Consider the following 72,089-nt stretch of genomic DNA (forward strand, 5'->3'; position numbering starts at 1 on the left):
AAATGTTAGAGGAAAGGTCATAGTCAATGAATAAGAGAAAAATAAAAATTAAAAACAATTTCTGGGACACTAGGACCCTTATGTAAATGTAAGTGACAAAATGAAAGATAGTAATAAATTATGGTCAATAATTCACCACCAGGGATAATACTTATAGTGATGATAATAAAAATAATACTGTAATGACGATGAAAATCCTTAGCGCTGAGTTTTTTTAGTTCTTTCCGCTTTTTACAACACTTTTAAAAAGCAAAGCTTAGAATAAGTTATAAAATCATAACATTTGCCCTCAAAGTGACTTAAAAATTAAAAACAAAACAAAGCACGAGTGAATTAAAAATCTTTAAAATTCTTTCTTGTCCAAAGTATATATTAATTTGACTTATTAATACAAATTGATGCATGATTGTACTTTATAAAGAAGGTTGTAAATGAGTATTTTTGGGGCTTCCTTATAGATGACCTATGTGTAAGATGAGGCCTACTTGAAACTGAAAGCCATTATCAAAATCAACTGTATTTTGCCATCATTATAAAAAATTACCCTCAAAAATACTAAAATGACAAAGACATTAATCAGATCAATTTGGAAGAAAAAATTTCAAGTATCAATTATACTTGATGGATGAAGCATCTTTTTTTTTTCTTTTTTCTTTCCAAAAACGATGCACAGAGATGCACTGAGATAGCCAAGTGTAATTCAATTCAAAACCTTTTAAAAATTTGGAACTCATTCAATACAACAGAAAATCAGAAAATCTTTTAAAAATGAAACAAAACTCAAAACAAATAAAATAATGGGCTAGGTTTAACATTATCCCATGCCCATTACTTTGAATATAAATGAGGCAATTTTCTCATATGTCAAGAACATGAGAGCTGCAGTAAGAACTGTTTGTATAAGTTTCGACTCCAGACCCTTGTAGAGTGCCAAAAATCCCTTTGTCCTGTTGAAAAAATTAAAAATTTCATGTGATAATATTGATGTACTATATTTTGTGGTGATAATCTGACAAGAAATAATTGGTGTACGGATAAAGTACAAAGAAAGATAAAGTAAATTGTGACATTCTGCCTGGCTTAACAGGAGAAAGTCAGCGCTGCAGTGCAACAACATAAAAAAAAGCAGTCCTTTGAAGCCATAAGGCCCCTGGAGCTAGAGTTTATCCTGGTTTCTTTAGCGTGAAACGGACAATAGCAATTGCTTGCTAGCCTATGGATAAGACGCTAATCTATTGCAAAGAATTTTCTGCCAGAACTAACAGACCCAGCTACCAATTCACTGCTGGGTAGACGGGGTATTATATTAACATCAGCCAGGATTGTCTCCCTTCACATATCGGATTACTGCACGCTTTTCAGCTCTCCCAAGCACCGTGCAGAAAAGCGATGATGACTGTGTAGTAGAAATGTCCTTCTGAGCCTTAAGGTCCAAGGAGATGGAGATTTTCCCAGTTTCCGTAATGTTAAATGGAAAGCTTGTTACCCTTTAGACAGGGTGCTAGTTTTCCACTATACACAACGACTCAGCTATTAGGACCACAATAAATGATGAAGTGACCATTTATAATAATAATAAGAATAATAATAATAATAATAATAATAATAATAATAATAATAATAATACACATTTATATAGCGCTCATTCTCATGTAAAACACAAGCTCTGGGCACTTTACAATATAAATATCAATTTTAAGTGAAAAAAATAATAACAACAATAATAATTCATAGCCAAATCAAGGATTCATATAGTCAAGAAAAACAAATACAGTAAAAATGTGTCTTGAGATTCTTTTTAAAAGTAGGTAAAGACTTGCACTCCCTCAGACCACGTGGTAGTTCATTCATTTATGTGTGGGCCTTTAATGTTCTAGGTTGACATATTGTTGAATCTCAACTCGCCCAATTTCAAAATTTTCATCCTCACTTTGCCTTTCCAAGCATATAGATCTTCATATATTATGCCTGTTGCATTGTGAAAGATGACTCGAACAACAAATGAAAGTTGAAAAAAAAAGTCACTCTTAGTTTAATATATTTATTAAAGTGGATAAAAAATAAATTAAACAAATATTTGTGTCACTGAAGGTTTGTTCCCCTTGAATTTTGGATAAGATAAACCTCGGATAAGATAAACTTTTTTTCTGGTCGTGGGAGTTTGTCTGCAGGGTAAAAAAAAAAAATCCTAGCCTTTTCTTAAATCCTTGTATAATTCAGTAAAATGTTTGCCTTTATTCTGGCCCATTAACACTGAAAAATAAAAGCCACTTTGTTAAAAAATAAACTTCTTTCAACTTCTTGGCTGCTTATCAATACAATGGATTTAGAAAAACAAATTTAACTCAGAAAAAAAAAGAAGCACTGTTTGGTCTCCTGATCATTTTACTGCACTGCAAGCTCCTGTCAACTATATACGACTATCATTTGAATTACTGATTCTGGTGATGGAGGGTTGTATTGGCATTGGTCATGATAAGGTAATGCAAGAGTGAATGTGTCAAGCATTTGCCTTTGTAGTGCAATATTTTTCATCTTAAAAAAGTTCTTCAAAGATACCTGATCATGTACAACATATTTTCCATAAGAGATTGAGTACTTTCATTTTTTGCATAGCCAGCCTGCGGGATAAAAAATAAAAGTTGTGATATACCAAGTGAAAAGAAAAGAGAGGGACATTATTAATTATCAAAGAATGAGGATTGGAATTGTTCAAGTGAAATTAAAAAACAACAGATTGACAAAATTGTACAAGTTTAAATATGCACCATGTTAAAGCCAAAATAAGTGATGATTATTTGCCCTCTTCTCAATAATTTATCTTTTTAACACAAAAACATATGTATGGCCAAAATAGGTGGGAATTGGAAATCATGGCTTTAGAGGGATAAGTGGACCCACTTTTTTGAAGGAAGTCTAGGAGCATACTCCTCGGGTTTTTAAAAATTGAAAATATGTTGCAAAATAAGGCATTGTAAGTATACTTTGGGCTCATTATAGGCATATTTGGAAATATTGTTTCTCTAAAGGATGTATAATATCTCAGACTCAAGATACAAACCCCTGTTTTCACAGTGATCGTCATAATAAAGAAGCACATGATAATTGCTTGTTTGACTTTTGATTAGATAAACCTGTTTATGACATCTCTTTTTCTGTGAACTGGATCCGACTTTGTTCTCAGCCCTTAATTTGAGGATAAAGTCTGATGGTCTTAATTGATTGTTTAGCATATGAGGTTGTTGGTGCAAAGTGCTGGTAAGTAGCACAAAACTTTTCAACAGATGGAGTTGTGACATCAAGAAAATCACAGACAAAAAGGACAGCTGTGAACATTTGAGTTCATACCTCATATAGTAAGTACACCAACACCTCTGTAAACAATCTGTAGTCATCAAAACGAATGCCTTGATCGACAATAAATTATGACCACATCTGGTGAGTCTGAACCCTTTCCAGCACAGTGTTAATAGCACCAAAAGTCGACAATATGCACATCCCTACCCCCCCCCCCCCCTTCTCCCTAATACTGTTTCAATAAGCAGCTGATGTTTGTTTTGTTTTTAAGGGTTTTACGGCGCTTGCAACACATTTAGGTTATATCAGCGCCAGAAAAAAGGAAGAAAATGGGATAGTAAAAAGTTATAGCATTACAATTAAAGCACCCAAGAAAAAGTAAGACAAAGGGGAACTGAGAACAAATAGGGATCAGATGCTTATTCCAAGAGCATACCACCAATGTACTTAGTTTGAAATCACCTACAAGTCTCATCAAGACACAAGCACACATCCCAACAAAGAGGAACACACTCAAATGCCTACATTGTACATTCAAAATAAAAATAATAATACATAACAGAGAGATGATTTACAAGGAAAAAAATATCATCTCCCAAAACAATAACTATGCACTTGACTGTTTCCCTCCCAGCTAGGACTCCGGCCAGTGCCAGGACAAAACCAAATAATCTCATTCCGAGAAAAAGACAGAAAACATGTTGGAAAACAGATATAAGGGGATAGAAGACACAGTGTGTACCTCCCTGCCCACTATGGGAATAAGCAACTGAGCCTACTTTTGTGATCACAAGACTTTATGACAGACGTGCATTGTTTCATCACTGAGGTGTCAATTGTTTTGTGCAAGGGACGTAATGATGATAGTGAGGTGTTAACCATATGTTATTTACAGATCATTTTGATGGTTTCTGTTAACCATGTTTGGTGATAAAGAAACCTTTTTGGTGAGCGTGCTTTTAAAGGGGTATATTCATATGTAAAAAATGATGTGCTTATAGCTGGATCTGCTTAGAAAACAAAGACCACTGTATTAAAAAAACCCAACAAAACTATAAGTACATAAAAGTGAGATTATATACAAGGGAAAAAATACATCTCAAAACTAATAATATACATTTGACTGTTTCCCCCATAGCTAAGGACTCTGGCCAGAGCTAGGACAAAAGAAAAGTAATCTCATTCCAAGACAAAGATAGAAAGGTACTGGTAAAAGGAAATTCTATTGTGGTAGTAACAGTGTTACAGTTGTTGTTGTGGTGGGAATTATGATCATGGTTTTGTCTCTAGTGATGATGATGATAAAGTGGCTGGGGTAATAACATAGATGTGTTGGTGATAATTCACTCAACTCGTCTTAAGATTTCTGTTTGTTTTTTTGTTTTTACGAGTTTTTCGGCGCTTGCAACACATTTATCTAGGTTAGATCAGCGCTAGTAAAAAGGAAGAAAATGGGATATTAAAAACTCTAGAATTACAATTAAAGCACCTAAGAAAAGGTAAGACATAGGGAAACTGGGAACAAATAGGGATCAGATGTAGATTCCAAGAGCATACCACCAATGTAATTAGTTTGAGATCACCTATAAGTCTCATCTGGACACAAACAGAAAATCCAACAAAGAGGAATACACTCAAATGCTTACATTATACATTCAAAATAACAAGTATAACAATACATAACAGAAAGATGATGAAAAAAATATCATCTCCCAAAACAATAACTATGCATTTGACTGTTTCCGTCCCAGCTAGGACTCCGGCCAGGGCCAGGACAAAACCAAGTAATCTCATTCCAAGACAAAGACAGAAAGCATGTTGGAAAACAGATATAAGGGGATAGAAGACACAGTATGTGCCCTGCCCACTATGGGAGTTAAGATTTCTGGAATTCAAAAAGAAAAATAGTGGGTTTGAAGTGGGACCTGATTTCATTTTAGGTGGAAATTCCCAGCAATGGCCCGATTACAATCAGTATCTTCCTGAAAAAATATTGAAGTTGTACTTCAAATATTTTTTTAAAATGTATATTTATGAGGATCTTTGAAATGGCATAATGTTTAATTATGGGTTCAGATAAAAATATAAAATAATAAATTAAATCACATAGACAACGAAATCTAACATCTAGGCCACCTTTAATGATGGATCCTGTAAACACAGAGTTAGATTCCAGTTTCATTAACAGTGTTCTAGCATTCAAAAATGAATCATCACAATAAAAGTATTGCTCAAGTAAAAAGATTGATATGTTATAGACGAGATATTGTCTTTCACTACAATTATCACAGTAATATCAATAACATTGGCCTCATAATTTCTTATCTAAATTACTTGTTTAAAAAATAATTGAGAATCAAAATACGAAAAACAAACAATAAACGAAAACTAAATTAAGTTAATTACCCGCAGTCTGCTCTGAATAATTTGGAGTGGATATGTGATAACAGTTGCAACTGCTTTTGCAATAGCTCCAATAATAAAGTACATGGTTGCACTCAAGTCCTGAAAACAAAAGCAAATTCATGAATAAGCTACAAGAAATTTATATGAAAATCATTAATCTCAAGTTGTATATCTATTTAAAAATTGCTTGACTATCAAAACAAAAAGCATGTGAGCAAATGTCGAGGTCACTTAGCATGCCTAAAATGCATTTCAATTGTTTCTGTAATAATTTCAAAGTGTTTTTAATGTTACAACAAAGTCATTGAAAACAATTTTGAAAAACCCTCAAGTATATTTCATCAAAACAGCCTCAATTCAACTTACTAATTTAAAAGACAAGACTAAAGAAAGCAAATAAACAAAGAGCATTGTATGACAAATGATGTAAATTTAACCAATAAATGAAAAAGTACTGCCAAAATATTATAAATTTAAAGATGATAACCTGATCAGTACTTACAGCTGTGTTAAAAGTCTTCTTGAAATAGCGTTTGAGAGCCTCATAGACCATAAATTGAATAGCTGGATTTGTGGCGAGGAGTAAAGAAGGAACAGTCCCTCCCCATAACTTTTCTATTCCCTCATCATGGATAATCTTTAGAAGGCAATCTGGCATATGAATGAAATATCCTTGTAGAAATTAAATTTTAAGAAAAAAAATCAGATAAATCAAAACGAATATCACTTTATCGATGACTTTATTGAGTCCAAATAAAAAGTGGTTGGGATGACACAATGGTATTGTGGCCTAGCGAGTGGAAGATTACCTGTTTTCGTCAGGCCAACCACTCTGAGTGGCCTTGAATAAGTCATTTTGTCCTAGCTCACAAGGCATTATTCTTACAACCAACTGTGGTTCTTATCACTTACAAGAGAAAAAATTCCTCAAGAATGGAAAGAAGTTCACAAATACATCCAATAAGGGTATCAACTCAGGCTAAGAAGTAAGAATATAGAATTATCAAATGTTTTAAATGGTCTCCCTCCAGGCAGTTGAGGGGGAAAAAAATCAAATCAGTGATAACATTGTCGTCTTTTAATCTTTGACAACTTGTCAATTTACTTTGGTCTGTCTTTTGAAAACAGTCAAAAATTAAACATATCAAAGCTCCCACTTACCCATCATTCCATCATATCTAATCCTGGCCTTCCCCTCCTTTTTGTACTGTGTTGTGTGAAAATTGGCACCCTGGAGCTTTAGCCTTGTATTCGCAACCCAAAGGGGAGTGGTAATAAGGACATTAACAATACCTTGAAGGAAAAAAAACAGGTAACATTGCTAAACATTGAAAAAATGGGAAATGGATGAATAAATAATAAATGTAAAATATAAGTTACACTTTTTCTATAATTTTATGTTATTCCAACTTCAAAGCACTTGACATGCAGATGGTCGGCTTATCAAAAATTTACAATGACAATCACATCCTCTCTCAAATTCACTAAAATCAACGTCAACTTAACCAATATTGGGTGTACTTAAACATATAAACATCAGGAAAAATAAACATATAAAAATTCCCTTTCTCAGACAACTTCTTGAAAAGTTGAGTTATAAGCAATTTCCTTAAAATAGTAACCCTACTCACTTCGCTGGTGCAAAGTTTTAAATCACGGGTACAGATTTATATTTAAAAAAATAAAACTAGGTTTAAGATTTACTTAACTCATTCAACCCTAACACCGACTTAATCCGGAGTTTACCTGGGTTACTTTTACCCCATGCCTATTTATTACATTTTTCTGAGACAAATTATAGGCATAGAATCAAAGCTAATGTTCTTAATTTTTACATGTTAATGATAGTTGAATAAAACTATCTATGTACATGTTCATTTTTAATACATTTTTTCCAAATTTGAAAAATAGCTAGAATTGAATGAACTTATGGTTGTAAAGATAATGATCAAAATAACTTTGACTTCCAATTCAATAGAATAGTAAGGATATTTCAAAGTTTTGGTTTACCTTTTTGACACCAATTTAAATGAATAAAAAGTAAATTTTAAAAAAGCAAACTACTTACACACACACACACACACAAACATGCGTATGACATACAGGAGACTAAATACTGTAAACCTTGGATTAAACCAGATCACAGACTGAAAATCAATTCTGATTTTAGTCGAGCTCTACTCTAATGCAAATTGCCATTACTAAAGCTAATAAGTTTAACATTAAATGTTATTCATTTTTGTCATGGAAATCAAGCTTGTTGAATATAAAATCCACTGTGCTTTTCTGACATAATGCATAAATGATTTTCGTTGATGATATTTGTTGCCAAATTATTAAGACAAACAAAAACAAAAAATCCATCAGACTTCCACTCTCTCAGCCCCCCCCCCCCCCCCCCTAAATAAAATGTTTATGTCTTTCAGAATTCATGAGCGTATGCAATATTAAAGGCCATATATCACAGACTTGCCCTACCTACTATTAAAATATTTGTCTTTCAGAGTTAACCCTTCATGTAACCTTATATAGTCACGGAGGTTATTATATCACAGAGGTTATCTCCCTGAATCACAAGAAGAGGTCAGTCCACACCCTGCAAAACCCCCCCCCCCCCACCACTACCCCTCTAAAAAAATTACTTATTTACAAATCACTTATTCTTGTAATGCTTCCAAAAAATTCCATTGCAATAATAAGATATAAAACAGAAAATAACCATGGATTTCAACAATAAAAATTCCCTTTATTCATCCCATAGGGGAAATTTGCCTAAAGGGTCTATTCCAAGGGAAGCCTGGAATAACCCAGGCGTCAGCCGCAGTGCAGCGCCTAAAAGTGAGTTAGGGGGAGGTGACTTGTTCCAAGGCCACACAGCGCAGCGGCGGGTGAAAAAACTCGGTACCATTCGGGTACGAAGTAAAGACCGTGCTGCTGAGCCATGCTGCCCCCCACCCCCCCAATTGAGCTTTAAAAACCCTACAATGTTCGGGTGGAATATTTAAAAAAAAATACAACATTGAAGATTTTGCACTAAATTAAGGCCCTATATCAAAGCTATTACTCGTCCTACAAGGCATATAATTCCACAATGCCATCAGCAGTGCCAACACACTGGCAGACCATCATCTGAAAGTTTGAAAATAATGGCAAGGCGGCAATTTGTTATCCATAAATAACACACTATGTCTAGACTTAGCACTATGTTGGCAAAAATACAAAATACCATGCATAGAAATATATTGTATTTATTTGTATATGAATTTGAAGTAAAAAGAGGTGCAATGGGAAAAAAATAAACAAACCATGAGAGTAATAGTTCGGCTATGAGGTCTAGTGGTATGACACTCGCATTCGGATCGGAAGGTCCTGGGTTTGAGCCTCCCTCGGCGCAAAGTTGAGTTCTTGGAAAAGACTCTGTACTCACATTCTCTCACCATACTCAGGTGTAAACCGTTAACAGCGTTGTCTTTGTCCAAAAAAATGTAATGTCGCTTAACAGGCGTCGTGTCCCGTCCTACATGTTAAATGTTGCTGTTGACCAGTGACCCCTTGTAAAGCACTTTGAGTACATTTAGTGGATAATGTGCTATATAAAAGCTCAATTTAAAGCTCAATTTAATAAATTAAAAATAGAAATATGAGTCATTCCCATGTATAAAAAGGTTTGACACATGCAAACTAGATTGTTTTATGATGAACACATTAAAAAATAAAAAATAATTATTACAAAAAACAATGTATATAAATAAAACAAAATACAACATGGATTGGTTAAAGTTCTATGTAATTAACATGCACTAGTAGAGAACCCCCCCCCCCCCCCCCCCCCCCCTAAACTTAAAAACCTTTTTAATTTAAATTTCCATCTCAAAATTATTAATGAACTAAAAAAAAAACAATTGTAAATAACTGCAATTCTGAACGTACATAGGTCCCTTTTATGCGATGCAATGAATCAATTAACTAAATTATTTTCATGACTTAAAAATAGAAGTCTTGAGTACTTTTATGTTTTAAAAATATCCATTGCCTTTACTGCAAAAAAAAAAAAAAAATGGATACATCATGATTTGAGATTTATACTGAAGGTTACATAAAATATATGTTTTATAATCCTAGGTATTTAAAAACAAACAAATATAACGAATGTCATCCAACTATTTTGTGAAAACGTTTCTTGGTCCCTTGGACATAATTTAGTTATCCATTTTCCACTGTCTACCAGAAGGGAATATTCATGTTAAGTAAGGAGGAAAAAAAGAAAGAAGATAATTAGGAATATTTTTTTTTTCAACTGTTGTTAAATATTATATTACATAGAGATTATAATAAGTACCTGCTAGACAAGCACAGCAAAGATCAGTGATTAAAATCCACGGAGTCGATTCATCTCCCATGGCAAAATTGGACATGTATTTCAGAGTGTTATAGGTGTAGAAATAGATAAAGCTAGAAACAAACAAGGTAATCTGCAGAGATCTCCATCCTTGGAACAGACCAGATCTAGCAATGAAACAAAGTAACTAATAAGGTTGAGTATTTGAGATGCTTATGAAAGATTGTTTTGTACGAAAACAATCATTGTAAATTATCTGTATTGTGATTAAAAGAAAAAAAAAAAGTATGATTCCTTTTGAAATGTGCACTTTATTTATGACTTTTGTTAAATTTAAGAAAATCTTAGTTTTAAAGTAAAATATTTTTTGTTTTATTCATTTTTTTCAGCATTCAACCAGTATTATCACTACACCATTAATGAAAAGATGAAAATGGAAAGGCTTTCTGTAGACTTCTCATTTTTATCTTGTTAGTATTTTTATGGTCTCAGGCTACAGGCAGTCCCCAACTGCTGTCTTATTTATACTGTTACCTCCAGTATTATTGATGTTAATCATACCGAATCTGTCAATAATAAATTAATTAAATTGGCAAAATCTGACAGACAGGTTCTTGTACGCCAGATTTTATTTCCTACTGTCACAAAGGGAGATACTAATCTATGGTAATTCTAATATATTGTGATGTGATTTAAGAGTGGAGGATCTTAAAAGGAGGAGTGCATAAGTAAAAATAAACTCTGATGCAAACATATATGGTGAGTGAGTAAAAAGAAATTCCCTGGTGTCAAATACAGTCCAAGACATTTTCAACAATGGTTGTGAGGTTAGTTTACAGATCATGAGTATATTATTATTCAATATAAATAGAAATGAAACAAACCGAAACAAAGGGCCAAAACAGAACAACAAGTGTAAAAATATCACAACATAGAAGTAAAATTAGAAGTAGTGTTCAGGAGAATTAGATAGAAGTTTAAAAGTTAGATGAAAAGAACATTTTAAAAATTAGCATGCATAACAGTGGAATTTTAACGTTTTGACTCAATCACTTGAAATAGAGTTTGCAAGAGATAATTCTGATACCTGAGAAAAAACCAAGTGAAAGATCAAGCAGCGGTGTTGATTTTTTTGAATTCCCTTTAAAGACTGATTTGAGCCCATTGAATGTGTAAAAATACACAAAGTTGGAGCAACATAATGCTGTAACAACCGGATACCATCCTCGATAAAGCCCCTCACTGCAATATAAAATTTAATACAGACAAGTCAAAAGAACATTGGGTAATGTGACTTGGTCATAAAATCATAAAATCAAAATAACAAAGCAAATGAAATAAAAAATAAAAAATCCTCCCTCATGCCTTAGAAAAAAAGTAAACGGGTAAATTTATAAAATCTTGTTGTGGTGGTAGTGATAGTGCTGGTGTGCTTGCATCTTCTAAATACATTGAGATTTAAATTCAGCTGGAGATATATTTTAAACATCTCATTAACAAACTTATTGATTATTAACTATTTACTGAAAAAAAAGAAGGAAAAATGACATTAACATATAATGATATAATAAAATGTTTATGAAAAATGTCAGTTTTATTTTTTTCATATGTTACGAGGAGGGAGGCTCACTCCTTCACTACATGTGACTATTGGATGAGGGTGGTTTGGGGGGGAGGTATTTTTCACAACCAGTGCTGACACTGCCGCAGACAGTTTGTCCCATCTGGAGACATGATATATCTCTTTTTCATCAATATGATGTGACAGAGTCTGCAAGTCTAGCTAGGCCACCAGTCAAAAATTTCTTGGAGCCCATAGCAATCAGCTACATCATAAACCTCTAGCTCTGCCTTTATGTTGCTTCAATATTTAAAGGACTTGACCTGAGACCTGCAGACCACCAAATCTTGGTGGATTCGGACTGGACTTGTCCATTATTTCTAAAATTAGACCTGACTCAGCACTAGTTTTAACATTGAACACATCACAGTAGAAAACTGCTTTTCTCTGGTTCCGTCCATCATGACATGTTTTCAACAGTCAAAAAAGATTGGTCTTCTTATTGTTAATGCATTATTTACTTCTGCCAGACTGCTTATAGAATTTATTTCACTGGTAAAAAAAAAAGTGACTTATTATATAGCAGGCCTGTAAATGGTTGGTGAAAAAATTTACGGAACTTTTTGAACACACGAAAATAGACCAACAGGACAAAAATATGAATTAATTAATAAAAACAACACAGATATTACATGTCAATTGACTAGTCAAATCCTGTCACTTTCCCCAACTCATTTATAATAAAAAATAAGCAGGTCCTTATTTTATGGTACCAAAAAAAAAAACAAAAAAACCCCAATTATTTGAAAGGGTACCCACATTTCTGGGCCCAGGTCTGAGTCAGTTGTAAAATGAAAGGAAAAAAACAATTCCTACCTTTTTGAAGGAAGTGTATCTTGTGTTTGACACAAGAAGCTGCTTTATCTTCGCTCCTGTTTGTTTGTGTTAAATTTTTAAGCTGATTCTTTCGTTTATTTGGATCTTTCGTTTATTTGGATTAAGTCTTATAAAATAATAATAATAATAATAATAATAATAATAATAATAATAATAATAATAATAATAAAATAATAATAATAATAATCCCAAGAAGAAGAAGAAGAAGATGAAGAAGAAGAAGAAGAAGAAGAAGAAGAAGAAGAAGAAGAAGAAGAAGAAGAAGAAGAAGAAGAAGAAGAAGAAGAAGAAGAAGAAGAAGAAGAAGAAGAAGAAGAAGAAGAAAAAGAAGAAGAAGAAAAAGAAGGAGGAGGAGGAAGAGCGGCCATGTGTGAAGGAGGATAAGGAGAAAATTTTTAATAATCACGGTCGTGAGGAAAGAAAACTTCCGCTGAGAGCAGTCAATCAGTTTTGGAAGAAAAATATTTATTTCGCATTATTTTCTTCCATTTAACTTTTAGACTGAAACAAAGAAACCATTATAAGGAAAAGAGACATCCGGAGAAATGCGTGTCGGTAGCAAAATAGAGAGAAACGACCCAGCCTGACACATGCTGTGCGTGCTAGTCGACTGTGCGTGTGTTTGAAGACTGCGACCCCCTCTCTCGTCTGTGGCACAGTAAGCAGACTAGGTGGTCTAGTTTTGTTTTGTCTTTGACGCGACAAATAAAAAGTTTTTTAATTTTTTTAAAAGTCGGCTTTCGAAAAGTAATAAAAACTGATTTTTTCGAGGCACAAAATAAACTCTCTTATTTTCTTTTTTGTTGGTTCTGTTTTTTGACATTACAAATTTTATTTCTTCTTTTAATTTTTACTTAAAAAAAAATAAATATCAGCACTTAACAGAATATATCAAGCAAAATCGTACTGCAGGAAATCCGACAATAGTCGGAAGATTTACAGACCTGTATATAGGTTAGAGATCAAAATCATTGGAATTTCATCAATGACATTTAAAGCTTTGCCAAATGAAAGAGTTAATTTGAAATAAAGACAGGGTTTAATGTTCCTCATTATCCTTAAACATCTCTTATTAATAAATATTGCTCTTCAATAATGTTAACTTGGACATGTTAACCAATTACATTTAATAACAATTTAAGACACAAAATTAATTTAAAAAAAAATATATATAAATTTATGATATACAACACCTACAGGCCTTCCTCTCTTAAGATATCTTTACACATTTGTAAAGTATTTTTGGCATCTCGATTATCATCAACTGTAATTGAGAAAAGACAACACAAATATAAATTAACAGCAGCAAACAATTAACAAAACATGTGTGGTAAACAATACAGTATACAAGATACATTAAGTAAACGTTTTGTAAATTTATATTGACACTTAGATTTAAAATACTTTACTTTTCAGCCACTGAAAATGGGGTGGACATACTTTGCACTGTTAAAAAGGATCTTTTGGTTTTTATAATATTTTTGTAGTGAGAAATAATCCTAGATCGCTCTCTTGTTATATTGCAAGGAAGCACAGGCTGATGCACACACACACACACATATATATATATATATATATATATATATATATATATATATATATATATATATATATATATATATATATATATAATATATATATATCAACATCACCAACATCAGTAGTAACCACCCTGAACCAGGATCTCTCTACATATCAGAAATTTCTGGATTCAGATGAGGCTGAATTAATCCCTGAAGAACTAAGAAATACTGCAGAGCCCTCTGCACTAAAGTCACAACAAGATCTTGACAGCCTCAAAACTCTGGCCCAGGACTGTGACCAATGGAAACAATAAACAACATGGATGGAGAGAGCAGCTATACTTATCGACCATGACTAAATCACACAATTCTCAGCAAGCGTCATTCGGACTGCGAAGCTTACTACTACTACTATATATATATTGGCGAATGTAAAGCGACCTTAATCGCACAATGTGATGTCGGCGAATTGTGGTGAAACTAACAGATACTGCTCTTGCCAGTCAATCACAGGTGAGTGGAAGAATAAACCGAGAAAAAAAAATCCAAAGTCACACAGCATCAAATTAGATTTGTACACGAGAGTTAAATCATCATCTTTTAATTATGCTACAGCTGACATCTGATAGAAGCGCTGAGGGTGTGAGGAAAGTTAAGCTTGGTAATACTAATGTGCTTGAGTACAATGTTGAATAATTAAAGTCTTGTCTTCCCTTCCAATTACCTTTGCCTTTGTGAAGGATTGTGCTCGCTGATTAAGTAATAACTATTCCCTGTGCATGGCACATTGGGTGACTCAAGGTCATCACTTTGTAATTCTAGTTTTTAAAACCTTGTCAGGAATTGAAGTGTGCTTGAGTCTGAAGTAACTGTGCTTATTTATAAACACATCAAATGGCAGCAGCTTCTAATGGTGCTCACACTACTATGTTATGACGATCGACCCGATCCACAAATTCTTTACCGCACTCGCGCACTGCCGCAAACCCATCTGAAAGTTTCGTCACAACACACCATTCCTCTAGATGCTATGCCGTTTCAAGCTCGTTACCACAGCGGGTACATATTGGACAGGTGGAAAGTACCCACTTATGAAGTGATTATGCCCTTAGGCAGGTTCTTGACTGAAGCCGAGTCGCTGCCACCCAGTGCCTCCTCTTGCTGGTGGAGAAACCTGGCAACTTCTCCCCTAGTTTTGAGGAGTCTATGTCCCCGCCCCCTCGAGGGATTGAACGGCAAGAAATTTGTCAGAGAGCATATGTGTCCAATCATCTGAAAATGGTATTATGTGAGGACAAAACTGACTCAAATTCTAATTAATGACTTTTTACCTTAATTGTTATTAATTAAAAAAAAAAAATTTAATAAAATTTCCTTATTCTTATAACCTTTCAGGAAACCAAATTTTCTTCATTTGGTTCACTCCGACATAATACCAAATTGACAGATAAGTCACAATTTCATTTGTGTTTAGCAACCAAAGACTAGAAATATTGAAAATTAAGAACTGTTGCAAGAGAAAAAAAATATTGCAATACATTTTGCTAGATGACAATTTTTTTAAAGGGTTTTATGGCGCTTACAACACATATCAGCGCCAATAAAAAGAAAGAAAATGGGATAGTAAAAAGTTCCAAAATTTCAATTAAAGCACAGAAGAAAAGGTGAACAAAGGAAAATTGGTTGAAATAGGAAACAGACATAGATTCCAAGAGCATATTATAAAAGTACTTAGTTTGAATCACATAAAAGTCTCATCCAGACACAAGCACAGGTCCCCTCTAAAAGGATAGGAACGCACTCAAAATGTTTTCAAATCAGATATAACATGTAAACAAAACATTATACAGTGCATAAAAGTGAGATGATTTACAAGACAAAAAATATCATCTCCCAAAACTATACGTTTGACTGTTTCCCTCCCAGCTAGGGTATCCGACCAGGGCCAGGACAAAACCAAGTAATCTCATCCCAAGACAAAGACAGAAAGTATTTTGGAAAGCCGATATAGGGGGTTAGAAGACACAGTAAGTGTCTCCCTGTCACTATGGGAAGTCAGGAACCCCAATAGATGAAAAGGCATCAAGGTAAATCATAATAAAAGAAAAATAATACCTTGCAGTCTTGTTCTCACAGTATCCAAAGGGAAAAATACAGAGATTGCAAACACACTCCCCTGAAAAATATAATAATAAGAAAAAGAAAATTTGACCAAAAAGATATAAAAGGAAGTAACTGAATTTTTCCTTTGTTTGTAACTTTATCTAATCGTGAGATTGAACTTGTTTCAACATGAACTTTCTTTTTTTTTCATCTATTGTTTTTTAAGATCTGTGTAAAAGAGGACTATTGGACACATCATTTTTTGATAATAACAATTTGCTGTACACGGTATCTCAACAAATGTTAAAATTGCTTAAACACCCCCACAAGATTTTCAAAGCAAATTAAAAAACTTTAAAACTTTATGTAATTCATTGGTCCAATCCTCAAGTAGAAAAACAACTTTGAAAAATAAAAGATATCAGTACAAAGAGCTGTGCTTATTAAGTTCCTGTCCATAATGCTAAGTCACGAGGGGAAAGTACTACAAGTACAGTATCCTAATCGTAGCAAGTAATAGCTATTGTCAGTTTCACGCTATAGAAACTGGGATAAACTCCAGCTCCATGGGTCTCATGGCTCTCAAGGACAATTTGATAGACTGCTTGATAGACTATCCAAAAGGTAGCAAGTAATTGGTATTGTCTGTTTCATGCTATAGAAACTAGAATAAATTTCAGTTCCATGAGCCTAATGACTCCAAAGGACTACATTCGATGTCTCTATGAAACTATGAAAATTGTAGTTAAAATGTTCATAATATTACTCTGACTATCTTATATCTAGATATAACACGAGTTATTTTAAAGTGTGAATATCCATTTTTTATATCAAAAAATCTTATGAATCAAAATGTAATAAATTGAATCTATGGTATTTAGTACGTCTACTATAGTGTGTGTTTATATTCCGCTTGGTATCAGGTTGACTATCGTTTTCAGAATCAACAGAGAAACCCAACAAGATTTAACGATATGGTAAAAATAGGAAGATTTGAAAATCTCAGTTGTCCTTTACCACAATTCCTCCGTCAAGTCTAAAAATATGTAAAAGTGAAATCTTTTTACACATCTAGGCATGCATAGGACAACCCAGCACCTTGGGAGGCCGGTCACAAGTAACAGATAAATGGGGAATGTTTGCTCAGGAAGCGCATCCTAAAACTTAAGTCATAACGAATGAATGAATGAAACCAGATATATCATACCGGATCAGCCAAGGTCCGGGATAAAAACGACCGCCTCTGTCATTATTGGCCAGCAGGATGGCAGTGGAAATTAAGTGACTGCTGGTCATCCACAAATGGAGGAAGGGCGTAAAAGATGGACGAGGACACGGTTGGGAGTGGAGATCGAGATTGGAAGTTTTAATGTTGGAAGTATGACAGGCAGATCAAGGGAAATCGCTGATGCTATGGATAGAAGAAAAATTAACAAAGGGAAAGGTGAAACAGCAAGTTGCGTTTCTCACCCTTTTGAATATGTCCCAATCCTCTTCCGTTTTGCTTCTAGGGTATCTTCTATTTGCTGCCTTCTTCCGTGATGCCTCTCTCACTTCTTGCATCATCCAAGGTTGTTTTCTTCTCCCAACCCGGTTCCCTCTGCTTTTCGGGATGTTTCTCTCGAAGCATTGGTTGAGCATTCTGGTAAAGCTACTCCAGTTGTTTCTTACAGTGTCCTCGATTAGTATTTCCTCCCATTTGATATGCCCCAGTTCCTCTCTCATACTCTCTAGATCAGCCTTCCTATATATATCTGAGTGTCAGTTTTTTGTCCACAGTCTCTGATGTCGCCCTCAGCTTTAGGAGTATGGTCGCATGGTCACTTTTTCCCAGTGGGTGACTCAGTCTCAGGTCGATAATGTCATTTTCTTCCTCCATCAATATCAAGTCCAATATGTTGGGCTTCTGGTTTTTTCTCTGTCTTGTCTGTTCTTTTATTATTTGTTGTAGGTAGCAATCTTCAATGGTTTCGATGAATTTTTCCTCCAGACTTCCCTCTTTTGGTTCGTCCATCCCTTTCCACTCCAGTTCTGGCTTGTTGAAGTTTCCCATAATAATTATCTCTGAATGCTTTCTTTGTGACGCCCTCCTTATCATCTCCATCATTCTCTCATTTATTTTCTCCTGTACTATTTGGGCTCCTATAAATCACCCCGACCAGTATCTGACTGAGCACTAAGCACTCCCCCTAAAGTCGTGATCTGTGAGTTCCTCTATGGCGTTAACCTTGAGGTTCTCCCTCACCAATAAGTATATTCCTCTGCCTGCAGTTTCAAAATCTCTGCTAGCTATTATAGTGTATATCCCTCAATACCTAACTCTGCTATGGTTGGATGTGTTGTTGCATTCTTTGGCTTAGCCTCTGTTATTGCTATCACATCTGGATCTTTTTCTGCCATACTGCCATAGCCTTTAGCTCCTCTCTCATTACATTGTCAGCGTTCGTGTACACGAACTTCAGAGTTGTTTTCATATTCACTTGCTGCCCCTCCTTATCATTTACAAATATGTTTGAATCCTTGCTCAGAAACATTTTGGGCAATTGGACTGACACATATGTAGTCATTCCTCATTCCAGTCCCAGTCATTTCCTCCAACATCGCTGTCTATCTTTCCTACTTGTTCTCTAAACTTTTCCCTGAAGATGACCCTTTTCCTATAAATGACCACATCTTCCCCTGCTTCCCTTCTGCTCCTCGCTTATTTCCTTGGCCTGTTCTCTTTGCATGATTGTTTGGTCAGCTCCAATATATACCTTCTGTAGGCATTCCTGTTTATGATCTTTCAACTGCTTGAGGTTCCTAAGAGCAGTGTTTAGCTGTTCCGTTGACATAAGACTTATTTTCATGGGTCTCGGTCTATCTTCTCTTCTGCCCAACCTGATCACTTGCTCTGTAGGGTTCAGGCTACCTTTGTCTCCATGAACCTGCAACTCTTTGAGGACCATTTGCGCTTTTCTTATGTCTTCTTTGTTGTCGCCATCTTTTGCCTCCGGTATGCCGAACATGATTACGTTCTTCACTCTCTTCGCCCTTTCATGTCTCTCTTCTTCTAATTCAAGGTCCTTTTTCAACATTGCCTGCTTCTTCTCCTCAGTTTCATTTATTCTCCTCCTTATTTCATTTGTCTTTTATTTTGTTTGGTCTTTGGAGTTTTTAATACAATCGAGCTGCTCAGGAATAAGGGTGCACTGGCCTATCTTCAAAGTATTTATGTCTGCCCTCGTGTTCGCAATTTCTGTTTTAAAATCCTCAATGACAGTTCTTTTAAAATTGTTGAGGATTTCATTACACATGTCTGTTCAATGAGGTCATTTTTGACTGCAGTCAAGGCAAGACTTTCGCAGTCATCGCAGAACCAGTGAAGTTTACGTGCCTTAATGAGTAGCTCAAACTGTTCACCTGTAATATCTGTGCATGACCTACAAACAAATCTGTCGCATCTTTCACAGACCAACATTTGATAATTTGGATCAGAGATATCCTGACAACAAACTTTACAAGTAACGGTCTGAACTTTCCCTCCATATTGTGAACTGATCTTTGGTGTGTCAGAGGCAGAGGTCTTTTCAGTGACTTTCTTAGACCTATTCTTTGACATTTTCACAAAATAATAATTACGGAAGACTCTTGGAACCCTAGGACCCAATCTGAACACTATCTTTAATAAGCTGATAGAAGAATAAGTATAGTATAGTATAGTATAGTATAGTTTTCCAGCGTATTAGGCGTTTTGTGCCTTTGCTGATCTTGGCATTCAGTTCATCGAGATAAAAGTCAATAAAAAGCCCTAACAGATCTTTTGACCTGTATCTATAATATATAAACTTTTTGATAAATTGAAGGCCCTAACCCTAACAGATCTTTTGACCTGTATATACGTCTAACCCTTTGATGGGATCTTAATGGGCGGTTCAACTATGCTAAACATGTAATCTGCTAAGTGGCTATCTAAGCTATTTTTGAAGGCGTTGACACTTGGAGCATTGGTCACCGTTTCAGGGAGACTGTTCCAGCGGTCGATCACACGTTGATTAAAGTAGTGTTGCCTAAGCGATGTGTTACACCTTGGTTTATGCAGCTTGTAATTATGACCTCTGGTTCCATTGTTTGCAAACACGAAAAGTTTACTCTCGACTTGATACAAACTGTGTGTAAACTTGTATGTTTCAATCATATCACCTCGTACTCGTCTGTATGTCATGCTTGGAATTTCAATACGTTTCAGTCTATCCTCATATTGCTTATCTTTCAACCCAGGAATTACTTTTGTTGCTCTGCGAAGCACGCCTTCAATAAGTTTCTTATCTTTCTCAAATTGTGGTGACCATACTGAGTTGCTGAACTCGAGATGGGGTCTGACTAATGCAGTAAATAGTATTTTCATAGTTGCTGCATCTAAATAGGTAAAAGATCTATTGATGAGTCCAAGGATTCTGTTTGCCTTATTAACTTGTGTTTCTATATGCTTTGAGAATTTTAATTTAGTATCAACATGTACTCCCAAATCTTTCTCAAGTTTTGACTTATTCAGAGCTGTTCTGTCGCTACAGTGATGCTGTCTCATATCGTAGTGAAAGATTTTGTTTTTCGTTCCAAGATGTAGCACTGTGCATTTTCCAGCGTTGAACTTCAGTTGCCAATCGTCTGCCCAGTTGACTAGATTGTCAATATCTAACTGAAGACTGTCTCTATTTTCTAGATTGTTTACCTTTCTGTATACTTTAGAATCATCGGCATACATTGAACATGAGCTAGACAAAATACTTGGTAAATCATTAATGAAGATTACGAAAAGAGTTGGACCTAAGACGCTGCCTTGTGGCACTCCACTAAGAACTTCTGTCCAATTTGACACTGTGCCTTGCACGCTAACTCTCTGTTTCCTGCCTACTAGAAAATGCTTAATCCAGCTTAGAGTATTTCCTTGTACACCATGAGCTTCCAGTTTGTTTAAGAGTCTTTGATGGGGAACAGAATCAAAAGCTTTAGCAAAATCTAAGTAGATTGCGTCAACCGAAGATCCTTGGTCGAGAAACTCTGTCCAATCATTTAAAGTCTTTAGGAGGTTAGTTGAACATGACCTGCCAGAAACAAAGCCATGTTGGCATTCAGACAGTAACTTGTTGTTCTTTAGGTGAGTTATGACATAGTCTCTAATAATGCTCTCCATTATTTTGCAAACCACTGAGGTGAGGCTAACTGGTCGATAATTGCCCGGATTACTCTTGTCTCCTTTCTTGAATAACGGTGTAACTTGTGCTTCTTTCCAATCGGGTGGAAGAGTTCCTGAGTCAAGTGATTTTTGGAACAGTAACGCTAATGGTTCGGAGAGTTCTTCTGACAACTGACATAATACGCGGGGGTGGAACATGTCAGGTCCTGGGGACTTGTTCATATTGAGTTTGTCTAGTTTCTTCTTTACAGTGTCTTTGTCGAATTCTATATCTGATAGTATGTTGTTTACACTTTTTCTTTCACATGTAGGTATATTAGTAAGATCCTCGTTGGTGAATACACTGCTAAAGAACTTGTTAAGAATATTGGCTTTGTCAATGTTAGATGAGGCTGTCTTATGATCATCATACAAATCCGCAATACCGTCTTTAGTCTTCGTTTTTGTTCTAGCATATGCAAAAAACTTTTTCGGGTTCACTTTAGCCATACGAGAAATAGATCTCTCATAGTCCTTTACAGCAATTCTGCATAAGCTTTTGGCTTGATTTCTGGCCCTCGTGTAATTAATATAGTCTGCACCCTCTCTAGTTTCTAAGTACTTTTTGTAAGCTTGCTTCTTTTTCTTGAGTTTTGCCAAGACTGTAGGATTGATCCACCGAGGTGAAGTTCTGTCTGAACTACTTTTAACTTTTGGTACGCTGATGTCCACTGCAGACATAACTTCAGATTTGATAATAGTTCATGCATCGAGTACAGACAGGTTTATTATTTTTTGTGTTAGGTCTGCAGCTGAGACTAATTCAGAAAGCTGTTTGTAGTCGCCTTTATCGAAACAGTAGCGGGGTTCGTTCGAGTAACATTTCTTTGTGTAACATCTAAAGTCAAAATATAAAACCTGGTGGTGACTCTTGCCTAGTGGAGCCTCATGTCTTATTGAGTCAATCATTGAATGTTCATTTGTAAAAACCAGGTCCAAAATATTTGGGTTTTGCTCTGAACGGTAGTGAGTTGGTTGCTTAACGTGCTGTGTTAAGAATGAATCCCTGACAGCTTCCATGAATTTAGAAGCAGAGTGATCTGAGTCCTTGGGGGATAACTCGTTTGCCCAGTCTACTTCAGGAAAGTTAAAATCTCCCGTAACTAGAACATGTGATTTGCCTTCTGTCATTTTAACTAAAAGTTCATTAATCTTATCATTGTTTTCAAAAGAGCTATTCGGTGAACGATAAACCGAGCCAACTAACATCCTATCATTGTCTCTAAGTGTTATTTCACACCAAACGGATTCTTTGGATGATGACAAGTTGTCTGACAACTTGACTGGTTGAGCATTTAGCTTTGAACGAACCCATATGGCTACACCACGATGACAACTTTTATCCTGAATATTGTGAAAACAATCAAAGCCTGGAATCTGAAGTTGAAGTTCTACTTCTACAAGAAGAAAAAGAATAAGAATAAGAAGAAGAAGAAATGCATAGGAAACAGAGAATATTAAGATTCATCCAATGACCATTATCTCTCTCTCTCTCTCTCTCAAAAAAAATAAAAATGGTTATGTTTGTGTTAGACTTAATTGCCTTCAACAATGATTTTAAATTTCACTCCTCAGGGTTTGCTTGAACTTGGATAGAGATATTTATATATCAAGAAGAGATAGAGTTTTTATCTAGTTTATATAAATAGATTCTAGATACAGACAGATAGACAGAGAGAGATTACTTACGGCAGCACCTGATACAGCATGCACAAGGTTTGAATATGAAAGAAGGTTGGATATGCCTCCTGCCTTGGCCATTTCTGAAGAACACTTGTTTGTAATCAGTGTAAAACTACTCTTTGTATACGATTGAGTAACGGAATGTGTCATTTCCAAGAAAATCAGGAAATTCCTATGTTGATAATGGACACACAGCGAGATACCAGTCAAATAGGCAACAGCTGATATATCACAACAGGAGTTCCTAAGTTTTTGTTAGATGGTCTAGCCACCGGTCAACTCTCCCAGCTAAAGAAAATAGGTTCAAAGTCCACCGGCATAAAATCTATTTATAAAATTAAATAGATAAGACAATCTCATATTATCTGATGCTATTCATAGCTGTAACTATGCTAATGCAAATAATGTGATGCTGCCCATCGTTATGAATAATTCATATAAAAAATGAAATTGGATGACTCTCTTGGGTGAGGTCGCGAAAGATGAAAGAAAATTGAAATTAGAAAGTAGAAAACGAAACTCCGTTTACACTGTTGCAGAATGACTTCCGGAAAACTTTGTTTACAATGATCTAACTTTTTGATGAACAGCCATGTGTTGTAATGTTCTCTGACTGTTCTGTGATGGTTATCGTATAAAAGCAAACTCTAAAAAGTTTATTTCACATGCTCATAGTTTGATTTATGGAGTAGCAATGAGTACAACTATAACAAAAAGGTAAGGGACCCCCTGTTAGACAGCGTGCTGTTGGCATTGACTTTGATAAAATTTTCAAACTCAAAATATCTTCTTTTCTTCTTCTTCATTCTCATTCTCTTCTTCTTCTTCTTCTTCTTCTTCTTCTTCTTCTTCTTCTTCTTCTTCTTCTTCTTCTTCTTCTTCTTCTTCTTCTTCTTCTTCTTCTTCTTCTTCTTCTTCTTCTTCTTCTTCTTCTTCTTCTTCTTCTTCTTCTTCTTCTTCTTCTTCTTCTTCTTCTTCTTCTTCTTCTTCTTCTTCTTCTTCTTCTTCTTCTTCTTCTTCTTCTTCTTCTTCTTCTTCTTCTTCTTCTTCTTCTTCTTCTTCTTCTTCTTCTTCTTCTTCTTCTTTCTTCTTTTCTTCTTCTTCTTCTTCTTCTTCTTCTTCTTCTTCTTCTTCTTCTTCTTCTCTTCTTCTTCTTCTTCTTCTTCTTCTTCTCTTCTTCTTCTTCTTCTTCTTCTTCTTCTTCTTCTTCTTCTTCTTCTTCTTCTTCTTCTTCTTCTTCTTCTTCTTCTTCTTCTTCTTCTTCTTCTTCTTCTTCTTCTTCTTCTTCTTCTTCTTCTTCTTCTTCTTCTTCTTCTTCTTCTTCTTCTTCTTCTTCTTCTTCTTCTTCTTCTTCTTCTTTTCTTCTTTTTCTTTTCTTCTTCTTCTTCTTCTTCTTTTCTTCTTCTTCCTAGGCACTTTGATAAAATTTTCAAACTCAAAATATCTTGATTTGACTCAGTCAGGGGGATGGGACTTGAAAAAACATATAATTTGATACCTTATTTGTTTCTCTACGACCTACGGTTCCAGAGTTATCTATATTTTTCTATAGAAATTTTTGTTCAATTTTACAGAGAGAATCTGTGATCTCTCCGCTGCCTCAAAACCAGCATCTCGCGGCGATCGGGAAATTTTGAGTTTTGCAGTCAACATGGCCCACTTATTGTTTTCAGTAATTTTGTTTCAATTAAAAAATAAATGGCAAGTGTTAGGTATCATTTTAATGGTCAGAAAATAAGCTTTATTTTCATATAAATCATTTTTATGGATGGAAAGTATGGATAAATGAAAAGGGGAAAAAATATGAGGTTTTTGTCCTAAAAAGTGGGGTTGATGGCGGAAAAAATAAAATAATGAGCGAGTGTATCAATTTTGATGAAATTTGGCAGAGATATTCTTCAATTAATTGTCTATAGATGTATGAAGTATAATTAAAATGTATCCATAATTTAAAAAGTTCTTATAATTCAAAAATTTATAAATTTTTATTACATAGGCTTTCTGAGAAATACAATCAGGAATTGAGAATGAAATACACCGTTAGAAAGCTTGTTTTGTGCCCTTTATAATGATACCAAAGTTAGTCACATAGGTTCACAAATAACGCCATGGTGACCAAAACAGTAAAGGGTCAAAAATAAAGTTCCAAAAAACGAGTTTCATCTTACAGTGAGCCTATCAGCGGCCACTGGACTGGAGTTATCAAAGTGCCTACTTCTTCTTCTTCTTCTTCTTCCTTTGATTGCCCACAATCAATTGGTTGATTATTATGGCAAATATGAAACTGCTTTCTAATCTCTCTCTATTCCTTGTTTATAATCGTTAGTCTAAAATCAATTTCCAGGGACATTCAGTAGGGGTCGTCAACGTTGGTCAGTGATGGTTTGTGTAAGGTCTACTAATACTAAGTTAACTAAGTATCTGCATTAGCAACTTGCCACAAAAGTAAAAGCATCAATTGTAGTGGCTTCGGTCACTTTTAGCGTCAAGCTGGTTCCAGTCCCTGACTGTACGCGGCAAGAAGGAAAAACCACGGTATTGTGTTCTGTGTGTTATGAGGCTGTATTGGTTGTTGTTAGTATGTTACCTCTTCTCTGTCTCAAAGGTGCTGGTATTAGTTTTTTCTTGATGACTGGGCATTCAGCGAGGTGGTGCTTGATCTTAAATAGCATTGTTAATCTTGCTGATTTTCTGCGGTGTTCTAATTTCGGCCACTGTTAATCTTGCTGATTTTCTGCGGTGTTCTAATTTCGGCCACTTTAGCTTTTCTAGCATGTCTGATACACTTGAGGTGTTGTGGTGTCTGTTCAGGACGTAGCGTGCAGCTTTTCTTTGCACTGATTCAATTTTTGAGATGTATTTTTGGGTGTGGGGGTCCCAAACAGTGGAAGCATATTCCAGAACAGGTCTTACAAATATTTTGTATGCCTTTTCCTTGATTTTCGAGGAGCTAATTTTTAGGTTACGCCTTAAAAATCCCAGTGTTTTGTTTCCCTTACTTGTGATCTTGTTAATATGCTCATCCCATGTTAGGTCTTTTTTCATGCTAACACCAAGATATTTTGCAACATTCACTGTCTCCAATGTATGTCCATGTAAGTGGTATTCACCTATTCAGTTATCGTGGGTGTTTTTGATCTTGTTATGGACATTGATTCGCACTTCGTTGGGTGGAACTTCATATCCCAGCTTTCTTCCCATATTTCTAGTTGATGCAGATCCGCTTGCAGTTTGTCATTGTCAGTGCTGTAGACTACAGTATCGTCTGCAAAGAGTCTGGCTGTTGTGGTTAGTGATTAAGTGGCAGGTCATTAATGTATGCCAAGAATAGACAGGGTCCTAAGACAGATCCCTGAGGGACACTCGATCTAACAGTAACAGGTACTTCAGTCGAGCGACATCCATTAACAATAACAGCTTGCTGGCGGTCATGTAGGAAGTTATTAATCCATGTTTGGGTTGTGGCCTGTATGCCGTAACGACAGATCTTGTGCATAAAGGCTGTGATTCACACGGTCAAAGGCTTTGGCAAAGTCCATGGTCAGGACGTCTGTATGGAGTCCCTTCTCCAGATTGGTTGTCAGCTCTTCCGTAAATTCCAGCAGTTGGGTTTCGCAAGATCGCAAACGTCTGAAACCGTGTTGGTATTCGGTTAGTACATTGTGTTGTTCAAAGTGGTTCATGATGTTGCTGACGATGATGTGCTCCAATTAGTTTGCAGATGATGCATGTCAAGGAGATGGGCCTATAATTTGCCGGGTCGTAGTGTTCTCCTTTCTTAAAAACAGGTGTTACATTGGCATTTCTCCAATCTGATGGTATTACACCTGAAGCCAAGGAGGACTTGAAGATGGCTGTGATGCCTGGGGCAAGTTCTGGAGCCAATTCTTTTAAGATGCGGGGGGATAGGTTGTCAGGACCACTGGCTTTGTGGGGGTTAAGTTTAAGTAGTAGTTTCATTACTCCTTCTGTGATGGTAATGTCATTCATTATAGTATAGGAGTGTTGGTGGTCTTCATTGATGTCTTGTTAAGAAACTCTGCATTTGAAAATTCTTTTCCCTCACTGAAGACAGATTGCAACTGTTTGTTAAGGATCTCTGCCTGCTCTTTGGGGTCTGAAATGAGATGTCCTTCCTTTTTTAGTGGTGCTATGCCAACATTATTAGATTTTTGTTTTTTTATATATGACCAAAATCTTTTATTATTTTGTGATTTATTTTCATTTTCATCGCTAAAGATGCCGTTGAGGTGAGACCAGTAACTACGTCTCATTTCGCGCTGTATTGTCTGCTTCAGGATGCGAATTTCTGTTGTTAGTTTTTCGTCACCAGACTTTTTCATTTTTCTGTACAGGCGATTCTTCTTTGCGATCATTCTTTTTAAATTTGATGTTATCCATGGCATGCTGGTCTTGCTTTTGATGGTCTTGTGAGGTATGAACTCCTTGACGGCTTCCAGTAATGCGTTTTTGAAGTTGCACCATAGGTCTTCAGTTGTGGACTTATATTCATTGGTGAGAGTATTGCAGCTGATATTTTTTGCAGAATTTCTTAAGTTTTCCCAGTTTGCCTTGGCGTAGAGGGGAATTTCTCTAATAGGTTGACCTTTTTTTGTTGTATTGAGGCTAAACTCGCAGTCTGGAATATCATGGTCTGAGAGGCCTGGAATGATTTCCACCCTTGGTATTAGTTGTGGTGAGTTGGTAAGAACTAAGTCTAGTGTATTTTCTCCCCTCGTGGGTTCATCGATTATCTTTTGTAGTCCATGGTCGTAAACAATATCCACGACGTTATGGTGTAGGTTTGGAAATGGGCATTTTTCTTTTAATTCCATAAAGTTCCAGTTCCATCCTGGGAAGTTGAAGTCTCCACCAATAAGGAGGTGCGCATTCTTCATCTGGGTTGCTCTTTGTAGGGTTATTTGGAGCCCAGCAAGACTATCGGTGTCAGCAACATTTGGTCTATAGAATGATGCAACATAGAGTGAGCGCCTTCCTTTTAGTTTTATGTGTGCCCATATTATTTCATAATCTTACACTTCCAGGTCTGGTACTTTGTAGCTGTCAATGTTGTTTCTAACCGCTATATCTGCTTATAATTATAATTTTGACCCAGTCAGGGGGATGGGATGGTCTTGAGAAAACATAAAATTTGATACCTTATTTGTGTCTCTACGACTAACGGTTCCAGAGTTATTAAGAAAAGAATTTTCTGTTGAAATTTGTTGTCAATTTTACAGAGAGAATCTGTGGTCTCACTGCTGCCTCAAAACCAGTATCTCGCGGCGATCGGGGAAGTTTGTTTTGCCTTTGCAGTGCAGTCAACATTATGGCCCACTTATTACTTAATTGTTTCGCTGTGATTATCCCCAGACACCTGTCTGGGGATAACGAAATTTCTTTATTTAGTAATGAAAATAAAACCAAACTATCTGCGATATTCCTCTTTATCCTTAATTGGGATTTTAATCCAGGACCTTCTAAACAAAAGTCAAACAACGTAACCACTACGTTACAGATCCACCCAATTTAATCATGTCTATTTAAAAGAAATTTTTAAAAAGTATGGATTATGCCACTTCTGTTGTGTTATTTTTTTTATGTAAATTGCATTTTAGCACAGAAAAGCAAGGTTTAATGATGTTTTCCTTGTTATAATTTTTTTAGTGACTGTTTTTTGTAACAAAACGCTGGAGCAATATTTAGTGTTATGTTAGGTGTCACTCAATCAGAGTGATATCTAGTGTTGTGTTAGGTTAGATAATAATGATGATGAAATTTTATATTCTTTCTTATTTGTCTGATTTGGTACATGTTTGTTTTAATATGGTGAAAGCCAAATTTGTTATTATATTTGATAATAACAAATTTGGCTTTAACCATTTTAATACAATCCAAATTATAGATGCTTATGGTCATGTAAAATGTTTTGTCATTTATGTCATTTCAGTCTAGGTGTGGTTGAGAAGTATTCGGCTTTCTACACAGGTGGACATATAGAGGTGATGTACAAAGCATCAATGACCCTATAATAGGGAAGAAAAGTGTGATGTCAAAAAACTGGTTCCTAATTCTTTGGAAATGCAAAACCACTCTTCCAGAAGACTGGATACATACCTTATGTAAATGATATTCTTGTTTCAGAGTCATGACTTCTTGTTTTCTAGTTTATATATGCTGGTCATCAATAAAGATCATCATCCTCGCTCTTTTACATCCCTTGATCCTAAGAATCTGCCTATACATCCCGCTACTGAAATGGTGATGGCAACTTATAATTCAAGATGTAACCTATTCATTATTAGTACTCCGAAGGACTGGTTACATCCACTCCCAAAGATTTAGGAGCCAAAAGAGTATAGGGTTTGATGTCACAACCTTTCTTCCCTGTTTTGTGTGTGTGTGTGTGTGAGTAGGATTTATTGCGACATTTACACAATACATTTGTAATTGCCTCCTTTTTTTTTTTTTTTTTTCATGTATACTACTAAAATCTATGATTTTTAAAACTGATTCTTTCATTAGTTTAAGATTCCTTCATGAGATTTTTCTTGACTTTTAATCTTATCCACTGATGTAATCACAGCCATGACCATCAAGTAACATACATTTTTCAAGCAGCAATTAATTAGAATTATTGTCTCTTTGAATTTCAGCTCTCAAAGGATGGGAGTAAACTCATATGCCAGTGTGGAAAAGTGATAAAAATAGTCTCCCTGAAAACAGGCCGTGTTTTGTCCACCATTGGGCAGGTAATCATAATTTTTTTAACAATTGTTTTATGATGTACTGGTTTGTTTTTAACATTGTAATTCCATATATGGAGTTTTTCCCATTTTTCCATGTTGCGTGGGAACCCTGTCTGGAGGGATATTTCAACTAGTACCATTCTTCTTGTTCTAATCTATATTTTCCTTATGTTGATGTTTCTGTTATATTTATATCTTTGCTCTACAACTCTCTGGGTCCAAAGCCGAACCATCACACACGACAAGAGTGGCCATATCCCAAAGACTTGTTTTGTTCCATTCCAGGACTTTAAGAATACTCAGTCCACCTGAAAAGCAAAGTACCCAGAATGCTTTGTCCCACGATAAACACAGGAGATAGTTATTGTCACCTTATTTTAAATTCAATGATAATAATAATTAAATGCAAATCTAACAAAAAAAATTAAAAATATTCCTCCTTTATTCATCCCATATGGAATGAGATTAGCGGAAGATTGGCGTCCCTTGATTGGACATCACCTTACAGAGAGAACTTCACTTTGGTTTTGAAGTGTCTCAAACCGCTTTCACTGGAAGCGAGGACGACAAGAGACGCATGCCAACATGACGTTCTCTCTCTAATAACTTTTCCGCCGGTGACGTCACAGACTATGGGTGATGTCCAATCAAGGGACGCTACTCTTCCGCTAATCTCATTCCCTATAGGGGAAATTTGTCTCAAGGGTCTATTCCAAGGGAAGACTTGAATAACCCAGGCATCAGTCGCAGTGCAGCTAGTATTTGAACTAGGACGAGGTGACTTGCTCAAGGCCAGGAAAACCAGGATTTGATTTGTCCAAAACCTTGGAAAAAAAACGGGAAATTTATTTTTAGAGAAAAAAAATGCCAGGAGGGTCATAAGTGATAAAGGATCACATTAATTTTGTTGAAGGCCTCAGCAAAGTTCAGGTTGACAAAGGTCTGATGTTGTCAGCCCAGCAAGGTAGAAAAAAAATACTTTAATCACTTTTAAGAGAGGATGAAAGAAATGGAACAGGTGAAGAAAGCTTTGAAAAGAAAGAATGTGGATGACAATATTCAGAAATTGAAAAGAAAGCCCTTGGAAACGATCTTGCATTTGTTTAAAAGGAACATGAAGAAGCATCCGAGGAAGCAGAAAAGTTAATGGACTTCACTCTCCTTGCTAAGGCAAATGTGCTGAGGGAAAGGCAAAGAATATCATGTGTAACATCCAAAATATCTCTTCTGACATTGAGGAGAGATGCAAATCTTTGACTGATTAACATTGAGATAGTTCTAGGTGGATTTATTTTTTTGTACATATTGTTTTATTGTTGTTAAATATCTTTTGGAATCAAGGAGTGGTTGGCAATGGACTATGACTGGGATAGGCATTAGGCAATATGAGGACTCCCAGATTATACCTTGTACTTTTTCGGTAAGCCGTGCACAACCTTGAAAACCGTGAAGAAAATAACCTTGAATTTTAAAAAGGTATAGGTGTGGAAACCCTGCTCCAGATCAGGCTGGTACATTGTGACTAGCCTGGGTGGAGAAGGAAGAAAAAGAATGCTGTGCTTCCCATAACAACTATTTGTTACGAAATGACTCATGTGTGTTGCAAGTGCTGTTTGACCTCATAAAACAAAATACAACCTCAAAAAATCAATTACGTCTTTACACTATTTTTCGAACCCATTCTTCCCATTTTAATTCATTAATTTATATAAAAGCCAGTTTTCATTTAAATTTCTTTCAGAATGAAGAAGAAGACATCACAAGATTTATTGTGACTAATGATGATGAGGTATTTGTTTTACTTTTAACTTTATAGTTATAATAGAATACGAATCAGAAAAAAAAAAAAGGAAGAAAATAAAGTTAATTAATTTATTATTATTATTATTATTATTATTATTATTATTATTATTATTATTATTATTATTATTATTAGTATTATTATTATTAGTATTATTATCATTGCTTTCAAATAAAATTCTTTATTAGGCAAATTGCTGAAGCTACTGTAAGTGGATCATTATTTATTTTGAAGCATAATATACATATATTTGTATTCATCAGATCTTTTACAAAAATATATATTTTTTAAACATCCTCAGTTCCTGATTCTTGCAACTCAAAATAATCTCTTCCGACAATGGAAATTGGATGATTGTACATTGGTTAAGACATGGAGAGTAAGAATTTTTTTTTTGTTAATCTTAGGATGTGGTGGAATATTTTAAGGAAAACTGAAATGTTCTGATGTCATTCTCAATTGTGTGAAAGCTTTCAATGCTTTTAATATTTGGTTGTGCAAAGATGTCTTTTGAAACAAATCTTGAAGAAAAATTCAAAGGGGCACTTTTTAACAAAAATTTTTTTTTTACGGAATTAAGTTTTTTACTTAAAGCCAAAAAATACCAAAGAAGAAAAAAAATTCCTCTTATTTCACGACACTTAATTTTGCTTTTTAATTGTAATGACTATATTTTAATAAAATGAAATATCAATCAAGACAGTTTCAGAATATTTGGGTAGACATAATTTGTTAGTCTTCTTTACAGTAGTGGGAATGTAGCATATTTTGGCAAGAAGCAACATTTTCAGGTTTGAAATATCCACAATATCTCGAGCAGCTGGCACCCGTGTATGTGAATTTTAGCTTGAAAAAAAAAAAATTTAGAAAATATTGGATTAAAAAAATTTTGTTATTATTTTTTGTTGTTGTTATAATTATGGCAATGTTCATGTATTTTTTGCCTTTTTGTTGTTGTTGTATTCCAGTTAGCCTGGATTTCATTCATATTTAAAAAAAATAAATTTGCACATAGTATTTTTGGCAATCGAATGTCAATTGTGAAAATTTTCTGTAGTTTTCAAACCTTTTAGTTGAGACCCCTCTTTTAAGTGAGAGATACGTTATGCTTTGTACACCATATTTGCTTTATATGTATTAGTTAAGTGAATGTTAGAATTTTGATATTATAATGATTAGTGTGTATCCATTTATGGAGATCTTGTATCAGTATCTTGATAGTTGTTTCAGACTAGTCACAAGGATATAATGCTTTGGATCTGTCTCACGTTTTTCTTGTGTGCTTATGAGTTATATCTAAATCTCTCGATTTCTCTTATCTTTCTTTTTACTGTTTCTGATATTACCTGAACGTATCAAAAGTGTTGTAAGACCTTTAAAAAGCAATAAAACGAAGTAAAGCAATTAATTCATTATTTTTTTTTAGAAAGAATGTTGTTGCGCCGAATGTCTTCATCTGAATTATTATAATATGGTCTCTTCAATAGTCAATTCATACTGCCCCTGTTACCACATTGGCCTTTGACACTACAGTAACACTCCTTGCCTCGGGAAGTGCTGATCACACCATTAAAATCTGGGACATTTTTAGAGGATTTTTCACTCACAATTTCAAAGGTCACACTGGTGTCGTAAAGTGAGTACAATTATTATTGTCTTTTTAATATCTATTTGATTATCAAACTCATGTTGTTGTTGTAGTTATTAAAATTATTATTATTATTATTATTATTATTATTATTATTAATATAACAGTACAACTTGGGTAGTGGTTATTGTGTGATTTATTGACAATGATCTATGTACTTTAAGTAGCATACCAGCAAACACGCAACTAAAAGCAAGTGAGAGACATGTGACTGACCGATCGACACGTTGATACGGTTAGGTCTAATGAGAAGTGAAAGGGTATCTGAAACTTGAAACTTGTGTTTTCCTATCACAGTGACTGTACATTACTTGTTTTTTGAAGTGCAGTTAGTGGTTGATTCAGCTGTCAGCTGCGGGGTAGTGATCGGTCATGAGTTAGTCATTTGTCTTGAAATGGGTGGAAAGAAGAGGAGAGGAGGATGATAAAATTTAACCATTGTATTGTTTCAACTGGCCTTTTGTTGTGAAGTAAATGTTAGAGGTTTAAATTAAGAACTAGAAGGGGGTTGAAAAGATGGAATTCACATTGTTGGCTGAAATAACTAAAAATGCATTCCTCGGTTTTTTATTTCCTTCTGTAATTGTAATACCTCCCTGCAAAATGCTAAATGAATACATGTGATGGGACTTGGCTACAACCATTGTAACCAAATTCCAAGGCACTAGAAATTACCCAGATATAGTGTTGGAAGTCAAATACATAATGTCAGGTACCACACAGTACACAATACACACTGATAAATGGTGTGTTTGTATTTATATTCGAGAGTTTTTATTTACCTCATAATCCAAATTAAGAACGTGTCTTTTATGTATTTATTTATATGTATATCTTTTACAAAAATGAGTCATCTGACATTCATTCAAAATTTTTAGTGAGTAATCCAAATCTTTTATAAAAGGAAGTGAATTTTAATAGCCATGATGTTTATATTAACAATATCACCTCTTTTTATAACATTTTCTGAACTAAAAAAACAAGCTGTTTAAAATCCTACTGCAGGCAATTACAAAAAAAAAACATCTGTTTGCTCTACAATACCAGACTGACTAAGTTCCACCCTGATCCAGAGAGGTTGCAGCTTGTCACAGCAGCTGAAGATTACACAGTCAAAGTATGGGACTTGAGAAAGAGTTCCTGCATCATCACAAGTCAGTGTCATGTCAGCTTGGTCACATCTGTAGCATTTGCCAACAATGGAGACACAATGTACAGGTGAATGAGGGAGCAGCTCTATTAAAAAAAACAAAAAACAAACAAAACAACAAAAAACTTTTATATCGGACAATATCCAATAGTCACGCTCAAAGCACTTTACAACGGGTCCCTAGCCTGTAGCAATACTTAACATGTAGGATGAGACACAATGGCTGTTAGGCATTTTTTTCTGACAAAGACAACGCTGTTAACAGCCAGGTACTCATTTTACACCTGAGTACGGTGAGAGTATATGAGTGAAGAGTCTTTCTGATGACTCAACTATGCACTGCTCAGATCGGGACTCAAACTCAGGACCTTCCAATCCAAAGGCAGTTGTCGTACCACTAGACCACATAGCCGCATAATAATGATGTTCAAATTTGAAGACGATAGTTATCCCATTACTTGATAATGCAACCACCCTTGACTGACTTCTCCCTGTTGTGTCTTGATAATGCACCCATTTACACCCAAAGCATCTAGGAAATGATGGTTACACTGTGAAACTCATTTACAGAGGGAAATCATGTTACAATGGTAAATTACTGCGTTTCCAGTGAATGAGCGATATTGAAACAGAAAGTATCATTTTACAGAATCTATAAATAATTTTTAAACACAGGCAGCTTCGAGAGCTATTTTCCTTTGCTTAGTAATATGAGGGCTCTTGATTTCGGTGACCTTATCAAGTATTGGAACATGGATAATACTTAATTGGGTTAGTAAGGTATTGAATATTTTATTCATGTTGTGAAATTTTGTTTTTATGATATTGGGCTCATTGTTTGCATGTCATTAAAAATGGTATTGTTTTATTTTAAATATTTTTTTTTCTATGTCATAGTTATTGTAATTGATATACATACTTTCCCTTCAGCGCTGGAAATGACAAAGTAGTTTGTTTGTGGAAGACAGACAAGTGGAAAGTGTTCAAAACAATACCCGTACTAGAGGTGAGGAATGTTTTACTATTTAATCATTTATCTGATTGTAATTACCTCATTGATGTTAAAATCATCTCTATCATTCTACAATCACCACTACAATATCATCCTTACTGCCACTACTATAACTAAAGCACATTGTTACTTCTACAACCACCACTACATCAAATAAACAAACTTGATCGTATATGTTGCACAATATTTACGAAACATGCATGGCATTGCATTGTCATATGATATCATCCCACATGGATTTGATTTTATATGGAGAAATTCCTATGTCATCTTTAAGATTCTTCTGAATGGTGTCTGAAATTCCTGCTAGACACATTTTGGTATCTCTTTTTCTTTATGATATCCACTTTTACATTTGCTTTTATTTATCCTTCACAGTATGTAAAGTCTGTGATTATCCCGTCAGAATTTCCAAGTCCGCTAGGTAGCAGCAAGGATGACCCAAGATTTATTACAGTTGCCTCCACTGGTATGTATTTATTCCGTGAAATTGAATAAAAGTCAGGATTCTGAGATATTTTAAGAAAGATAATTCAGTGTTAATCACATTGTTTTTTCGTTGCAAATCAAGCTTTGTTTTTTGGTTTTTTTTTTTTTTGTGTGTTTATTTAATTTAAAAAAACAAAACAAATAACCTATTTCAATTTCAAATTAATTGTCAATATGCCTTTTGTTTTTAATTATTATTCCGCTGAATAGGGTGAATTATTATGTTATCTCTCGTTACATACATTGACTAAAGAAAGAAGACTAGCTAATTCAGCTAAACCAACTTACATTTAGTGCTTCTTTATCTCCTGATTGAAAACTACAAAACGGGTCACAACCACATCACCATTTTAAATACAAACTTATTAAGCATGAGGAGTGACATCTTGATTAGGATGAGAATTTCAATTCTTTTTTTTTTGTTTGTTTTAAGATTAAATAATTGAATTATAAAATATTATAAAGACTCGGGACAACTATGACTTTAAGCAAATTTAATGTGCCATTAACATTTACTGGAGATACAATGAAAGGCTGGGTGCATTATACTCAACTTATAATTTTCACAGGAAAAGTCCATCCAGTACAATTCTTCAAAATATCTGTGAGAGGATTTTAAAAATTCAATGTGCAGCCCCTTCTTTGAATTTATTTTTAAAAAATTGATTTAGATTATGTACCTACTCTGTGTTATGTCCATTGGAATTTTAAAAATATATATAAATGATATTAATCAAGAAAGCTCAGAATCATCGATGGCTAATGTATATTCAGACAAATATTAGCAGAATCCCCCTATGTGCAAAACAAAGTAAATTTTTAAGTCGTAAATCATTGTGATTAATTATTAAAATGTACAGTTTGTCTTATAGTTTTTATTTATTTTTGTAATTTTCCCTCAAGGACATGTGCGAGTGGTCAATGCATCAAGTGGAGCCAGAGAATATTCAAAAAGTTGTCGTCTCAGTGACAGCAGGAGTAATAAGGATATAGATTACATTACACAGGCAGTAGATGTTCCGAGTTCAGATGGAATAGTATTCACCACACATGACCAGAATATTGTTGTGTTGAATAAAGATCTCAAACAAGAAACACAGGTATGTGAATGAAAGTGGCATTTTTTTTTTCTAGCAATTCTATTTATGTAAAAGATTATCACAGTGAGTTAATTTTTCTTCCATGACAAACTTAAAAATTGAAAAACACATTTTGCCAAACATTTCATATAGACTTTATTTCTTATGATTTGAGTTATCTGAAATGTGCTTTATGTATATATATATTTATCATCAGACTTATGTTGTGGTTTCTAGTTTCAGAGTAATTTTCTTTTCATGCTTTATGCTTAAAACTTCAATGATATTCAGCTGTAGTTATACAATATTTGTTTTCCTCCTTCGCATTCATATATGATACATGAATATGTTTTCCCTTATCTGTTATCCAACTTTAGTTATATATATTTATCATCAGACTTATGTTGTGGTTTCTAGTTTCAGAGTAATTTTCTTTTCATGCTTTATGCTTAAAACTTCAATGATACTCAGCTGTAGTTATACAATATTTGTTTTCCTCCTTCGCATTCATATATGATACATGAATATGTTTTCCCTTATCTGTTATCCAACTTTAGTTATCTGGTCACTTAGATGAAATTTTGGCCTGTCGTTTTTTGGGTGAGGAGGACTCCCACATAGCAGTGGCCAGCAATACTGATCTACTCACAGTCTACAAAAGAGATACTTGGGAGTGTCAGTTCCTGCAAGGTCATTCTGACATCATCACATCGCTGGATGTGTGCAATAATTTCATTGTCTCGTCTTCAAAGGTAATGAGTCATTTATTCCTCTTGTTTCTGTGTATGTCCTCATGTTAATTCACACTTAGATTAACTGTTATACAAAGTGCATAATATTGTTATTATTATTTTTTATCATTGTTCTTACCTGTAGTCATGTTTTGAAAATTGCACCTGTGAATTCAGTTGAGGTCTGTTTCTTTTTTTTTTTCTTTTTCATGATAATTTATGTTGTAATGTACGGTTTGTGAAGCATTTTTACAATTCTAATGTAAGATTTTGTTATTTTAGATGCCTCTTTAGTATTGAAATATATTATTGTTGTGTACTCAGGATTCTACCATTCGGATTTGGCAACTATGTGAGAGCACTGGCTCTGTCACATGTATAGGACAAGGTCAAGGTCATACACAGTCTGTTCAAGCTGTAGCAATAGCAAAGTGAGTCCATTATTTTAGGGAAGACTTTAGTGGTCACTAGGATAAATTATCTTCCAAAGTAAATGGCAAATCTAGAGGTTACTACATTATGAAATACTAACCAGGGCTTAAATACATAACAATTTTGAAGAAATTACCTCAAAAAGATATCCGTGCGTTTGAAATGAAGTCAAATGAACCATGGGCCAGGCAGTTGAGCTATATAACTTCTCGTCATTCAAACTTGATAGATATCTCTCTGCTTTCTTTGTTTTTTTTTGTTGTTTTTTTTGAGAAATACATTTTGTTTATGGAACAACACCTATTGACAGTCAGTTATTGCACGGTGTTAAAAGGCAGGTGCGGTCCCTGGGTTTCCCCTTAAAGCTTGGAAATGTTGGCCTACTTGACTGGAGGGTGTTATTTTGATCCACACTCTTGCTATCTCTTCTATCACTTACCATTTCCATGAAGTCTGTGACCCTGTTCTGAAATGAGTGTTTTTTTTGTTTTTTTAATGAGAGGATAAATTTATCCTTTTAGGGGAGATAACATTTTTCCTATCGTAAATCATTTCTCATTATAATATTATTTAAATGTTTGGTTTGAAAACTAATTTCATTTTGTAAACATTTGAGTTTGACCCTTTAACAGAGATGTTGTGGCACATTTGTTTTAAACAGGACATAAAGATAGTTGAGCGGGTAGTTGGATGGGAGCATCACCCTTGAATCATATACCTATGATGTTCGCATGGGTGTACGATCCGATAGTGATGTCGTTTCTTCTTCTCTTTACTAGCCTATCCTGCTTCTTTGGTTTGTGATTGTATTTTTGACAGGGGATATTTTTTTTCTGTAAATCTTCTGCCTGTTTGTTCTTGGTTACTTATAATTTAGCTTATGATATCTTTAGGTTATGAATTTGATTTACATTTGTACTATTTTTGTTAGATTGCTTGTTTTTTTGTTTCAGCGGTCTCTCATATAACCTCAATTGTGTTGGAAGAGACCTAAAGCAACAAACAAACAAACAAAAAAAAAGATAGTTGCTCTTTAATCCACTTTATGATCTCTGTTGAAAGGGTCATACTTTTTCCCTTCAGGAAGAATAGTTAATTGTAATTAGTAAAGACGCTATATCTACAGCAGTTGAGTTAAAAAATTATTTGAATTATAGATTCTGCTTTTATTATGATTATGTAAAATATGTTGAAAATTTTAATGAAGAGGTGGGGGATTGGGGCTCAGCGGTACAGTCTTTTGCTTCATGCCGGAAAGGTACCGAGTTCGATCACCGCCACTGCGCTGTGTGGTTGAGTAAGTCACCTTACTTAAGCTCAATTTGTGGCGCTTCAATGCGGCTGATGTCTGGGTTTTAGAGAAAAATTTTCCAATGGGATGAATAAAGGGAATTTTATTTATTTATTTATTTTAATCCTGATGAGACATATCGAATAGGGAAAACAAAAAATCATTAAGATGTTGGGTTTTTCATGGTGTGTGATTTTTATATTTTTCTTGTTTTAAAACGATGAAAGAATGAAATGTTTACTTTTTCCTCTTCCATTTTCAGAACCGGTTCCCGACCAGGTTTTGTTCTATCTGGTGGAAGTGATTTGACCCTCAAATTATGGGGATTCCCTTCAGAATCTGAAAGCGAGTCAGTCACAACTCTGAGGGTGTCTGCCACTCAGCATGCACATGACAAAGACATCAACTGTATTTGTGTGGCCCCAAATGACGTGATAATTGCCACGGGATCCCAAGACAAGACTGCTAAGGTTAATTATTATACAATGAAAATGAGTTAATTCAAAGATATCTTTTTTACCTCGTGTTCTCTTTGTCAATAGTTCCTCTTCTTCTGCTTTCGCCTTATCCTGCATAATGAATGCCACATCTCCATGCATCTCGGTTCAGAGCATCATCTTCCTCCAGGCCCAGTTCTTTCATATCATCCTTTACATTATCCAACCATCTAGTCTTTGGGCATCCCTTTTTCCTCTTTTCCCGCTAATTGTAAGTCCAACACTGTCTTTCCCACGTACTCCCTCTCTTGTCTCTTTATATGTCTGAACCATTTCAATCTATCTTCTCTCATCAGGTGCTAATTCTCATGGAATGCTTTAGTGAAAGGAATTGTCCCCTATGTACTATGGCCAATTTAAGTTTAGCTTTTAAAATCATTCACATGTCCAAGACCACTCTGCTCATGCTGAAATGCAATACTGTCTGATGCCCTAATTATTTTATGTCAGTATTCCAGTTCAAGGTGTGTCATTTTCACTTAACTACATTAAGTCCAAACAGACAATCAATTCCATTGCATTTCGGTTGACTGGATTTTTCTGTCTTTACTTTTATTTTATTTCTTCTCTTACCATGATAAGATCAGCATTTATGTTACATGTGGTTTGTCTGTTATGATGGAGGCTTAGATTTAAGGCTGTGGGTGAGACACCTCTTAGAAGGGTTTCCCATAGATCATAGATAAAAAGCCAGACAAAGCTGCCTTATCTACCGCCTTGGCTTGGTAATCTGGAGGATAAAAAGCCATAAGCATATCAAGACAGACAGTCAGGAAGTTGTATGGTTGAAGGGGGTAGTGTGGCACAGTGGTATGGCCTTTGTTTCGTACATTGGATGTGCTGTGTTTTTGTCCCACCTTTCATGCTGCGTGTCCTTGAGCCTCATCCTGTCTTTAGGCCCGAATTTTCAGTATTCCTTTAAAGTATATGACCAATTTTCCCAAGGGGGTGAATAAAGCTGATTTCATTTTATCATAGACTTAAAAAAGAGAAAATACTGGAACATGTCCGCATTGAAGGCTTTTTTTTGCCCTCCAAATCCTATAAGTATGAAAATTTGCACCCAAGATAGTTTTGAAATAAGTGCTCCCATTTAACAGGCAAATCAAATTTTTTAAAGATTTAAGATTTAATAATTTGCAATTTCACACCTACTTTTTCCAAGGCCAATTTAGACAAACGTAATAAGTATAATCTGCGACATCATAACCCTCGCCTTCCTAGCCATTTTCAGAATTTTCCCCAAAACTTCACACCCACACAACACAAAAATAGATTTTTCTTATTCAAACAGTAAGCAACAAGTACATTTCATTCAAAAAAGATATCAATACGTTCGAAATAATAATTTTGTTCAGCAAATTGAGATCTACATTTTTTATAGCCATAACAAAACTTTTTCTTTATATTTTGTGATATAATCAGAATTTAACTCAGCACTCAAGTGGTAAAGGATTTACATGAATTTTATATAAATTATATAATAAATCAATAAGAATCTTTCCTCTAAGTCATAGATAAAGAGTTGAAAAAGTTTACTAATTTCAGTATGTAAAACGCATTTTTTAATAGTTTATGTAAAGTGCAAATAGGAACAGTTTAAAAAATCCTAACTCAGATTACAAGGCTACACCAATCACCTATAATATAGCATTTATTTTCCTTCTTTTTTTTCTTCTTTAACTCAACCCTCTATTCTGCAGATGACAAATTACATCTTATGATTTAATCCGACATGTGCCGCAAGCGTCGTAAAACTCTTTTTAAAAAAACAGTTGAATTCTATTTATTTTATTTTTTTGTACGGTCTGAAATTTTATCTCTTATTTATAAATACCCTGGATACAAGGAATGATTTCAGTCATTTCCCTATGGAGATACTCTACATAGTCAATTTAATTCAATCACTGCTGAAATCATTGGATAACAAATCCCCAATTAACTTTCATTTCCATTGTTTTCTTCACCATTTCAGTTATGGGCGGTTGGTAAAGGTTTCCTATCCATGACTTTATTGGCTGTCCTCAGAGGTCACAGAAGAGGCATCTGGGATGTAAAGTTTTCTCCCGTTGACCAGGTAAGATTAAAAAACACTTATATCTATAAGTGCTGAATCTTTTCGTTGCATGGAAAGAAATGCTGGTGAGGTAATAGTTATTTAATTTTTTTAATAAATGCATATTAGGCTTTGACAATGTTCGTCACAAAAAGTTATTACCAGTTTCTCTGGGGTGATTAAAATACAATAAACCAGTTGGTACAGTACTCGCTGGATTCTAGCTTGCTCTTAGGAGAAATCAAAGAGCGTGCTAGAATACAAATGTGCCGAAATCCAATGCTCATGGGAGGTCACCCAGCTCCAGTGTGCGTATTGTAGAGCATGCTAGAATCCAGCGAGCACTGTACTTTGTCCACATTTTGAATTACTTTTTCTGCTAATCCTTTGGTGCAGTCTCATAGTTTAGGGATCTTTTGTCATTATTCACGTTAAAGAGATGTGAAAACTAGGTGATTTCCACAATGCTTCATTTAGTTGTCTTTTCATACCATGTCGACTTTACAAAAATGTTTTGTCACAGTTTCCTATGTTGATAGGATGTGAAGAACAATTAAAATTCACCCTGTGTTATTAAGGTCTTATGGTCCTTATCTTTTTATTTTTAAGAAAACAACCACATTTTGGTCTGTTGTTTTATTTCATCAAATTTTTTCTCATATCTTAAGTTAATTTTTTACATGATATATTGCCATAGGTGTTAAAGTAAAAGCTACATTGACTACCTTTGTTATTTTGAAGGTTTTTAGACAAATGTACATGAAGCATATCAATTATAATTCTTAGTTTAAATGGTGAGTATCAGTTTTATCATTTATTATTCCACAAAATTTCAGCTTGTGGCCACTGCTTCTGGAGATGGATTCATAAAATTGTGGAGTGTCACAGATTATTCATGTGTCAGGGTGAGTTTAAAGATTATTACACTTACTGATCTGCCGCAGGAGGGGAGAGGGGTGCTTTTCCACTTCTACTGTTTATGAGGTGTGATCAGATTTTAGATTATGCACCAATAGAGGAGAAGAGAGATTTATTTTGTCACTGTTTGGCTGATCTGATTCTGGGTCGAACATCTCATCTAATGCGTTAAAGATTATGATTTATATGTAACTGTGGTGAGAATCTTGCATTCTGGGTTGAATCAAATTTAAAAAAACAAAAACGTTTTTGTTTTTCTGATTTTTATAGTATAATATTACATGGTTGAAAAAAGTTAATAGGAGAAATAATGCTGCTCAGTATTCGCTCTTATTTTCTTATAATCATTGATATTGTAATTAAGACAAATTTGAAGATGTTTACAAGGATTCATATATCTCTGAACAGTAGAATGATTGATCTTTTGAGAAATCAATTCTGTTTTCTTTTTAATTGCTTTAAGCTTGATCAGATCTACAGAATTGCAATCTTACAATTTTACCTCTTCTACTTCTGCAGACACTGGAAGGGCATGACCATTCTGTATTATCCATTTCATTTTTTAACCAAGGACGTCAGTTGTATTCAAGGTAACATCAAGATTTAACAATGGATTGCTCTTTTCTAATATCGACTTTTCTGTCAATGGAGAGTTGAAATTTAATGTTTTAACAGATTAAATGTCACATATTTTAAGAGAATAAGTCGGAATTTGAGTGAATACATATGATTATGAAGCATTTTATAAGTATTTGTCAGAATTGTCTTACTATTGCTATTTCAATTGTCCTTATATCAGGAATGGGGGTCCTGATGGCTCAGTTTGTAGAGCACTTGCTTCACACGTAAAGGGACCAAGATCGATCCCGGGTGCAGTCAAGATTTTTATCTGACCTTCCTGTCTATCCAGTCTATGATATTCCTGTCTATGATTGGGTAGCTGATTCTGTCAGAGCTAGCAGAAAGTACTTTCTTAGGACATTGGTTTATGCAAACTTTTCGTATAGAACATCATCTAGCATTTAAAATGCATACTATTGAATTTGTAGTGGTTATGAGCAAAGTGTGAAATTGCCAGGAATCTATGTAGATTCCCCAATTAAAATTCAACGTCCACATAAAAGAAATTCGTTGTAAAGCCTCTCAACAATTGAATGTTCGAAATAAATTGGTGAACTGTCTATCTTTCATGCATTCATTATTTCAAATTTCAATTTTTTTCCAATGACATGGCACTTCTGCTCCAAAGCAAACACAGATAAAATAGAAGAAAAAAATCCAAGAAAGTGCCTTTTGATTTATTTACAATGACCACAGTAGCTTTCATGACAACCTATTTTAAAAAAGCCCAAGTCCCCACATTAGAAATCAAAAGAATACGCACAGTGGCAACAGAAAGTTTTAAAATCCTTTATAATTTGTCCCCTCCAATCCTCTATAACTTTCAAAGAAATAAAATATAACTTGAGGCATACAAACAGTGTCGCTATTCCAAAAACCAAAACTACCTTTTTCTGAAAGCAGTCTTTTAAATAAGCGCTGCAGTGTTGTGGAACAGTTTGCCAGAACACACAAGAGAGAAATGTTCTTTTTTATCCAATTCAGAAACCGTATATCTTTGTAGGATGGTGAAATATGTAAATGTTTTGGCTGCAGCTTTTCTTAATCCAGAGCTTTTTTTTTAGTGGGTCTTTGAATTTTAAGTTTTAATTTCCATATTTTAAACTAAGAATATTGATTTTTATTTTAATTTCTAAAGGGAGTAAAAAGAATCAGAGCGATAGGAGAGTGCATGATGTATGTGTTATATTTACCTAGAATTATGTATAGAATCAGTTTAGATGTTTGAGATAAATCAGAAAGATCTAATATTTGTCTATATTTTTTCCCATCTAATTTCTTATCTGATATTACTATTACACCCAATGTATTCTGAGTAATGTGCACAATATTTCTGACAGTAAAGAAATTTTTGAATTGAATTGAAATGACGACATGCTTAAGACAATGCATTTTTTCATCTCAATTTTCTCAACTGCAATTACCATTTATGTCCATTTCAACATTTTCTGTAGAAAAAGTTTATAAAAATTGGAAAAGTATGCAAATGTTGCTGTCAAATGTGCCTTTCGTAACTTGCTGATCGCATTAAATATGCACCTACTTAACTATTAATCTTTCCCTTCAGAGAAAATGGGCCAATGCCTCTTAAACCCTACGAAAGCCTCAAACCTGTCCAAAACGTAGCTGATATTTGATGTGCAGTTCACAATGAATACAATAACACAAACTGTGACTGTTTTAAACGATTATTTAATTTAACAGAGGGTCTTAATGGTTTGTGAAATATATAAATTAGTTTTTAATGGTGAATTTTTAAACATTCTCATAATGTTTTGTATTTTATTTGTGCGAATTACAAATTCATGTTATCATATGAATATGACTTTTGTAATTTAAGGTTTCTGTTACTTTTTTTTTTTAATGGTAATTAAACACAGTGGTTCAAATGGTCTTCTCAAATTATGGTTGATTAAGACAAGTGAGTGCATAAAGACATTTGATGAACATGAGTTGAAAGTGTGGGCATCTGACATTTCAAGCAAAGAGAACTTCTTCCTTTCTGGTGGTGCCGACTCTACTCTCATCTTGTGGAAGGTAGGTCAAAAAATTACAATATATATTACTCTTTCTTATTATTTCCATGAAGTTAAGGTAGAAAAAAAATTAACTATACTGCAATTTCATTGCATAGATTTTAATTTATAGTTCTCTTAATGTTATAATTTTTAATGTTTAAGTGGTATTTCATAGCCTTGAGGATTAAAAAGACATTGACTGTAGCTTTTGCTGAAACAAAATATATCGCAAATTATTATATCTGTTTTAAACTCAGCTATCCAATGATTGCTGGGTGGGCATGGGTGAAGGGCAGCTTTATCGAGTCCATTTAAGTTTGAATCAAGTGCACTAAAGATTGAGCAAATGGCCCAAAATAATTATAGAACATTTATATAATTCATGTATCATGTTCTTTGCTTTGTAATATAACTTTTAAAAAACTTTTTGGTTCATTTCAAGCAGATTAAACTTGCTGTTTTACCAACATGCATACCTCTTATATGAATAAAATCGGATTTTACAGAACTACGATTCAACAAACACATTTTTTTTTCTTTCAATATTTGATTTTTATATATGGAAATCAATTAAATGGAGTACAATGCAATTTTACAATCAACCTGTTACCAGCAACAAAATTATTCTTGAAAATATAATTTGATTTATGGTCTTTACTTAAGGATGTGACAGAGGAAGAGGAGATGGAGATACAAGAAGGACGTAATAAGCAAATTTTACAGTGAGTGAAATTAACTGCTTGTTTTTTTCGCCTATTCATACCATTTAAATTTGATTAAAAGTAAAGACTTTCCTTCTTTGCCCATTAATGCTCAACGTAAAGTTATTTATTTTTTAAATTATTATTATTATTATTATTATTATTTTGCTTTAGTGTTTTATAATGCTCAACGTAAAGTTATTTATTTTTTGTTTTTGGATTATTACTATTATTATTATTATTATTATTATTATTATTATTATTATAATTTATTATATTATTATTATTATTATTATTATTATTATTATTATTATTATTATTATTATTATTTTTTATTATTAATATTTTTTATTATTATTATTATTATTATTATTATTATTATTATTATTATTATTATTATTATTATTATTATTATTATTATTATTATTATTTTGCTTTAGTGTTTTATAATGTAAATTTATTTTGCATTTTAGATGTTAAGGAAATCAGCATCCAACATAATGTTTTATATTTGTAAATGTGGTGAAGCTGTTACTTTGAATGAGAGCAAACCTAGATAATGTCCGTAATATATTTTGGTCTCCTACAGAGAACAAGTGATGTCAAATCTGTTGGCAGATAAGAAATATATACGTGCTTTGGCTTTAGCCATTTCATTGAACAGACCTTTCCATGCTTTGAATATTATAAGAGGTATGTTTTTAAAATTTCCATTTGTTTAATTTAATGAAGGTTACTATCCCTTTATTGATTAGAGAGATGCTTTTATGAAACAAAACATAAATCAAACTGGAATAAATCAACTTCCATTATCTGCAATTATATTAATTATATTAAGTAGCTACAATATTTATGATATCATTTATTTTAAATCATTTATTATACAATGCATATATTTATTTTCTGTAAACAAAAAAGAATGTTGTTGCATATTTTTGGGTTTTTAGTTTATATTGCTGTATGGTTGAAGGTTGAATACTGTTGAACCAATACTTTAAATGATGGAAATCTTCGGTAATGAAATTTAGATCAATTTTTTCAATATGTTTTTCTCTTTATAGAGGTGATCAAACTGGAGGATGGAGATTCACAGTTGGAAAAATTGATCAAGAAACTGCGCATGGACCAGATTGGTGAGCAATTAATATAAAATCATTGGCTTTATGATAAATAGTATTTTAGTCATTGTCATTTGATATACATTTTATTAGAGAGTATTTACATGAATCATGTACCATGTTCTTAAATTTGTTAGATAACTTATGTTATTTCAAATAGATTACATTTTCTCAGGAAAGTTAAGATAAATAGTATTTTAGATCTTTAAGTCATTGTCATTAGAAAAGTAATACTCACGTGGATCATTATATATTATCCACTACTTGATTTACCCAGTAGGTTATAAATATCCCAATTCTTTTGAAATAGAATGCCCATGCCCAAGGAGTAACCACCCATGATTTATCAGTGTATAATTTTTTTGTTTTATATATGTTTTCTATCCAAAACTATTTCTCTGTAAATTTGAAATTATAATAATTTTTTTAATTTGCTCTTTTTTAAACAGCTTCGTTACTGAAGTTTTCTGTTGAGTGGAATACAAACAGTCGCAACTTCTACCCAGCCCAAGTGTTGCTGAATCTGGTCCTGAAAAACTATTTACCATCAGAACTCATCAAATTGCCTGGCATGCAGGAGGTCCTCGAAGGATTTATTGTTTACACAGGTACACAATGTCATTACATAACTCAAGGATAACCTGAATCTCTTTACTATTCAGGCCATTTAAGTTTTATTTTCTAACCATTACAACAAAATGGGTCAGTATATTTTGATCACAATATACTTATTACTTATAATATGATTAAGGAGCATGTAGTGAAGAATTATCGAAAAGGTAAACTATACTTTTCTGATAATGATTTTAAGTATAAACAGTTTGTAGTGCTCCCATAGTTGGCAGTGAGGTAGATACTGCGTCTTCTATCCCCTTATATCTGTTTTCCAACATGCTTTCTGTCTTTGTCTTGGAATGAGATTACTTGGTTTTGTACTGGTCCTGGCTGGGAGGGAAACAGTCAAATGCATAGTTATTGTTTTGGGAGATGATATTTTTTTTCCCTTGTAAATCATCTCTCTGTTATGTATTATTATGTTTGTTATTTTAAATGTATAATGTAAGCATTTGAGTGTGTTCCTCTTGTTGGATTTTGTGCTTGTGTCCGGATGAGTCTTATACTTATAGGTGATCTCAAACTAAATACATTGGTGGTATGCTCTTGGAATCTACATCTGATCCCTATTTGTTCCCAGTTCCTCTTTGTCTTACTTTCTCTTGGCTGCTTTAATTGTAATTCTAGAACTTTTTACTATCCCATTTTCTTCCTGTTTACTGGCGCTGATATAACCTAAATGTGTTGCAAGCGCCGTAAAACCCCTAAAAACAAACAAACAACAGTTTAAGTGAAAATTGACTTTTGATCACTCAATTTGGCTTGCAGTTTTTAAAAAGATTCAGGCATTACAATGCCTTATATAAGTGAATCTAAAACTGATTCATTCCACACAAAAAATAGGCCAATGGTGCAATCTTTTTGTTATTGGAATTTTCTTTTAAATGATCAAAACTTGAATTCTTATTCCAATTTTTAAAACTAAATTATCAAGTTGTTTTTTTTTTTTTTTTTAAACATATGAGTACAAGGCAATTTTATTAATTATGATATTAATTTTATTTCTGCCATCCACCAACCAATAATCGTCTTATAACAAATAATATTTTAGAATAGCATCATATTTTGTTTCATGCAAGATTTGGTAATGATTTTCATGCCTGTCTCACTATTCTCAGACTTTTAAATTCACATTCCTCTCTGAAACAAATACAACTCTAGAAGTTGTCACTGCAACATATCCATCAAAACCCATTTTAATTAATACAGGGTCCCCACTGGGTCGTGAAATCGGGGAAAAAGTCGGGAATTTTGTGATGGGTCGTGAAGTCGGGAAAATGTCGGGAATTTTGTGATGGGTTGGGAAGTCGGGGAAAAACAAAATATCTTTTAAAAATTTTGTTGTATGGGAAAAAAAAAAGATCTAGTCTAATTTTAACTTTTTGGCCTTAAAAAGGCCAAACTGGCAACCCTGGCTATTCGACGAAGGGAGGTAACTCCGGCCCGTCAATTCTTAGTCAGCCAAGGCCATAGTCGGTGCTGCGCATGCTTAACACTTTGTTTATTTCTTTTCCTTCCTTCCGCTGCATTACTTTCGACTTTCATTCATTCAATTTATTTAAGTCATGTGGATTAGGCAGTAGAAGGTATAAAGCTTATTTGGAGGAGAAGAAAAAGCAGTGGAGAAAAAAGTGGGAAAAGAAAACTAGCGGAAGAGGAAGTTGTTGGGCTGAAAAAAAGGAAAGTTGAGTTGACAGAGAATGCTGATTTTTTAGGAAAGAAAGTGAAAAACAATCAGACAAGGATGATGAAGTGACAGGGATGGAGCAATTAGCTTTATTCACCAGTGCAAATGCTCTGAGAAATGCAGCCATAGAGAAGGAAGAGGAGTTGGCCTCCGTTTCTAAGAAACTTGAGGAGAAGGAGGCCACCTTGAAATTGTTGTATAGGAAGGACAGTGTATTATAATTAATTGAACAATGAAAATATTGGACCTCTCTATTATTGGAAATGTGGCGGAGTACTATTGCATGGTTGATAAATCATGAAGAGAAAGCATAATTGAATCAACTGATGGCAAGGAATCTAGGGGTAAGATGTCTGTAATGGTTAATAAATATCTAGTATAATCATCTGTTCTTTGAAGGCTACACTAGTAAATGTACATGTGCACTAATTTAAAGAAGTAATGATATTTTATTATTGATAAATGGCTTTTTTAAAAATCATTCTTGACGCATGGCGGAATAATTTTCCACCGCGCGATGGGGTCTTGAAAAAAAAATCAAAGATTTGATGGGGACCCTGTTAATAACATTTTAAACTAGGAACCATTTGACCTAATGTTTGTCAACAATTTATCTTTAACATTTCAATGTAGTACCCGTAATTATTGTATTTTTATCTACAATTTTAATATCTATTATCTCTTCAGATCGTCACCTACAGAGATTGAATGGCTTATTGATAGACAGCCACTTTGGAGAATATTGCTATAGTTGCATGAAGAAAACAGTACCCGAATTATGAGGTGGGTAGTTTCCAAAGAGATATTTCAGACAACTTAGAAGGAATGCATACCTGCATGTCCTTCCACATTGAGTGAGTAGTCCCTCAGCGCTATCAAGCCCATGGAGCCAAAGTTATCCTGGTTTCAATAGCATGAAATGGAAAATAGCAATTGCTTGCTACCCTTTGGATAGGAGGCTAGTCTATCGCAAAGTGTTGCCAACATAACACTTACCCTCCAAAACCTGTCTAAAGAGAATAGAACTAGAGCTGTCAATTCAGTGGAAGTGGGTGCTTTCGAAAGGAACCCAACTTTATTGTTGCTAGTTAATTAATGTTCTTTGTATTTGAACTAAATTATTGTATTAATTTTTTTGCCTGTATTGGCAATTACTTAAATTTGCTATTCAAACCATTCTTCAGAAAATAAAACTGGAACAGTCGTTTTGTTATAGATTTTAATAATTAAGTATTTGCTGTCCATCCCTCCTCACACACACCATTTTGTTTTAATGAAATGTCGAAATGGTTTTGCATTTTCAATTCTACATGTGATATGGCTTACACGGAAATGGCCATTATCATCTCAGTTGACTTTTAAAATTTGTTTCAATGTATATTGACTGAGGTTTAATTTGTCATGCAGCAATGTTTTCATAGTCATCATTTCCCTTTTATATTCCAGAACTAGACGTTTCTATTTACAAGTAACAAGACAAGAATGAAATCTCTTGTTGTGTTGAAATTTTATTCAAATAAATGAATAATGTCATATTTTATGGTTCTCTTTATTCAATTTTAGGATTTACAAAAGTACAAATTACTTTAGCTCATATCAATCCTTCCTTGTCTTCTTCATATATCACTTTTACCATAAGCCAATCATGGTCAAACTGTGTATCTCAGGTTGGGTGTGAAACACTTTGAGGCATTCGTTAATATAAGTAACTAATGAATACTGGAAAATAGTCTGTAATGCAAATGCTTTAAATAGATAATGTTAGAGTTGGGGGAACGTAATTTGTTTTAAAAGGGTAGACAATGCAAGTGCTCTTCACACTTGCAAATGATGTCAGCACCTGGAAATTGATAAATAATGGGATAACCAAATAATTGTGGATATTAAGTATCTGACGAGTCCAAAGAACAAATAAAAAAGTAGTACAAAGGGGACTACCTACATTAAATATGAACAAAAATAGATCCCAAGATACGATCAGTATGATTTAAAAGACAGGCACAGTGTACCTACCAAGAAAGATACATTAAAATGCTGCAGTGGGTGAAATTCCTCTAAGACCAGAGGGCCACCTTGGCCAATGGATTCTTCATTGGATGACAGCATTTTAATCCCTCGTTTTCCACCAAATCATTGATCTTTTCTGTGTGGCTTTGTGTCATTCTGGAATGGGACTAATAGGTTTTGCCTGCACCCTGCTTAGTCTTTTGATGAGAGGGAAAGTGAGAGATGACATTTTTATCCTTTGTGTTATACAGTATAGTTTAATACCCAATCATCTCAAACTCCTTTTCCCCCTCCCAATGAGATTGCCTTGTTACCGACCAATCAGAACACTTGTTTACTACACTGCATGGAATCTGCACTTGCTCACAGCAAAGAAGTTGATCAGTGGATGGTATTCTCAAGGGTCCATTAACCGTCCATGATAGCTGCTACCTGTCTGAGGTCAGTTGAGGGTAGCTGATATCAGGCAATGCTGTGTCCAATGGGGGCAATTAAGGATATTTATTGTCTTATACGTAATATGTTGAAAAATCTGTTTTTCCGCTAAACATCAGTCCACATTTGATCTTATTGTGATTAATACCTAGTTTTTTGGGGTTTTTTTTGGGGGGGGGGGGGGGGGTGTTGGTTTTTGTTGTCTTTTTTAATATCGCAAGATTTAGGTCTACAAATTTTTAAGTGCTTGTAAATTTTGGTTCACTTAAAAAAGTATCTCGGTATTCAAATATCATCAGCAGTATCGTATGGATTTCATTTTAATTAAAATCAAAACTAGATATGTGCAACTATGTTCTCATTGGAATTTATTTTCTTGCTTTATTCTTATTTTGTTAAATGGCGTTCAAGTACTGCTTATGATCAAAACAAAGACAATACACATTTAAAAGTGAAATCGAAACTGGTATAGATAGAACGAAGTTGACATCACTCAGGTACACATAATTGTGTGTGTAAGTCCATTATTTTTCAGGGTGGTAATGTTGTGAGTTTCTTAGTCAAGTGCATAACATCTATACTCTTTGTAAACAGGAGAAATACTCATTCTAACGTTTTTGAACGTGTCTTCTCTCAGGCACTGGACCGCGCATCGCACTGGTAGGTATTCATGGGTTTCACCACGCCCCTTTTTCCGCCATCTTGAAAACCCTGGAATAACGACACCCCTGGATATAATTTTCCAGTTCCGGGCAATGTCGTTATCCAGGGGTTGCACTGTATATCAAGACATGACATGGATGGAACTTAGATTGATCCCAAGTGAAGTCTACTTTCTTTCCAACCCTGTCCACCTAGCAGTGATTAGGTAGCTGAGTACTTCAGATCTGGTGGAAGTACTTTGCGATAGACTAGTGCCCTATCCAAAGGCTATCAAGCGATTAGTACTGTCCTTTTCATGCTCTAGAAACCAAGTCAGTGTTACGGTTTTTACTTCTTACTCAAAGGTGCTGCGTTCAAATACTCGCTGTGTGGCCTTGAGCAAGTCACCTCACCCTAACTCAGTTGCGACACTGCACTGCGGCTTATTCCAGTCTTCCCTTAGAATAGACCCTAAAGACAAATTTCCTCTGTGGGATGAATAAAGCAGGGGTGAGAATGACTGGTCACAAAAAAGGAGGAAATTTTTCATCGTGAAGATCATGACCCATCCATGCGACCATAACCTATAAATTTGAATTTCACTAAAATTTACTGAGATGCGATCCAAAATTTGTCTCGCAGCAATTTCTAGCACGACTCGGTGGAATTTCAAAAGTTGAAAGTGTAATTACAACATTTGGTGGTTGTAGTAGGGATGATGATGTGGTGGCGGTTGTAGTAATAGCAGTGGTAGGGATGATGTGGTAGTGATTCTAGTAGTAGTATGGATGATTGTGTGGTGGTGGTTGTAGTAGCTGTGGTAGGAATGATGATGTGGTGGTAGTTGGGATGATGTTGTGGTGGTTGTAATTGTAGTGGTGGTAGGGATGATTGTTTGGTGGTAGTAGTGGTGGTGGTAGGGATGACGGTTGTAATAGTAGTGGTGGTAGGGATGATGTGGTGCTATTTGTAGTAGTAGTAGTAGGGATGATGATGTGGTGGTGATTGTAATAGTAGTGGTGGTAGAGATGTTGATGTAGTGGTTTTGGTGAGTGTTTTTTTAGTCAGTGATGATAATAGCAATTGTCAAAAAGGAGGAACATTTCTCAGTCTATCGATCAAACACAAGCAAAGGTCAGCTTATAAATACAACCCAAGAATCTCTCAAAGTTAAAGCCATAGTCAAAAGGTAAAAAGAAAAAAGATTAAACTAAGCCAACCACCATTGCTTTGTTCTAATATATCATCTGTATATACCAGATGATTTAATGTGGTTGCGAAAGAGAGAGAGAGAGAGAGAGAGAGAGAGGGGGGGGGGGGGGGGGGGGGAAGGAGGAGAGACTTCTTAACCAGAATAACTTTTGTATTGACCTTTTGAATTCTATATCCAAAAAAAAAAAGAAGAAGAAAAAAGAAATAGAAAGAAAGGCAAAGGGGAAAAAAAAAAAAAAAAAAAGAGAGAGAGAGAGAGAGAGAGATTTAAAAGGCAATAGGAGGTACCTACAACAGGGGGAAAAAAATCCAGACCCATTTGTCCCTCCCCTTCCCCTTCAACCATCAACTAACTAATCAAAGAACACTACTGGTCTTCTGTGTCTATTGTGACATCTGGTGCCATACTGTCTGGCCCAACGTCATAAAAACGGGACCGTCACTAAATTTCACGAGACTGAGCACAGGTGTCAAAATATGACATATGACATAATGGTGATTTTGTGGTTTTGAGGAAAATGTTTGACACGGCAAATTTGAAAAAGGAGGAAATGTGATGGGATGGGCGGAGATAAACTACCATTTAGGCGGAAATCCGCCTTTAGGCAGAAGATTCTCAGCCCTGATAAAGGGAATTTTATAAGATCAATCTGGCTCCAATGGTTCTGAAAAACTACTAAGAAATGACTTCAGCTGTCAAAAGATATTTCAGGTCTTCTTCCCTTTGCTGGCCACTCATTTTTAAACTGCGATGTAACGAACTTAAGATTAAGATATTTTGAACATTTAAATTCTTATTCTTGAGAATTGCACCATTACCCGAAAGGATTTGAATTTTTTCATTATGTGGTCTTGTATATGACACTCGAATTGTGATTGAAAGGTCTTGGGTTTGAGTCCTGCTCTGAGCGGCTCATAGTTGTGTCTTTGGAAAAGGTTTTTCACTCAAATTCTCACCCTACTCAGGTGTAAAATGAGTACCTGGCCATTAAAAGCAGTCTGTCTGAAAAAATTGTGATATCGCCTTACAGGCATCGTGTCTCGTCCTACATGATAAGTGTTGCTGTTGCCTAGGGACCCCTGTAAAGTGCTTTGAGCATGTTTAGTGGATATTGCGCTATATAAATGGTCTAGATTTTTTTTGTTTTTAGTCAGGCCACCACACTTACATTTTTTTTTTTACATGTGTGTTGGGCTTTGTCTCAGTACACAAATTGATATTATCTGATCTGGATCTACTTCTCTTTCATATTTAAATTTGGTTTTCTTGTGTTTCATTTTCTTGTTCTTTAAATGCTAGACCTTTTACTTCATCAAGTGGAAATTTTGAATAGAGCATTAACAATCTGAATACTGCCTTCTGCTGTTACAATGACGTCTGCAAGTTTGTTTGTTTGTTTTTAAGGGTTTTACGGCGCTTGCAACACATTTAGGTTATATCAGCGCCAGTAAAAAGGAAGAAAATGGGGTAGTAAAAAGTTCTAGAATTACAATTAAAGCACTCGAAGAGAAAGTCAGACAAAGGGGAACTGAGAACAAATAGGGATCAGATGTAGATTCCAAGAGTATACCACCAATGTACTTAGTTTGAGATCACCTATACGTCTCATCCGGACACAAGCACAAAATCCAACAAAGAGGAATACACTCAAAATGCTTACATTATACATTAAAAATAACAAATATAATTATACATAACAGAGAGATGATATACAGTGTACAAGGAAAAAAATATCATCTCCCAAAACAATAACTATGCATTTGGCTGTTTCCCTCCTAGCCAGGGCCAGGACAAAACCAAGTCATCTCATTCCAAGGCAAAGACAGAAAGCATGTTGGAAAACATATAAGGGGATAGAAGACACAGTATGTACCTCCCTGCCCACCATGGGAGGTCAAGATCCCCACCCAGACGTCAGCAAGGGATCAAGTCTTTCTTTGATTGGACAATGGTCATATCATTGGTTTATAATAAGTATAAACATGCATTTGCATTGGTCATCAACTAACATTTCAGTTGTCTGAAGAATGATATTATCATTAGTGGCAGCAGCTTCTTATGGTCTCACACAATATTATGCCATTCTATCCTGGCAGCGAACTCATTACTGCATTCGTGTACAGTTGCAAACCCGCCTGGTAGCCTCGTCACAATACATATTTCAACCAGATGCTTTGGGATTTCACACTTGCATGTGGGATAGGTGGAATATCCCCACTGATGTAGGGTGGTGGCTGTTAAGTTCTAGACCTTAGTCTGTTTGTAGCCACTTAATGCCTCTTCTTGATGGTACAGAAGCCTGGCAACTTCACTCCCAGTTTTGTTCTTATTGTTCTTATGGGTTTTACAGCGCTTGCAACACATTAAGGTCATATCAACGCCAGTAAAAAGGAAGAAAATGGAATAGTAAAATATTATAGAATTACAGTTAAAGCATCCAAGAATAAGGGAGACAAAGGGAAACGGGGAACAAATTCAAATAGGGATCATATGTAGATTCCAGGAGCACACTATCAAAGTACTTAGTTTGAGATCACCAAATGTCTCATCCAGACACAAGCACAGGTCCCCGCCAAGAGGAACACACTCAAATGTTTACAAATCATATATAATATGTAAACAAAACAATAACAGAAAGATGATTTGCAAGACAAAAATATCATTTCCCAAAACTATACATTTGACTGTTTCCCTCCCAGCTAGGGTATCCGACTCCAGGGCCAGGGCGAAACCAAGTAATCTCATTCCAAGACAAAGACAAAGCATATAGGGGGGATAGAAGTCATAGTAAGTGCCTCCCTGGCCACTATGGGAGGCCAGGGACCCCACCCAGACTCACAGTTTTGAGAAGACTACATCCCCGATAGTGGCAAAATCAGGTTGTGTAAGTCGGTAGAGGAAATATACATTTTTATCTAGTCTTGACAAAAATCAGTGCCTCACCCTGGTTGTTTGGCAAAAGTAAAAATATATACAGTATTACTACATAATGTAAACCAGAAATATTCTAACCAGGGAATAAAAATCATCTGATAAAAAGGAAAATAACAGCACTGATACTGATTTGATCCCCAACTGTCTGTGAAGAGAGTTTAAAAAAATTCACATGAAGTGACGAGATACAATTAATAGATCAGTAGCATATATTATATTTGAATCAGAGCCAAATAAGATTTGTCAGTAAAACTTTTATTATAACTTTGAATTTGAAGTATCTTTATTGCCATCTTGGTTTTGAACTTTATGTTGGAACATAGGATCTTGGAGTTGAGAAAGCAAATCACCAGCTCTCTCATCTTGGAAAGCATTTATTTTGAGTTCCTCACATACCTGTTGGAATTAGAAAAAAAAAATCATTTGCGGTAACAGTAATAATAATAAACATTTTCCACACAGCGCTTTATCTTCATGAACAATGTACAGCAGCAGTCACTAAATATGCTTTCCATTGAAAGCAATACTTAAAATACATCAATCTTAAAAAAAAACCTGTACTACATAAAATGTAAAAGAAATTTTATTATCTATTCAAAACATTGCTAAAAAGTGGAGATTAATCTGAAATATTAAAAAAAAAGTTTTATCATAAAAACTACTACTCAAATAAAATTATATGAGGAACAACGATCACAGGGCTTTCAAGGATGATGATGATGATGATGTTGTTGATGCCGGTTTTTTTTGGGTTTTTTTACAATAAGTTCTATGTTACTAGTGTGAGTGTGTCTATGTCAATATTGTATTGTTATAAATGTGTAACCAAATGACAAATTGCCACTTTTTTGGGGACAATAAAGATATATTATTATTATTATTATTAAAACAGGGGAGGATTGACTCATTCTTCCACAACCGGCTAGTGCAGGTCTCCTCTGCTTCCATCCCTTACCAACTATATCCTTCACTATGGAGTGAAAATAACCATCCTCCTTCCCTCCCCTTTCCTCCAACAATAATGTTTTTTGATCAATTAGTCGGTTCTCGAAATTGGCACTTGTGCTGATTTGTCATCATGAACCTATTTTTCATCTTTAAGCACACTGACCAAACCAATCCCTTTGTTATTTCAATTACAAGGTTGCAAAGACATGGCAATCTATCTCACAACCCCCCCCTCTCTCTTACCCCCCCCCTCTCTCTCTCCCTCCCCCCCCCCCTCTCTCTCTCCCCCCCCCCCTCTCTCCACTCCCCTCGCATCTCACTGTTATCCTATGACTCGCTTAGCTATGAAATCAGGTTTGAAAGGACAAAAGAGAAGGATGCCTTGTAATATTGCCTTACAGATATTAAATCTCGTCTTCCATGTTAAGTGTTGCTGTTGGACTCATTGTTATGTGCTTTGAACACGTTTATTGATGTTGTTCTATATAAATGCTCATTTTTGTTTTCTTCTGGTCCACCCTTAATTTCCTGTAGTTACTGATGCCTTCACTTCCCCACCCAATTTACCCCCCTACTTTGGTCACTGTCTTCAACTTCTACATGGTGTCCACTTCAAAATGCATTAGTGTATATTTCCACCTTTCATCCAATTCCTTATTAGTAGGGCCAGCTATTACTATTAGGATACAATGCATAAGCACGACTACCGGGTGTGTAGTATCTTTCATCCATGGTGGTAGGGAACAATAAACATATTTGTGCCCTGCTACTACCCATGATGAAAAGTTTGACTTTTGTAAAAAACAAAATAAAATCAACTCAATTGCTTGATTTTATTATTTTTCATCTTATATCTTCATATCCATAGCAGGTAGGACTGGGTAAAAATAATGACTTTATCTTAAATCAGCGGCATTGAGTTAGGGCGAATCAGCGGCATTGAGTTATGGCGTGTAAACTGTAATAGGTTGTTTTTCAAAAACCATTTGTTCTTTACTTCTGTAAAATTACTCTCCCGACGGATTATCACCTTGTCGTGGTGGGAGGGCTTGCGTATCTCGAACCTCGGACCTCTAATAAGAGAAAAAAGGAGAGAGATCAGACGAAGAGTAATCCACCGGCCCTCCAGGAATGGGGGTTGAGCGTAGGGTTAACAACCCACCTCATAAAAAGCAAACTGTTACAGAAACAGAAACCAGACATAAATCCACAACCGGCGGCAGCAGAGAAGCGGACCAGAATACTGGCTTCATGACGGTAGGAGGTCAAAGCCGAAAGGACGCCCCCGACCAGATTGCAGATCTGTTGTCACCAAAACGCAAGCTCAATGTCTCGTGCTGGAATGTTAGGACCCTATATCAAACAGGAAAACTGGCACAAGCCCAGCGCGAGATGTTGAACTACAAGATCGATTTGCTAGGCATATCAGAGGCAAGATGGACAGGAACTGGGAAGCGCCAACTCTCAAATGGCGACCTGATCATTTGGTCAGGACGAAAGGATGACCAACACAGAGAAGGTGTTGCCCTCTTGATAGCCAGGCAAAACAACAAGTCACTATTGGAATGGAAACCGATAAGTGAAAGACTTTTATACACAAGACACAACTCAAAATACACCAAGCTATCAATCCTCACATGCTACGCACCTACAGAGGATTCAGATGAAGAAAACAAAGAAGAATTTTACGATATTCTAAGAATGGCCGTTGAAAACATTCCAAGACATGATATGCTCATGATCATCGGAGACCTTAATGCTAGAGTTGGCAATACACAAACAAATCAGTCCGTTGGAAAGGAGGGCATAGGGTTAATGAACAACAATGGAAGCAGACTGGCAGAATTTTGTGAAGAACACAACTTCATTATTGGTGGAACTTTCTTCCCACACAAAAACATCCACAAATTGACATGGAAATCACCAGATGGTAAAACAGAAAGTCAGATAGACCATATAATTATAAACAGAAAATGGAAGAGCAGCCTAAACGATGTCAGAGTCAGACGATTGGCAGACATTGGAAGTGACCACCATCTTGTCACAGCCAAAATCTCTACTAAATTGATGAAAACAAAAATAGCAAAACAGAAGGAGAAACGTTTCAACACAGATAAATTGAAAATCCCAGATATCCAAAACAATTTCAATATCTCAGTCAGAAACAAATTCAGTGCAATACAAGATATTACAAACATGACAATCCAAGATTTTAACCACGTCATGCAGGAAAGTGCCACTGAACACTTAGGACACAATAAATCCAATACAGAGAATTGGATATCAGCAAGGTCATGGGAGCTCATTAACCAAAGAAAATCAATCAAACTAAATCTCCTGAACGCTAAATCCCCCCGACTGAAAGAAAGGCTATCCAGTGAATACTCATTGAAGGATAAAGAAGTGAAAAAATCCACAAGGAAAGACAAAAGAGATTTTGCAGAAAATTTAGCAACTGAAGCAGAAAATGCAGCTGTAAGACACGACACACAAACACTATACAAAATCACAAAAAAGCTCTTGGGAAACAGAAGTTATGGTCAAGAGAAACCATTAAAATCCCAAGATGGTAGTGTCATCACAGACGAAAAGGAGAAAATTGAAAGATGGAGAGAATATTTCGCAAACCTTCTGAACAGACCAGACCCATCTTCTTACACAGATATCCCAGAAGCAGAAAGGGACGTAGAGGTTAATCTTGGTCCAATCACTGAGCATGAGGTGCACGAGGCAATACAACAACAAAAAAATGGCAAGGCCCCAGGTATTGACAAAATCACTGCGGAAATGCTTAAAGCGAACTCGCAAGAAATGTCCAAAATTCTCAGTAAACTGTTCACCAACATTTGGGAAAAGGAAGAAATACCAGAGGATTGGCAGAAAGGCATCATCCATAAAATAGCCAAGAAAGGAGACCTAGGAAATTGTGCTAACTGGCGTGGAATCACACTCCTGTCCGTAACGAGCAAAATTTTTAATAGAATCCTTCTGAAAAGAATCTCACCTCACATTGAAAACATTCTTAGAAAAGAGCAGGCAGGGTTCAGAAAAGGGAAGTCATGTAGTGACCACATATTTACCCTGAGACAAATCCTGGAGCAAAGCATTGAATGGAACAGCCCCCTCTACACCATTTTTGTCGATTTTGAAAAAGCCTTTGACAGCTTACACAGAGAGTCCCTGTGGAAAATACTCCGCCATTATGGTATACCGATGAAGATAGTCAACCTAATCAAAGCAATGTACAGCAACTACCAATGCCAAGTGATCTGTGGTAACAATTTAACAGACAGCTTTAATGTAACAACTGGTGTAAAACAAGGCTGCATACTCTCCCCGCTTCTGTTTATCCTGGCTCTAGACTGGCTCATGAAAAATACAATTGATGGTAAGAAGAGAGGCATTCGCTGGACACTGACATCTTTTCTGGAAGATATAGACTACGCAGATGATATCGCGTTAGTTTCCAGTACACACAGAGACGCCTCAGAGAAACTAAACGTACTACACAAGAACGCCTCGAAAATTGGACTGAAAATAAATTTCGATAAGACTGTGTACATTAGGGTGAATCCAAAACATGACAGTGAAATTAGGATAGATGAACATATAATTGAAGAGGTAACAGAGTTCTCCTACCTCGGATCCAAAATAACAGACGACGGAAATGCAGAACACGATATCAAGCACAGAATTCAAAAGGCAAACCAGGCTTTCGGCATGCTGAAAAACTTTTGGAAATCAAAGCAAATAATGAGAAAGACAAAGCTGAAAATATACAAGAGCAATGTTTTAAGTGTACTGCTTTATGGAAGTGAAAGCTGGAAAATGACATCCTCCTTAATACAGAAACTAGAAGCCTTTCAGAACAAGTGTTTAAAAAGAATTTTTAATTTATTTTGGCCTACAAAAATAAGAACAGTGGATCTATTAAAGAAAGCTGACTTCACTAGCATTGATAGCCAAATAAAAAGAAGAAGATGGCGTTGGCTGGGTCATGTGGCCAGAATGGAAAAAGGGTCACTTCCCAAGACAGCCTTGTACTGGACAGCAGATGGGAAGAGAAAGCGGGGAAGACCCAAAGAAACCTGGCGAAGGACGATGGAGAAAGAATTAAAGGAAGCAGGCCTGTCCTGGAATACAGCCACCGCAAAAGCAGCCGATCGCAAAAAATGGAGATGTCTGGTGGATGCCCTATGTGCCTCAAGGCCCGAAGAGGATTAAGTAAGTAAGTCTGTAAAATTAATTGACTATGAAAATATTTGCAAGAGTTTGAAGAATCAATACAAACGACGTCATTTGTTTTGTATTGTTCATTCATGAGTCAGATTTACTCCCTTTATCTTTATCTCCATATTTATCCTACCTTATTGAAATTGGAATGATCCACATAGTTGGAAGATATAGCCAATGATGGAGTTAAATTTTCCACAAAATGGGGACTCCCAGCAGGAACAAACAGAAGCTCATCTTCAAGATTAGATAAAAAAAGAAAAGAAAAAAGAAATTAGAATATTGCGACATGGCACGGCACTCAAATTTTGGTGAGAAAGCCAAGCAAGAAAACTTGGAATTAGCTTGTTTTATTTGTTTGACTGACACATACCACTTGGTAATTGGAGTGTCTATCTGCTACATATTTCTTAATAGAAATTATAAGCTAAAGACAAAAAAAAAAAAGATTATCATAACAGTAACAGTTTTATGTTCATCATGTCGTCACATTAAGAAGCATTTGGCCTCTCACTATAATTGAGGTTGAATGTGGCAATATAGCCTTGATGACAATCTACCTTTCTGTAGCACACACTGTTGTGGGCGTGTAAGAGCAAACAATGGAAAACGTTTGAGGTTCGGTTGTGAAGGATCCACTTGAAACACGGGATCCATAGATTGGAACCATTCTGGATACAGGAAGGGGGTGTCTTTTTCATCAAAAAATGTCCATCTGAGAAAAAAAATATTAAAAAAATAAATAACCCAGTCAAATTTCAGGCTTCAGTAGCATGGGCTATTTCCACAAAATTTTTCAATCTTTTAATTTATCATCCTACTTTTAAAAAAAGGAAAAAAAAAACACACATAAAGAGGCAGTTTGTTAGGCATTTAAAACAAAAAAAATGTCCATTCACCAACAATTGTTTTATGATAATAAAATGGGGACTATTTCAGTGATGAGGAGGATTACTGCACGGATGGATCAAAATTAGATGTCTTTTTCAATTAAGTCAATTCTTTTTCAACAGTTCTATCTTGTTTTCGTCTCAATCCACTCAACTTGCAGATGACTGTTTTATTTTCTATTACTCAGCTTTGATTACACTTTTTTTCTTATGGGGTGGGGGTTGAGGGAGACATATTTCAATAAATTATTACATACACGCGGCAACAAGATATCCGTATAATTTTAAAATATATTTTAAAGATTAAATTGTGAGATTAAATAAGTAGTACTTAAAAAGAATACAGTTTGTAAAACAATGATTTATCATTTATTGTTTGTTTTTATTACTATCTTTTAACAGGCTCAAATTGTGGACCAAAGGTTCAGAAAAAAAGGGTGTGGAGAAGTGCCAGATGAAAACAGAGAATAAAAAGTGATAGGGTCAGTGCACTTCTCCAAACCCTAATTTCCTCATCACTGACCCCATGGCTTTTAATTCTCTGTTTTCATCTGGCACTTCTCCATACCCTATTTTCCTCATCATTATTAATACAAGTGCCCGCTCCACACTTTTTCTGGACCAAAGGTTCACAATCCAGACACTTGTCTCAAAACTTAAAACTACTTCATTGAAAATAATATAATTATAAACACAAAATAGAATGAATCAATCAAAGAGCCTGTCATTTTTACTCTAATAAGTAGAATCCAAGTTCTGAGGCAATAGCTTATTGCAGCCAATCTCTTCCTCCGTGAATATGTCTGCAATTGATCCAATCTCCCAACAATCTCAATCATCAACCTTGAGTTGTGCTTCAGTTGATCAAGTGTAAGTGGCAAACAATGGTGATGACAAACATTATTTTATAAAAACCAAGGCTCTACTCTCAACGTGTTGTTTGTCATGGCAAAATTACCTCTTCTCTCCCTGGAAAAGAGCCATCCAGAAATGGGAATGAAAAGCATCGACATGAAGCTGAGTGGTAGCCCCTTTTGGGGCGATGAACAAACTGGGCCAGCTTTCTCTGTACAAGGACTCTGGGGCAGTTTGAAGCAAAAAATTGTCTGTTAAAAAAAAATAAATACACAAAATGTTAAATACAGTAAATGATAAAGAATAATAATGCAATGGAGCTGAAATAAAAGTGCATTTTTCTAATGCTGAGATTTTTTAATCTGGAGATCTTTACCCCTATTGACCTTAATTCAACAAAAGACTACCTTCTCGTCATCGATTGCAGTTTCTAACTCCAATCACTTGTAAAATGTAAAAGTTCCGTTTGATGTCATAATTATTGTACATTCAAATGTTGTCACCAAATATGATTTAATCCTTTATAGTCCATATGCCATAAGAGTTGCAGTCCCTACTCCATTTTATGAAATAAATTCTCCTCCTATTCTTCCTCAAATATACAGATTGACTATAAGGAGTATTACTATCTATGTGCATCTCCAAAAGAAAAAGAAAAAAATATATGATAAAAATAGACTATAATGCATCTATAAAGGTCTCAAAATTGCTTAGAAATTTTATACCAGCCAGTAGGCCTTTCTATAAGAAGAATGAATTTAGGGAAAATTGAGGACAGATGACTGTCAATATTAAATGGAGGAATATCAAAAATGTATAATTCCGACTTCATTTGGTATGGTATCTCTAAGTCTCAGTCCTAACCCATAATTCATGATGAAGAAATCATCCAAATTGTTTCATATGGTCGTCTGTTTTACCATTAATGAATGAGATATTTGGTTTTTAATGTGTGGATCCATGACTAAACAACATATCCATTATTAATATACCGACCTAAGGAAAGGATCTATAGCATTTCTTTTAAACTAATTATGTACAGCTTGATGTATTACTTCCTTGTACATATACAGTGCAAAGTGGATATATCGACAATGATTATATCGACATCACGCTTATATCGACATGACATCAAAGTCACATTTTTACACTATATAACATTAGTAAATATTTATCGCCTATATCGACCACAATTTTACCACATGACGGTTATATTGACATGCGAACCATTGATAACAGCAATAATTTGTCTAAAAAAATTAAAAAGGTCAAGATATCCTGCATTGAAGTAAAACACAACAGAGAGATCCTGTAAACTAACAGTCAAAGAACAACCAAGACCATTGTCCAATAACATCCCATGAATCTTCATTGATCAGAATCATAATGTCAGTGGTTAAGCTAGTCCCGGGCTGTGCCATCATATCTTGGTACTGATACCAGTAATGGGAATTCCCCAATATCAATATTCTCAACTTTCAACAACGCACCCTACATCATCCTCTATGTGTGAGACTGTCTACCCGTCTTCGTAAGTTGCCCAGCCAAGACTGGTCTGGAACTGAGACTGAGTGTCGATAAATGAGACAGACCTCTTACCCCCCCCCCCCCTCCCCCTCATAACTGTGTATTATAATATGCTTCAGCAGTTTGCATGTTATTGATGTTAAGGAGACTGATCTGTTGTTTTTAGTTTTTCTGATTTATCTCCTTTTTTTAAATGGTATTATTGTTTTAGCAGTTTTCCAGTCGATGGGTATTTTGCCTGAAAGAGCAATGAATATGTTTCAAAGACAAATTTCTGCATGGATGGATAAGAAAATGTTATCTATTTTCTCTGTATTATTGCAAAGACATGAAAATAACATTTTTTTAAAAAGGATGTAAGGGGAAAATAATTTGGTTTTTATACAGTGCAACGACTTACCAGTAAAATATCTTGGAAGGGAGATTTGCTCTGCAAGGCTGGGGCAGTGTATGGGAAGACTCCAGTCAAATAAAACGTCTTTAACAGTACCAGTCTGAACTCCTTGGATTAATGCAGCTATACTTGTGTCACGTTTATTTTCTAATCTAGCCCAGGTTAGTGACTCAGAGACCTCTTCCTTTGTTGTGACTGTGGTTTTCCCTATCAAGAGTTCAAAATACATTTAGCCATTACAGGAACAAAACTGATAAAACGACTACACTGACGCAAAGTGAAAGATACATCTATAGTGCAATGCTGACGGAGCAACTACCAGATAGTAATATGTATGATTAGCTAGCCTATAGATGCTCGGATCAGTCATGAATGTAATGCTTCATTTTTACAACTGATTGCTAATGACAAAAAAGGATCCATGCACACATCCAACTGCTGCTGGCTTGGCCAAAATGAATAGTCAAAATGCATTTGAAGTAATTTCACACATTTACTTCACTTCTAATCATATAATTGAGAAGGTATTGGAGCTGGAATATTAAAGTTAAAGCATTTTTTCCTGTGACTCCTAAAAATCTGAAAATGTGCATGCAGAAACATTTTTTATGCCTATTATTTCAAACGCAATATTGTTTTGACACAAAATTTCAAAAACTTAAAAAGACCCATCAGTTTCATTACAAAATTAAACCAGCAGTTTTAAATATCAATAGGATGCTATTTTGTAGATGAAAATGTATTGCCTTGAATCTCTTATGTTCAAAATGTTCCCTAATTTTAACAAAGAAAGGCAGTAGTTTATCAACCATCCACTATCCAAGTCGTAAACAAGGAATGAAAATATAATATTTCAGTTTATAGAAAGCGTTATTTCTAGTCTTTAGAAAGCTTTACTGTGAAATATTATTGTCTTCAAATATTTTCAAAAGGTGTGGTGGTAAAATCAAGAAAGTAAGGGAAGAATAATTCGATCATTTTGCTACAACACAGATCACATAGTTTGAGCATGCATCCTTTAGTTCTGCAAGTATGCAGTTGAGTTGCAACAAGTAGTCAATAAATGCAAATGTAAATAAATAATGTGTGAGAAAGAATTGTTTTGTCCTTGAGAAAATTATTTTGGCAGGATCTATTTCTTTTGAGCTACTACTGAACATTGTTTTTAAAAACTGTTCCAAATAAATCGATTCAAACAAAATTATTGTGATTTTGTTATTGCATCATTTAAAAATAATAGCTTTCAGAGGAAAACGTGCCATGCTTTAAAAGTTATTGATTGTTATGTTGAAAGCCTTTGCTACAGGATTTGTCCACAATGGTCGATGATTCTACACACAGCAAAATACTTTAACATCTGAGAGATTTATGGAAGTCGATGCAAGACACTTGTAATAATTTGGTGTGCAAACACACGTTTTAAATCTTTGTGGGAACTGAATGATGACATGACAACAAAGCATTAATTACCAAACATAAGCTTGGAACCTTTGCAATGTTTGTATACCAGGATAATTGAAGAACATGTTGGTGACGATACTATACCTGCATGTTTCAAGACGAGAGAATAATCGAATGGGTCATTTGTCATGTCCACTACAACATCTGTTATGATCACAGGCTTATTAACCATCAAATAATTCTTTTTAAAATCTGCCACACTCAAGTCTTTCCCAGATATTCTTGAAACCTGAGGAGCAACATGGGCATTTAGATTAAATTTACATGGTCTTAAGAAATGGTTCTGAAAATAAAGCCTGGTTGACAAAACTTAATCTTTAGAATTGTATTTTCACAATCCATAGATTTAACCAATAATTGATCTTATACCCATCAATATATTTAAGAACTGATGCTTAACAAATATATGAAACTGCTATTTTGAAAAACCATAACTATAAAAGAATGTAGAGCAAAAATGTAGATCAAATATACCTCATTTCTTGAGGTATATGGTATATTACCTCATTCATAGAGGGAAATTGCAAATGATTTTCATCAATGGTCCTCAAAGCATTATTTTGCTTTCTTAATACTTGACATTGTCTGGATAGCTTTTCCTTCAGCCAGAGATATTCTGGACCTATAAAAATGGATTTTTGAGTTTTAAACATATTCACAAATATTTTGATCACTTAGAAATAAACTTAAACTAAAAGTTTAAGAAACAATATCAACCATGTTTAATAATCTAAAATAGGTAATATATCTGAGTAAAATCGAATCTATTGGTGTCATGATTTTAATTTTAAAAACTCATCCGTTCTGCTGCAAAAGTTGTAACAGATAAACAAAACTATGTGTAACCTTTAAATCTTATAGTAAATTTGGTAAGAAATAAACACCTCTCTGGCTAAAAATAAAGACCTGTGACGTCAACTTCAAACTCTATAATATAAAAACATGAGACTTGGTTTAACTCTTTAAGATATATGCTCTATTAAAGTGAATGAAAATAATTTCTTGACTGAAACATTACGCTCGCCACCCCCCTCCCTCTTATTATTTCAACTTTAAATCATTTTCGGCATCTTTTTGACTCTAACATAATAACCAGATTGAGGCAAATGACCACATTATACTACTTACAGTTTGGTTGGATATGCAGTGCTTGATCTATGTAATTTAGTGCTGAGTTGAAATTGGCCAAATAGTCTTCTAAACTTGCAAGAGAAGCAAACTTGTCTGCTTTCTTGTCCGACATTTCACTCATTAGAAGCAATTTTTTCTTTTCTTTTTGAAGAAAACTCTGGCATTCTGGAAGTCTAGAGAACCATTTAAAATGACAACAATTATCAATTACCATAAACCACAGTCACTCATACATAATCTTCTATACTAAAATTTTATTTATTTATTGATTTAAATGCCTGATGCAATGTAATTCCAAAATCTTTTCCCCATGGCCCGATCGTTAACCTTTTTCACACGATGTTTACACATCAAATTTAAAAACTTCAAATCCTTTTTGTTTAGAACACTTTTTTTTCACCAAAAATCATCACACGAGGCTATCTTATAATTTGCATATTGTATAACGAAATAAATAATACCTCCACAACTGTCTACATCATATGGCAAAATTATAATGACAAAAATAAAATAGAAGACAACACACTTCACAGTGCACTACAATTGTGGTTAGCAGAATATCATTGTGTGTATAATATGTGTGGGTGAGTACACACATATATATGTATGTTGCCGCTGCAATATCATATCTAGCTAATTGTAAAGCGGCAAACGGAAGATAAAGACAGCAGGAATGAAGCTGTATCTTTTTGGTTCCATTTGAAATGAATATGTGATCTACTATCTCAAAACAGTTTTATAACTAGATGGTTAATATGCTAACAATTTAATCTATTGTCATAAGTATGAGACTGGGATTAATTTATGTTTTACTAATGGCAATATATATAGTTTCTTAAAGTTAAAGAGCCAAAATAAGAAATTCACATTTCTTATCAATTTTACTTTTTAATCACTTTTTAATGTCTATAATACCTACCGATTTGAGATAATTCGTCACATTTGAAAATAACAAAGAAAATCACGAATTGAAATAACAGAGTTGCCTTCCAATTGTGTCTGGCAAAGTTTCTTTCTTTCTTTTTTTTTTGTATGACAACAAGAGGGTCGTTTTCAAGAATGCCATTTGAAATTGCAGCAGGAAAATGAATTGGAAAGCCATAATAATAAGTAGAATACATTAATTATGTTTAAAATAAATTAGAATTAAATGATAATTTCAAGGCCACATTACAATGTCTACAATTAAGTTGCTTACAAAGGCGAGGTAATAATAAAATATGTCTTTATTACATTGTCATAACAACCCTTTTCTTTAATTAGAAGAACAAAAAAGCAGTCAAGCTAAAGATGCATTAAAGACCACTGACCTTCACCTTTGATATGACGCAATTGTATTATTAGCGTCAACAATTCACACTAATTGTGAAGGTAAGCAGCTATGTATCGAAAAATTAATGATCTCTGACCTTCACCTTTTAAAAGAATTTTCCATGCTATGCATTGAACTGAACATGTATTGAATTGAGTCATCGTAACTTATTAGTCATTTAATAATACAAACACATCAGAGGAATATGCAACTAATGATGTGATGTTTTGTTGACACTTTGAATTAAACGAAATTTACTTCTAATCTCATCTCACATTAAAATTCTATATACTCTTCTGATAGTTTAATATTTACGGACTTAAACCATGTTTTTATAAATATTTGACCTATATTGTATATTTTATGACCTCGGAGAGAGCCCTGTCAAAGTCAGGGTTCCACTCAGTCTGAAAATCCAATAAAGGTAAAAATTGTATCAAGCCGATTGGTTGCTTTTAGGTGAGGAATAATAGTAATAGTAATAATTTTACTGTCAACGAAAAAACTCAATAGATGGGTATTAGCTAGTAATAGAAATATAAAATATATATAAATACCAAATAAGTCTTTCTATCTACTTTACTCTTCTTGAAAAAATGAAAGATAATATTCATTTTATTATCAATTAATTAATTAATTACATATTACACATCATGAAAATGACCCACTCATTCCTTGTTATCAAAATGATCAGTTTCAAAATATATAATCTGGAACTTAGTTTTAGAGCATTCTTCTTTGAAGCAAAGTTCTGTACAGGTTTTTTTTTAATGATCCCTCTTAACACCGAACTGTGATTGGGTATCCAGAGGGTAGCAAACAATTGTGACTGTCAATCTAATGCTACAGAAACGGAATTTTGACTGGTTGCATAAGCTTTATGGTCCTAAAGGACTAATTTATTAGTAATTCAGCACTCCCTAAATGTAGAAGAATGCAGCTCTAGTAGTATTTTTTAACATGTAGGTCAAAAGTACACACAAATCTCCGGCCCTGTGTGTGCTACAAAGTTGTGTCCTTGGAAAAAGCTCTTTACTCAAATTTCTCACCAAAAGCCATAGTGTGAAATGAGTACCTGACCAGTAACAGCGCTGATTCTGTTGAAAAAAAAATTTTTATACAGGCATTATGTCTCACTCTACATTTTAAGTGTGGCAGTTGGTTTGGGACCGTAGAAAATAGGTTTGAGTATATTTAGTTGATATTGTGCTGCATAAAAAAGTTCACGTTAAAGTGAATAGTGACATTTTCCACTTAGACATACAAATTGTAAACATATCATGGATGGAATGTTTTTAAATTTTCTATATTTTATCTTATATTTTCTTTTTCTTTTCTTGTTTTTTTTTTAGGTAGGCTGTACATCAACCCTGCGAATACTAGTAAGTTCACAAAATTCCATTAAACTTCTACTACAGAGTATCGTTTTACACCTTACCAGCTAAAAGCTGTGCACAGCTAATTCAAAGCAGACAAATAAAACAAAAACAAGAAAACAAACCTTGAAATATGATGAATCATAGAATTTGGACCACATTTTGGAATGATCTGAACATTTCCTTGCAATCTCTTTTGCCTCCACCATTTTGCAATCTTAGCCGTTATTGTTAATTCTTCCTCTACAATGTAATTTCCATGCCTTTTTCTCTTTGAACTTCCTTCTCCCTTTTTCAGACAACTGGATGGACGTTTTGAAGACAAGTCGGCCTGTTTTCTTATATTTTTACAGGTATTAATGGAAGTGAAGATCTCCTCCACTGAAATGGGCCATTCTGATATGGGAGTGGTTGTCTCATTCACTAGGTCTGTTTCACTGTTGTCGTCTGATGACATTATATTATAGAGATCTGATGGAGAGAGATGATGAATCAGTGTTATACAATGCCATAAATTATGTAATAGTTATGTTTCAAAATACAATTCTGAAAAATCTTTCATTTCTCTCCGACTGACTCACATGATGATATCGGACGAAAATGTGTTGACCCATTACTCATGATAAAATAAAAAATAATTTTTTAACACGAGGCCAATTTAACCCTGAGGAAAAGCAGCTGCATTCATATGACTTTTCTCCAATTCTGAATACATTTATGAAAAAAAAAATGTTCCCCTTTCAAAATACCATAGATATGGGCTGAGTTTCAGGGTGCTTTAACATTATCTTATATGCCAGTTGACATTATTGATGGTATGTGGTTAGGTAAAATAAAATTATCACAAGTTCTGCCTGCAACATTAATCAAATTAATGGGATGCAATTTGCAATCGATTATGTCCCTTTATTGTAATTAACACTATGACCACTATGATGAGGACAACAAACAAGGAAACTATCTAATATTTCAAGGGCTTACTAATTTCTATGAGTGACCAAATCTCACAAAAGACAGAAAACATTAAGCCACAGGACTGATATCAGTGTTACAGCTTATTGTTTTTGACTGAGATATCAGTCCCATATGAGCAG

The 72,089-nt window shown here is 34.7% G+C and overlaps 3 protein-coding genes across 6 annotated transcripts in view; 1 reads left to right on the plus strand and 2 right to left on the minus strand.

The window, feature by feature from the left end:
- Positions 1-635: 635 nt before the first annotated feature.
- LOC144972716 (peroxisomal membrane protein PMP34-like) lies at positions 636-23,416 on the minus strand. 2 transcript variants are annotated; one of them, XM_078914267.1, is made up of 9 exons: positions 23,031-23,416; positions 16,139-16,199; positions 13,698-13,764; positions 11,130-11,284; positions 6,865-6,996; positions 6,206-6,354; positions 5,704-5,802; positions 2,560-2,621; positions 636-947 (listed from the first exon to the last, which is right to left on the minus strand). In XM_078914267.1, exons 1-9 carry the CDS (start codon positions 23,172-23,174, stop codon positions 815-817), a joined length of 1,002 nt encoding a protein of 333 aa, XP_078770393.1. In that variant the 5' UTR covers positions 23,175-23,416; the 3' UTR covers positions 636-814. The 2 variants fall into 2 exon arrangements, with proteins under 2 accessions (XP_078770393.1, XP_078770392.1); XM_078914266.1 differs by lacking the exon at positions 11,130-11,284 and adding an exon at positions 10,043-10,209 and having other exon boundaries at positions 23,031-23,313.
- Positions 23,417-23,532: 116 nt separating this feature from the next.
- Positions 23,533-51,172, plus strand: LOC144972715 (transducin beta-like protein 3). The gene is made up of 23 exons (XM_078914264.1): positions 23,533-23,741; positions 28,975-29,026; positions 29,681-29,776; positions 31,515-31,562; positions 31,876-31,953; positions 33,062-33,210; positions 34,270-34,440; positions 35,303-35,378; positions 35,763-35,853; positions 36,777-36,973; positions 37,510-37,704; positions 38,008-38,114; positions 39,669-39,876; positions 41,879-41,980; positions 42,796-42,864; positions 43,397-43,467; positions 45,379-45,535; positions 46,180-46,238; positions 46,807-46,910; positions 47,279-47,350; positions 47,785-47,943; positions 50,325-50,420; positions 51,084-51,172. Exons 1-22 carry the CDS (start codon positions 23,719-23,721, stop codon positions 50,417-50,419), a joined length of 2,379 nt encoding a protein of 792 aa, XP_078770390.1. The 5' UTR covers positions 23,533-23,718; the 3' UTR covers position 50,420; positions 51,084-51,172.
- Positions 51,173-57,102: 5,930 nt separating this feature from the next.
- Positions 57,103-72,089, minus strand: part of LOC144972717 (uncharacterized) — a 17,999-nt gene continuing 3,012 nt past the window's right edge. For 2 of the 3 annotated variants that reach the window (XM_078914268.1, XM_078914269.1), the window contains exons 2-10: positions 71,121-71,466; positions 68,305-68,480; positions 67,680-67,798; positions 67,261-67,405; positions 65,722-65,922; positions 63,898-64,045; positions 62,610-62,764; positions 62,183-62,286; positions 57,103-57,264 (exon numbers count right to left, since the gene is read on the minus strand). In XM_078914268.1, coding sequence (XP_078770394.1) covers positions 57,127-57,264; positions 62,183-62,286; positions 62,610-62,764; positions 63,898-64,045; positions 65,722-65,922; positions 67,261-67,405; positions 67,680-67,798; positions 68,305-68,480; positions 71,121-71,452 — 1,518 coding nt within the window. In that variant the 5' untranslated portion in view covers positions 71,453-71,466 and the 3' untranslated portion in view covers positions 57,103-57,126. The remainder of the gene's footprint in view (positions 57,265-62,182; positions 62,287-62,609; positions 62,765-63,897; positions 64,046-65,721; positions 65,923-67,260; positions 67,406-67,679; positions 67,799-68,304; positions 68,481-71,120; positions 71,467-72,089) is intronic. The other variant, XM_078914270.1, reaches the window with a different exon arrangement.

Source organism: Berghia stephanieae, chromosome 5, assembly GCF_034508935.2.
Source record: "Berghia stephanieae isolate SIO BIC M18660-M18661 chromosome 5, UCSD_Bste_1.3, whole genome shotgun sequence".
In the NCBI taxonomy this organism is placed as follows: Eukaryota; Metazoa; Mollusca; class Gastropoda; order Nudibranchia; family Aeolidiidae; genus Berghia; species Berghia stephanieae.

Bases quoted from the DNA above. Each gene is read 5' to 3' on its own strand.
- LOC144972716 (XM_078914266.1), bottom strand. From the start codon at position 23,174: ATGACACATTCCGTTACTCAATCGTATACAAAGAGTAGTTTTACACTG. The intron at 16,200-23,030 runs GTAAGTAATCTC...TATATTTTTCAG, and splicing joins ATGCTGTATCAGGTGCTGCC to GGGAGTGTGTTTGCAATCTC. The intron at 6,355-6,864 runs GTAAGTGGGAGC...TTCATATGCCAG, and splicing joins TAGATATGATGGAATGATGG to ATTGCCTTCTAAAGATTATC.
- LOC144972715 (XM_078914264.1), top strand. From the start codon at position 23,719: ATGAGTACAACTATAACAAAAAG. The intron at 46,239-46,806 runs GTGAGTGAAATT...GGTCTCCTACAG, and splicing joins CGTAATAAGCAAATTTTACA to AGAACAAGTGATGTCAAATC. The intron at 47,944-50,324 runs GTACACAATGTC...TTATCTCTTCAG, and splicing joins AGGATTTATTGTTTACACAG to ATCGTCACCTACAGAGATTG.